We start from the raw sequence: 67,772 nt of genomic DNA on the forward strand, positions 1-67,772 counted from the left end.
TCTGTGCACATCAACGTGCATTTAATGTTAAGGAAAATTTTCGTTAATTGCTATTTGCTGCTTGAGCTCTACTTCTGCGGCATTTTTTCTAATCACAGTGTTTGTTTTTTTACTAACAATGCTAGAATTTTTTAATAAATCATTTATCGGGGTTATCGTCCCTTACGGATAAGATAGTATGTAACGTTACTGTATTGTTTTAGCTCCACCGTATTGTATTATGTGTTGTGTGTTTGTGTTATTGTTTGTGGTTTCTATTTTCAACTCTCTGTGTACCGGGTAAAGCACAATACAGTTTATTTTAAACAATTTATACACTTTAAGCATAACATTTCGACATATGAACGACCGTATGGACGTTCCGTTCTACCATTACTTACGTCTTAATATTAAAACCGTTAAAATCGCCCGGAATCGGAAAACGAAAACGCTGACCTTTCACCGATACTACTTCTCGAACACTAACGTAAGCTATGATTTCTCTCTTTTCCTTAGCAGATGTTTAGATCATTCTAAGGTGCTTTTTATCTCTCTCCTGCGCTGCCATTTTTCTTTAAAAAAAAAGTCTGTATTCCCAGTGCGTCATATCGCTAGAAGAACCGGAGAAGAAACAAAAATGCCCCATCATGGAGGGAAGAAATGAGAAAGGCCTCGATATGGCCTCCCGATCTTACTTTACGGCTTTGCAACACAGTCGATACACGATCCGGTTTTTATACTCTAGTCACCTGGCGATCAACCATTTAAAATAGTGCGATATTTAATGCCGTGGTCGCACAGTGAAGGACCAACCAGTGGGCCAGAGGTTGCGTGGCAAAATCTACATAATCAGTTTCACACACCGTTACCTGCATTCGACGCAAATATGTTAACCGATGAGGGTATGTAGTTTTATATGTTCAATTGATGGTGTGTGGTCCCCGTGTTTGATTTATACCATCGCGAGCCACCAGCTACCTTACATAGACATCTTTCGTTTCAGCTTCAGGTCCGAGTGATGGGTCTCTGGACGCGAACTCTGCATCGCACTATGGTTCATCGTATCACCGAGCGGGGATGTGGCAGAGATTGGTGTTAGTAGAGTCCCACAGCTGGTGTCACCCGCCGATCCACTGCTAAGGTACGTTGGAAGCGCGTACATCGACACGTTTGCCAGCGGCAGCGGGTCGAGCTTCTTGAACATCTTGATCGAGTGCTGGTCATGGTGCATGGGCGACACCGGTGACAGGGATGCACCGCGACCGAGATGCTGCTGCTGGTGCTTCGGGGTAGCTGGCAAGCTGCTGTACTGGGCCGGATCGACCGATGGCGACGACGACGACGCCGGAACCGTTCCTGAGTTACTGCGAGAACACTCGCGCAGCATCATGAGGTGATCGAGCTTGTCGACGGTGGCGTTCAGCTCGTGCTCCCAGACATCTTGCTCCTGCTGCTGACCGTCGCCTCCCTCGACCGGCCGAACCGCCAACGTACGCACCTTCTGCCGCAGCAGCTCCAAATGTAAATCATCATCGACATCGTCGTCGTCGTGGTGCAGTGTCACCGTCGAGTAGTCGTCCTCCTCGGTAGGATCCTTCTCACTCACAGCCGAACTGGTCGCCAGTGAGGCACTGCCCACTGAGTGGATTTCACACTTGTCCAGCTCGCTCGAAATATCCGGCATTGTGCTACTGTACGGGAAGGGGCTGTTGCTTGTGGCCGGCGTTGCCGTGGGTAAGATGTTTGCTAGCTCCGCGCCAACACCCGGTTCGCGCGGACCGGAAGGTGCAGCCTGGCTAAGATCGCCCCGCTGCTGATGGATCTCTTCACTGATCTTCTCCAGGTTCCGCAAGGCCGTACTGTACGCACTCTTGGACGCCTGGATGAGCTGCTCCAGTTGCTGGATGCGACCCTTCTGAGCTTCCAACTGTTCCTGACACAGTTGTTTTTCGTCAAAGTAAGGTCTTGACTTTTGTATGCTCCTCCGATAACGTTCTTCCAGTTGTTGTACCTTGAGGAAGCGAAAAAAAACGAAAAGATGAAATTAAAGATAATGATAATGATTTAGATAGAACAAAATTGGCTGATTTTAATTTCATGATTGATGGTTGGAAGGACTGACGGTTAGAATTCTATGGATGGATTAACTCTTGTCACCAGAAAATAATTTTTTTTATGAACTCTTGTCCCCAAAAAATATATGACTTAATTACAATTTGCATATCTTTCCGAAATAAAAGAGGAGAAACACATAATTTACACTAAAAATAAGCGACCAAAAATGGTTTTGTGTCAGCAAGTGGTGAGCAAAACGAATGTTTTGTGGTCCAGCCAGTAAATAATGATTAAGGCAGTTCACGCGATAGTGCGCATATGGCTTTTGCAACGATCGGCCGATGGTTGAAAATATATTTTGACTTCCAAGGTACTATCAACACTTTCGATTCTAACCATCATTATTTCTAGAAGAAATAATTAACACTATGATTAAAATCGATTCTAAACATAATTATTTCTAGATGAAATAATTTTCACTGTAATGAATAAAATCATGCCTAGATGTTAAACAAAAAACCTTGTAAACAGCAAAGTGATGTTGATGTTTAAAACCGACAACACATGTTACAATTGTTACGCTAGAATTTTCCCAATTTTACAAAACATAGCCATTTTTTTTTTAATTTCTCATGTCGCTAAGAAATTTATATTCCAAAGTACACAAAAACCTGTAGGAAAGCAATACAAAGAGTGTTGCAAAGAAAAGAAAGTCAAGAAACGTGCAACTTTCCCACCCGAGCCGGTGGCATAAGAAACTTAACGCAAAAGCTATTGGACAGCTCCTCGCTGGAACAAACATTACGTAAGGCAATTCACCGGACGGCAAACGAACCTTCGCCTTCACTCTGAAAAGCCCTCAGTAGGTAGTTACGCACCACGCACCCAGTGGGAGGCGGGAGGGGGGTCGCAGTCTCCTGGCAAAAGCAGAAAATTTGATTTTTCCCGCTTACGAACACCTGAACACCTGGTTTACGGTTTGCCGGTGCCGTTCGATTTGCCGACGCTGTATCGGTTGTGTGATCAATGTCTGCTTGGAGGCCGCTGTTTGATAACGCTTTTCCTTCGCCCTTCATGCCCCGCAAGCGAGTCGGACGAACTGTCAATGTTGCGTACGGCGAATCTTGTCGTTCTTGGTATTCCGATTCTAATCTTGTTACGTACTGCGTCGCTCGTGTGGTGAGACGTTTTCTATAAAAAAAACTAAATCCCGCAAGGAATTCAGTAATGCAAATGATCCTAAAACTATTTTTTTTAAACCTATGCCGGTGGCTGATGGTTCAAATTGAGAAACATTACATACAATCGTTTCCATTACGAATGAAACTTTTCACACTTCGACCAACGTCGTCCGCCAACCTGATTTCCTCGGTGTTGTGCAACACCATCCGCCCATCAATGCCGTGAAATTGGAGGAAACGTACCGCTTTTCGCCCGACTAATTACTTCCGGAGCTACCAAACTAGTCGTTGAGAGAAGTGGAAAAACAAGTGATTTTCCGCTAAGCATAACAATTGGGTTTTTGTCGTGGCAGAGACAAAAATGTGTCACCTCCGAGGAGTTGAGGGAAGGCACAGCGTAGGATAGGAGTAAGGGGCAGGCTGTATTTCTCCATCAGCACATGGGGTTTGTTTCATTGCGACAGAAACAGCAAGGCTGACATCAATTTCTAACGGATGCAGCATCTCGTTGCATTTTATATACAAATGAAAACCATTTCAGTAGTCATTTCTTCCAGTAGGTTTGCGTTTAATAGATCTATTTATTTTTATAGATAATTCACCGATTGGTATAAGGACATGTCTTCGTCAAAATTATTATCATCATTGCATTATCTTTTTTGGTTTTAGTCCAAATTTTGGCAACGAAAAGAAAATAGTCTAGGCAAAATTTGAAAATAGCCTTTTTTCATTAATGATTTTGTTTTATTATGATGGCATTCGGTGAAGAATTTTTTCTACCTGCTTCGGAGCAACATTTTATGTTTATTTGTCTTATCCACACGTCTGGATAACCTGGTTTGACTTTCACGAGCGACGATGATAATGAGTCTAAAAGAAAAACGCGTTCAAACGGTTTATAGTTTCCAAAACAACGCGTTACATCTTTCGCCACCAGAAATGGAGATAAGAGAAATGGAGGGCAAAGTAAGTCAATTTATTTATTTATATCTACGCTCTGCTACGTAACGCGCTGACGCCATAACTATGCGCCACAGGACGCATCGGAACGGAACAGCATCTGGTGGTGGTTTCCTCAGCATAATTGTTCAATCGGGCACCGGTGCTCTATTGTGTTCCGGGCGCATCGAACCGGGGCGCATAAGTTACCAGTAGTTAGAATTTGATTTGAATGTCTAATTGATCGCCGCCCTGGTCCACGCCGGTACGGAACGGGCCGCGTTTGCGTCAATTTTCCTTCCGAAGTGGGAGATAGCGAATGCCGACCGACCGGAAGCAAGCAGCCAACCGTTTCCTAGCGAACCGTGACACTACAACGAACGGCGCTTTTGAGTGGGAGCAACGCACAATTGGTCCGAATACAAACGCGTTCAGTCGTGGTGCATGACGGCTTTTTTAGCTGAGACATTGCTGCACACGTAGCATTCGGAAATGGTAGTTTATTTTCCGTGCTGTGCAGGTAGAAAATTCGATTCTAACCGGATCATAAAATATAAAAAAAACCTGTGCGTACATGTAAGTGTATCATATTCGACATCCAATTATTTCCCGTAATGTTATTATCATTGAAAAAAAAGTTTACAAATTTCTCAAATGGTTGATTCGTAACTTTTTCCACAATTTTTGTTATGAAAGCGCATATTTAGTGTCGGGAAAAAAACAAAACGCCAGTGTGTCAAGTGACTGACACGATTTCTTTATCACATATCTTCTTTTTATGAATCCAACACATGTGAAATACAACACCAAATGCGCGAGGGAAAGCATACCTACGGACCATGGCATCGAGTAGAGCGAACACATCCAACGCATCCAATTTATATGAACACATCCAACGTACAGATGTATTTTCTCAATAATGCTTAATGTATGTACATTTTTTCGCTAATACCATAAAAATATTGCTCCAATAGGATACCAATTTCTTTTAATTTTCATTGAATGAAGCAGCTTTAGAGCAAAAAAAAAACAGAAAAGGCGAACCTTGTTCCCAGGGAACAGTTTAGTTCCACACGAAGAGGAACAAAATTCCCAACGAATTCCTTTGCATGCATGTGGGGACCTGCACGATAAACATCGTTAAATTGACTGGGTGGATATCGTCCCCCGGAAGCAAATTCAGCCCAAAACACGTTGGAAAGCGAATTTACCACGGTCTGAAACCGTTGCCAACCGTTACTATCGCGGCCTCAGTCGACGACAGTTCGCTAAACGAGCGGGAAAAAAATTCACTTTCACTCACCACTAGGGTGTACGATGTATGTTTTGAAAGTAGGGGGTAAACTTATCGCGTGGTCGATTCCTCTCCCCCGATGAGAATGCATGCACTGGATGGCGCAGGGCGCCCCCTACACATCGATGGTGGGAAGCAATGGGAGTAAAAAAGTACCTGCTGCTTGGAGAAATGGTAATGGTGGCGGCGGGAAAAAACCGCGGGCGAGGGGCGAAAAGTAACATGATTTGTACATCGTGAAGCATTATGCGGTCGCGCGCGCATTCGGACTGAAGCCATGTGTTAAGCTGTCTGACACGCCGCACCGAACGCGTTTGAAACCTATCGGACGCTAATGTCGCTCTCCCTGGCTACATCTGCTTCCCAATGCACTCATCATCGGTGTAGAAGTGCTTCTCCTTCGCGGAGTAGGATATAAATATCCGATGGAAGACGTTGCCGAGGGGAGGAGTTCGCTTTTCGCGAAAAATCGTCGACGCACCGTGCGCCTCCCACCTGTAGGAAGGTGCGGGGCACATCAATAGCTTCAGTTCACACACGCATTAGATGTTGGGTCAGAAACGTTGAATTGCCACTGCTGCCCCTTTCTCTTGCTCCGCAAGCCAACGTCACCATGCAAGCCACGTTTTGGTGCTCACGTGCAGTCCGTGGTCCGCCGACAACCGAAGCTTCACAGCGCTCAGTATGGGGCGAAACTTGCCGACATATTTGTAGTACGGTACTACGGCAGTAGATTAACGAGGTCGCATGTCGCAACCACGCTGATGCTGAAGGTTATGTCTTTTTTTTCAGCAGTTCGCAAATCGATATACTGTGGTATAACCCAGTTACTTGCTTGCTTATTGTGGTATTTAAAATTTAGAAAATAACAAGGCCGACCCAAATTTCTAGTATTTCGCTCCTTGTCCTAGTATGAATTTACTTTTATTTTAACTATGGGAAATTGCACATCCAAATATGTTTACAAAACAAAACACATCCAACGATTATGTAGCTTAAGAGACGACAAACCATCATGATAGGGTTCAAATGAAATTTAATTAATTTCGTTTGTCGGTTTCTGTTTATGACCTACAGGCATCACATTTAATACCACACCGTGTTTTGGTCAACATTCATGTGTTACTTACTTTCTTTTCCGCTTCCTCAAACACCTTCGCTTTTTTCTGATGTTCTGCCCCGCTTTCAGCCTTTTGTTTCTCTGCATCCGTTACCTACAAATGAAAAACAAATCAATTAGCATCGTGAAGCAGAACAAAAATAAGGAAATATGAAGATTCCAACAGAAGATGCATCACCCTAAGGAACAACATTCCGATGCGTCTAGTAATATGTTTTTGCATGCTAGAAGCAAACCAGGATATGTATTTTATGGCGGCAGATTAACAAAGAACTACGAACGATTGGTTCGTTTGTCTTCCTTAATGCAATCATTAAGCTTTGTTCTCTTAACCACAAACGCCAGCACTTCTGCGCTCAACTCTCAGCAGTGCTTAAATTAGATTCTTTAGATTCTGGGCACGTAACGTCCAGAAACGCGCATAGTTTAGCGTGGTGTCGTTAAAAATATTAAACACACGTACCTTCGGGTGCCTAAGTGTTTGGGAAGGAATTCGCTAGCACTGTAAGGTACATTTCTTATTCTTCATTTTCCCACCTGTCATATACTGTGAAATGTGTTAATTTATGATTTCAAACCACCGCATGGCAAACAGTGAGTAACAAAAATACAACACGTTCGAACGGAATTTAATAACGGCAAGGTCATGGTGGAGAGCACCAAAATTGAGAAAAAAACATTCCGTCGCGTTGTAAAAATGAAACTGGTGCAATCGATTCGTCATCCATCCTAGAGTTCCCCTATGTGTTTTGCGAGGTCGAAGAGGAAACAGTTTTACGACAACAAGCGGCATATCAGCTGGTGTAACAAATGATGTAAAACGAGGTAGCAAACGCAGCCACTCTCTTTTAACTTTCACCGTTATTGTTGAACGAAATCGATATCGGAGAAACCAGACCGATAGAATAGAATGAAATGAATGTTTGAAGATAACATAATACTACAATATTAAGCAGCAATTTAATAGCAATCTCTACGAGTCTGTGTTCTTTAAAACTATTGACCAAAGCAGGAATTTGTGCCTTGTTCAGTAGGTTCAATATCAACTTTGCCAACCGTCAGCACAAACATTACACCTGTCGGTGGATAGCATCTGCTGTAGTACCTTTATCGTAGCGTGGTTCAACATTTCCTGCCAGGCATTATCAAACTGCCATTCGTGCGAGTTGGACATGAAGCGCTGCTCAGCCAGTGCCACTGTTTCCTTCGCGGCCGCATGAATTTCGTTGGCCCGCTGATACTTGAGGGTGGCCGCCTGGCACTCCAGCTGGGCCACCTTCGCCTTCTCCAGCGCCTCGTAGTACGGGCGAGCCTTCTCGATGCAGCTGCCGAGCTTCTTGGAGGACAGCTTCAGCCGGCGGGTTGATTCGTTCATCAGTATCCGAAACGTGGAGTTGGCTTCCTGGAAAACATGGTGAAAGAGAAACCAGAAAAACACAAGCAATTAGAAAGGCAAATGGTTTTAAAGGTATATTTAGCAAAATGTGTACTAATAAAGAACTTTTTCAAAAATCCCGCCTCTACTGAAATTAGTAACTAAATTAACAAATAAGTAAATCAAAAAAGGTTGTATCTCCCAAAACTGGCTGAGCTGATCCTCAAATTCCCAGTATAATGAGCTACAAAAATCTTTAAATTTTTCAATTTCAACTTTTTTCCTTACGTTCTTTCGTTTAAATGAATGTTTTATTCCCCATTTCAGCTACCCATGTTGAGGGCACTGGGGAGAACTTTCCGGCCCAAAAACTATTTAACAAAACAAAACCCCCTGTTTCACTCGCGTAGAAGACAATTACTTCCGGCATGTGGGTTTTAAAACACTCTTTTTCATTTATTGTTTTCACTTGTCTTTGCCTCCCGCAGGCCCGGAGACGTGATACACCATGATGCTTCAATTAATTGCGGCCATTTAAAGGGGAGCTCCAAGACATACTAGCGAGCAACACTGCCAACACCAAGGCATGTGATTTGCAAACAATGCATGCAAAAACGGGCATTGCTGTGTAGCGGTGCGAAAACAACAACTTAAGCCGAGCCGGTTTGTGTTTGTTTTACAGTTTTCAAAAAAGACTCGCAACAACTACTCTTCTATCAAAAGCGAGCGAAAGGCACTTTTTCGTTAACCTTCACATCTTGCAAGGGATGGATGTTCCTGTACACCTTTTTCACACTTAAAATGGTAAAATGAATGAAACTTTAGTTGCATCAATCGTACAAGTTGTGATAAACAAATCATGATCATAGAAGTATACACTGAAATTTTTCTTTAAAATATATTTCTAGTTTTACAGTTTTTTCTAGTATGAACTCAGTTTTTTCTTCTGCAAAACTGTTTACGTTCAGATAAACGTCAGTGTTTTCTTTATTCTGTGAAACTCCCTGCCATCTAAAAAGGCACACCTTAGAACGATGTGTCATGACGTTCTGTCTAAAAGAAGTACGTCTACAAACCTGCTTCCTACACAACATGTCCCACATACTGGTGGTGGAGAGCAAGTAGAACCTTCGTTCGTTTAGTCACGTTTGGATAATATGGCGTCGTTTATTCCTCAACCATCAACAACTAAAAGACCCTTGTTTCGATCGCATTTCATTAGTCCGTCTTTGGCATCCATGCCACAGAACCATTGCCTCTCAGTATATTATTTCTTGTATTACCACTGGTCGATGCTTTTCACCTTAACCCGCATCAACTTTATTACGGCTTCTGGATGCCTGCCATAGGAATGACATCATCGTCAACGGCGCTAAAAATGAAATCAGTTGTAAAACCATTCGTTGATGCAACCAATTCAGCAAATCGATATCAAAAACAACGGTCGATCTGAATTTCCCAGTAGGCTAGCGTAACATTCAATCAAAGCGTTTTCTGTTCAATTTCTACATAAACTATTTAGTTTATATGAAAAGTTACCTTTTTTTTTTTTATATATTTGGACGGCCAGGCCGTATTGTAGAAAAGTTACCTTTTAACACAGGTAAAAGAAGCTTCCAAGTGATAGCGAAATTACGTCGCAAAGAAGTATTAATCATTGAACAAGGAAACCAATGGAATATCTATGGCAATCACATTGAACCTACAATCATCGTCATAATACTATCGATTCTTGGTCAATTACCAAGTTGACATAGACGAAGCGCTCGTCTTTATCGTAGGTTTAGTATATACCAATCGATATGATCAACTTACATTGGATGAAATTTTTTAAATTGTGTATTTGCAAAATAAAAGAGCCAATAAGGCGTTGCAAATACATGCTATTAATATTGTCACCCACCATGAAAAGATCATCAAAGTGAAAAAGAATTAAAATCATCGTACAATTTCTTGATCTTCAGTTTGAAATTCATATGAAAAATGTATGTATGTAACTTTTTTAAACTCAATTATTTAAGGCTACTCAAAATAACCCATCCGGATGCGACGGGAAACCCCCGTCAGAGAAGCACTAAGACTGCCTGAAAAAAAAGTCTTTGTGACACTGTGCACGTTTTTTTCGTAACCACAATCCTCTACCGGCCAACAGCATCATGCATGCATATGAGCCGTACGGTAATCACGGTGTGGAGCGAATGCGCATAAGTGGATATGACATGTGGTTTTCCCACAAGCGCACCGGTTTGCTGGTGCATCTTACCATCGGAGATGAGAGGGCGGGCGGGAGAAAAACCATCTCTGTGGCCACCGCAACACACGTAACAATGCTTGGGCAAGCCCTTGAAAAAGAAGCTTCGGTGATGGTAAAGATGAACGAATTGAGGGTAATCTTATTAAATGTGCCATAGAGGGCTGAGGCTCGAGTGGGCACCGATGCTTGTGTGGTTATTTGAACGGACAATACTGGCACGGACGGACATGTCGTACTGGCTGTAGGGGGGACGTTACGAACGCCACGATTCAGATTCCCACGGCATCCAATGCACGCAACTAATCAGTGATGGTTTTTGTGACATAGTTGGAAAAGTGGTTAATGATCAAGTCAAGTCATCGTTTGTTCCATAATTACGCATTCACATTAAACAAATATATTGAAAATCCTTCGTGGATTCTAACTGTTTAAAAAATATATTTAGAATGCGATTAGAAATGCAAACAATTTAAACTGTCATTGCTTTGATGGAGGACGACTAACCAACAGAAAAGGAACTTTGTTTGTTACCAAAAAACTAACATTACATTTTTCCAATGTTCACCTGATTAGCTTATTAGTAGTTCCACTAAAATAGGAGACTTTCCTACCAAGGGTTAAAAGGGTTGTAGGCTACATTTATCACTTCATTGTGTATAATGTCCATTCTACTGCGGTATTTGCATTGCATTGGCACGTTAGAAGCTGGGAAAACACAAGTGCTTTTTGATGTACAGATATGGTTACATCATAAGATATTAGCAACCGATTAGTACCGTTCGCATCAATCAGGATCTATAGAATCTTTATACTTTAAGTTATGACATCACTGTCGTGAGAAGCGGGGATTCCTGGAACGTTTTAACTGTAAAGCGTTATAATCGTTAAAATGAACTAAAACATTGTTTTGCACGGATGCGGTTGAGAGCTCATGAAACCGACTTAATTAGGTTGATTTAAATGTTAATAACAAAGACCCTCCATAATAGTGACGCTCTACTTGAGGACTAAAATAGAAATGCTCGATGATGAGTTCATAATACTGAGACCTATCAGTATTAGAAAATTTATTACATAATCGTTTTTTCGCATGACCACCTGGAACTTGGCCAGAGAAACACATATACAAGCGACCAACATTCTTTCTAAACTAAACTACGTGTGCAGCAAAAACCTGAATCTTTTCGTACGATCTGCAGAAAGAAGTTCGTCCGACAGAAGTCAAACGCTGTTACGACGAACAGAACGGAAAGGTAATGAAGTAATTGCATTCATTTATGACCACGTACAGTTTGGGCAATTGCAAAAGCCAACATTCATTTCAGGGACTGTAAAAAAACAGCTTAGGTTGAGTGTAGTTAGTTATTGCTTTCGACGCAAATCCTTGACCTTAGATGTAAAACAGACGTTTTTCAATAATACAATCGCTCATTCTGCGACATAATAGTAAACTGGTGAAGCTATGAACTAACCGTTGCGGTAAGTCCACTATGTCCAAACACTTTTCAGATTGTTTTGTTCGTTATCGAATCCTTGTACCGTCAAATAATAAACAGTTTTTTACAGCTACTCATATACTATTCTACAAGATACACACAATGGAAACAGTATTTGCTTTTAAAAAGATTGGCTTACCTCCAGTTCAATCTCCAGCTTGTTAATATCATCTGTAGCCGTATTGAGATTCTCCAGCTCGATCTATAAAGCAAGAATAGGAAAAATGATTAATTTATTATACATCCATTTTGGTTGAGTGAGAAATCGTATGATGCGATAAAAAAAGGGATTCAAATATAATTGACCTGAATCCTGGCGAACAGAAAACGGTAGACATGTCTATGTTTATCTCCATCAAGAGAGTCTCTGTTTGGCATCACTCCAACGAATACAAGGGTAAAGAATAAATTGGGCCTCTAGCTCATGATAGTTAACGAATTTCCATTAGCTTTCTATGCACAAATGGTTGCCTTTTTTGATTTTCTTCTATAAAAAATGACATGCACAAGATACAATCCAATTTGAAAATTGATTCATTAACTATGTGTCTCATCGGAACATTAACAAAAGAGTAACTAATATGTTCGATTTCGATATGAAATCTCTGCCAATTATATAGTGCCACCTCACTTTCACATTTCTTTACTTATCGCGTTCCTTGTTAGAAGATATTCACGTTAAAACTTACTACTAGAGTTTCTTCAGTTAGCCCTAAGGGCATCATTAGGGCTAAAGTAAAGAAAACTGTATACACTACACAAACGTTCCCTTTGCTGGGACTGACGGATACTCAATGGGCAACAACGAGTAGCATCCAAAGACAGCAGGTGGTTTACTGCATCTTCAAATGAAGAGACGAAGAAAACTATTGCACGTGGCTGCAATTGAACAGAAGGGTGCATTGAGAAACCGCGCAAGTGATTTGTGGAAAATTTTGTAACCGAAGAGAAATAAACACAAAAGCTGCTGTGCAAACCAATAAGACGGGGCGTTGTTGTGTTACTCTTTTGTGTACAGTATTTTTACACCCGGCTGATAAGCGTAACTGATAAGATAATGCATAGTGCTGCAGCAGATGGATGACTAATGCACCGCAACAGTGCCAGCCAGGGTGTGATGGTTGATACACAGGTTGAACAAGATAACCCGAGCGTTGGATCAACAAACATTGATCTTTAGAAAAAAAAATACAGTTCAATTCTTTGTTGGAGAGCCTCTTGTAGATAGAATACGTCCTAAGGAAGGTTTATTGAGTGTCAACACGCACGGAAAGAAAGAGGTTGCAAACTAGGCATTGAATACTCAGGGGGTGTGTCTCAGAGAAAAATAGTGTTTTTGATAACGTTAAAATATTTCAAAAAGGTAACAAACATTCCTGGTTATACTAACATATTTGGAAACAACAGGCTTAGGTATTCGGTCATTATTGTTGGTATAGATATTTGGAAAAATCACACAAAAATGTTATGACGATTCAGGCATCCAAAAATTGGGAAGATGATTACGAAATCAACCTTCGTTTTGTTGAACATTTGTTTGCATTTGTTTACGCATGCGACTGCCATTTTTATGCAAAACACTAAGCCAGGAGAGAAAAAAACATTAAATAAAACAACAAAAACTACCCTAGAACAAAGAAACTAAGAAAATAAAAGTTTGTGCGCAGTTTGTGAATATTGCTATTTTTATTTGCGGCGCCATTGTTGACGTTCCCAGACGACGTCTTGGGTCACAACCATCAGGCGGATGCTCGTCATCATTGCTACGTTGGAGATGGTGGGGGCCGTATTCGAAACCAACGACCAGGTCGATGAGCAACACACCCCTCCCTATCTCTTGGCCCCGCGTCGCATATAAGGCTGGGTGGTGTTGGTGGGCCCATTCGAAGCAGAAACCCAAATTTCGACAGCCACACTCGATTCGTGAAGGCGAAACACAAGATCTTGTGCACCTGAGAAGCTCAAGGATGGGTTAAAAAAAATGACTCAACACACCCGGCACACTAGGAGTGTATTCGTGTTGGTCACAAGTGAAGAAAGGTTACGATTTTTTTCGTCTTTCCTCTTTCCTTTACAACCGAAGATGTTGCGATGCTTTCGGTTGCCTTGTGTGGGACCCGCCGTATAACAGCTGGATGAGGCCCATCGGACGAGAAAACCGGTTCAAGAAGGGGAGAACAGGTTCGCTGACAGCAAGACCAACGTTCTCTAGTGCCAGCAAGATGGGGCTGATACTTTAACACATTACTAACGTGAACCTGAACCTGGCCCCCAGGGTCTGCAGCGTTTTTTAAAGTAACATTAGCCTATCTGCTTTTGCCCTCCCGAGTCGGGCGAATACGGTTCCCATGGAAAATTCTGTTACCCTCCGACGGTGAGAAGGAATCTAAAAATGAAATCTTTTTAAGTGAAGTTGTTAGGGCCCCATGCTAAGGGCCACCCGGAGGGGAGACAGAAAAACTCTACGCCATATGCAATGCTTAATGCAGCGGTAGGGACAATGGCATGTAACGGTATTATCTAAAACTACCGCTGCAGATTTAGAATTGTTTTCAATTTAAAAGGAATATGTTCGTAAGATGGCATTTTTGTATGGCAGTGTAGCAAAAAAAAATAGCAAATGTATTAAGAGTAACATTTGGCAAAACAGTTCCTTTCGGCTACTATAAACCTTGCTAGTACATCACGTTTTTAAAGGCAACATTAAACATATGCTAAAAATAAGAACTGGAGCACGTTTTCCGCCACTAGAAGTTAATTTTACCAAAATTAGCTTATTGTTCCACTCTCACGTTGTGAATAAACGTGTTCTATGTTTCCCACCATAGGGAATAGCTACTACTCAAGGGAGGAAAGTTGCTATAACACATATACTCATAAGTAGAAGATGGTAAAAATTATCCTCTAGAATTTAACCAGGTCATGTCGTTTCAGATACTTAAAATGAGCCGATGGTTTTAGAAAAAAAAAAAACAATTCTACAGTACTCTTCATTGTACTACATTGTAAACCCTATACAGTTATATGTAAGTCTTATGCTGTATGAAGTCTCTTAAAGCTACTAATATTTTATCATATGATGGATGTAAGTAGAACCCTTATTCGGGTAATTTTACTCGACATCACGATAAACAAATTTTAATTTGATAAATCAAATTGTTTAATTTGGCGAGCATTCTTGAAACTATCTAAACACGATATTTATTCGAATGCTACGGCTGTAAACACAACGGGTTTACACTTATCATCTTCTTCTAATCCGTAAACGATCTTGTTTGGTCATGTCTGCCCTTTAAGGGCTTACTTTAGACTTTTACTCTATGTGTACGTCGTGGATAGTCAGTCCTTTCCGTACAGGGGAGGGGTCCCGGTCTCGGGTGGGATTCGAACACACGCCGTGGAGGTGGTGAGCCCCGGCGCTCATGGGCCGATTTTCTAACCGGCGCTACTCGGCTCGGCTGTCGCTGACCCCTAAAGCTTCACTTATCAAATTTCATCAATTACAGGTGGTCTTAGAATTACATATGTAAAACTTTATAATTTAAAAGGCAATATTTTAAATTATAAAGTTTTACATATGTAATTCTAAGACCACCACAAATCACGGGAAAACAGTGCATTCGTTTACGATGCATCAATCAAACACCCAGTAGAAGCGAACGTTGATAAAGTGTGCAGTAGTCTGAAACTTATCGCACACCCAAATCGATGTTAAAATTAGATTAATAAAAGTGGGGGGAAATACAGGGCTGTGCAGACAAATACGTCAATGGCCGATGGCAACAAACATCGATTGAAAGAGTCTTTCTGCCGCCAAACGCTTGATGCCGTTAAAACAAAACGACGCGAAGATACATCTTTGCTTCTTATCTTATCACTGCTCCCGGAAATTCCTGTTTTATAATGCCCCGTCCTAACTGCCACTCGACTGTCAGCTGATGGAGTTTCCACTCATGGAACTGTTACGGTAACTGTTGCTTCCAGTTGTGGTATTTCCTCAAATGGGTAGGAATTTCGAGTGCATCGATGAAATTCCAATGTGATATCACTATAAAAGGTGTTTTTAAACTATGCGATACTTGAGATGTGAGGCATTTAATATTCAAATCGCGCTCTTTAGGACACAACTTTAGGATATTTACTAAGATGTTTACTTTTTTTTTCTTAAAGTCGTGTTTACATGATGAATAATACACTGCTTACCTGAATCCTTGGATCTAGCTCGGTCTCTTCGGATTCCTCCATATTCTTTTTCGACGAGGCCATGGTTAGCCAGTTTACAAAGATTTATTTCCCGAAGTTTCAATAATTTACTGATTTGACACTTTTATGCGTATTGCTGTTCAACAACCGTACACGATTTTTTTCCAAAAAGGATCTTTGTAGCCTATTGATTTAAACAGACCGTACACCAAATAACAGTTTCTTTTCGTTACTTCGCTTTCTTTTCGGAACACCTTTGAACTGCACTATAACATCGATTTTCATGAAGACTGCATTCGTCTTCTGTTGCGAACACTTTTCTTCTTTTCGTTCCCGAACTATTTTTATATTCTTCCCGTAGCAGCGGCAAGTGCCTAGAATGAAATATAAACAAGAACCGCGTGATCAGACTTGGGACACGCTGGGGACGTTTTTCACTACGCTACGTATGCTTTAAAAATAGCACCCATTAGGACGACACACATCAATTGCATATTTTTGCTCGTTTCACTCCGTTTTCTTCGTTTGTAAACCCACACAATCGACGAAATGCGATTAGTGCATTGATGTTTTGTACAACCAACACTGGTAGAGTTGGAACAACTAAAAAACAACTAACATTATCTGTTAAACTTTCTTGCCGATTACTTGTTTCACTTTAATGCGAAAGGCACGGGACTATATTTTGTGCCATCGTACGCACAAAGAAAAGGTGCGTCATGCAAGCGGGTAGAAAGAAACACTGAACGAAGCTGTACCTGCCTATCCGTATTCTCGGCTCGGATTTTGGTAAGATTAATCGATCCACTGCACAAACCGTTGAAGACTTTATTAACTCACTGTTATGAAAACATGAGCACTGATGACTCGCACCCTACCTCTGCGCTCGCGACAACAAGGAAGTGCAGGAAAAATAGCAATGTTATTACGCATGCATCTTCCCCGCACGACGAGCGTCCGCAACGAGCAAAGGTAAGCAGCGTAATGACAGCAATAGTGTTGGCAGTAGTGTTGGCAGAATCGGGACTCGGAAGATTCGAAGATTCGAATCCCATTTGACGGATTCTAAAGATTTGAATCCCATTTGACGGATTCAAACGATTTGATTCGATTAGGATTCGAATCAGATTTGATAGATTTGGGACTCGATTTGATTCTATTCTGACTTGTTCCTAAACTGTTTGAATCGACTCACAATGATTTGAGTCGAATTAGTCACATAAATAGTCGATCTAGAGATTTCCTGACTAGTCGATCTAAGGAGAGAAAAATTCCTGGAACCTATTTTTTACGAAGAAATACAGTAGAATGTCCATTATCCGAGTTGTTCTACCCAACCAAACCCATTTCATCAGGACCTGACCATTTTTACCGAATTCTGAATCGGATTCTGGGGATTAGATGAGCATGTATGATATGACGGATTGGGATTCGGATTTGAAGATCCGGATCTCAGAATGGATTTGAATCGAAAGATTCGAATCCCTGTAGGGATTCAGTTTTCCCATCACTAGACAGCAGTAGTCGAGATCGAACAAGGCCAGCATGTTTATAGAAAGTCCAGGTGCAACACATTCTAACAGTGACATATCTATTGGCATCTTATAGTCGGTATATGGGAAGTTAAGTCGGTATAAAACAAAGAACTGTCCTCCAATCTCTTTTACGCACTAATTTATTTTTCTATTCATTTAGTTTTAAAGATGCTTTATTATTTTCAACTCACCAAAACCGAACCGAATATTGAACAAAAATAAAATCAGTCACGAAACTTTTTGGACATACACGTCGATAGTCGGTAAATCAAACCGTTTGCCAAAGAAACGTCAAATTATAGGACGATTCGACAACACCTATTACCAGGAACCTTGGCCACTAAAGTACATTACCGAGAAACTGAAGAAGCAACGAATGGCAACGAAAGTGACGAAAAAGTGTCTCGAAAAAAGAATTTTATAAACATTTTCCTACAGAATTTAGTAGAAACGTACTGAAATGATTGAATGCACTTGAGCAATCTTGAAATGCATTAAAACTTTGAAGTTAAACTTGGAATTTTAGTAAAACACACCCGCCAGTCCCATCCCACCAGTCTGTGCAACGACATCGAACAGGTCAATCGCACGCAGTGTAGCAAGTGAAACATCGGGTAAAAGGTGTATACTACTGCAAACACTACCGCGATGAGTACTACAGGTGTTTTGCCGTTTGTACGGGGAATAGATTTCACCAACAATGACTTCAGCGTAAGTATCGGGTCTTTTTTAACAGGTACTTCTATACGGGCGGAAAAGGAACAATTCGCCTCGCAATACTTGAAATGCTTGTGTAAGTTACTTGAAGACACGCGAAGGGTTGGTAACGCAAATCGTACTTTGCGTAGGGATGATAGGTGACATACTTCACATACTTGGACCGCTCTGCATGCAGTAGCACCCAAAAACTACACACATTCTATTTTTATCATAGCCGTTTTCTATGTTTTCTGGGAGAAAGAAAAGCGAAGGTGTGCTGTGCAACGATAACGTGCCATTATCGAAAGGTTCAATTTTCTCGAACTTGTAACATACCTATCGTACTTGGGGCATTGTTTTGTTTTTTCGATTGCGTTTACGATTTATTTGAAAGTCGCCGGTGTATAATTTGTTGATTATTTTATATTTTACTCTCATTCTTTTTCTAGGAAGACAAATTCCCCAAAAACATCAAGCACATGTCGGGCGTCCAGTGGCTTAAGCTGGACCGTACCGGCATGGATACGATACCAGACGAAATGGGCAAGCTGGTGAAGCTTGAGCACTTGTCGATGAAAAACAATCAATTGGACAAGCTATTTGGCCAGCTGAGCGAGCTTGGCTGTCTACGATCGTTGAACGTGCGCCGCAACAAGCTAAAGAGTCATACCATTCCATCCGATCTGTTCGAGCTGGAAGAGTTGACTACGCTTGATTTATCACACAACCGACTGAAGGAAGTACCGGAGGGTTTGGAAAGAGCCAAAGCTTTATTAGTATTGAATTTGAGCAACAATCAGTAAGTTAGAGACTGCTTTGTTAATAGGCTGTGTAGGACCACCTACTAAAATGTCGTTACCTTCTTGTTTCGTTCCAGAATTGAAACCATTCCACCATCGTTGTTTATAAATCTTACCGATTTGCTTTTCCTGGATCTGTCCAATAACAAGCTAGAAACGCTTCCTCCTCAAACTAGACGCTTATCGAATTTGCAGACGCTGATATTGAACGACAACCCGCTGGAGCTGTTCCAGCTGCGTCAGCTACCGTCGCTACAAAGCTTGGTTTGTTTGCAGATGCGAAACACTCAACGTACGATTAATAACTTTCCCGCCTCGCTGGACAGTCTGTCAAATCTACAAGAGCTGGACTTATCGCAGAATGCCCTATCCAAGGTGCCAGGTGCACTGTACAATCTCGCCAACGTAAAGCGGCTGAATTTGAACGACAATGTCCTAGAGGAGATTTCGCCGCTGATAGAAAATCTGACCAAGTTGGAAACGTTAAACCTGTCCCGCAACAAGTTAACCACCCTTCCGGCTGCCATCTGCAAGCTGCAACAACTCCGCCGGTTGTATGTAAATGACAACTTGCTCAACTTTGAGGGCATCCCGTCTAGCATTGGTAAACTGAGCGCGCTGGAAGTATTCTCAGCATCGAACAACGAGCTCGAAATGGTACCGGAGGGGCTGTGTCGGGGCTGTGGCTCGCTGAAGAAGTTGAACCTTAGCTCCAACAAGTTGATCACGCTCCCCGAAGCCATCCATTTGCTGACTGACATGGAGCAGCTGGATCTGCGCAACAATCCCGACCTTGTGATGCCACCGAAACCAATTGAGGCTCAGCGAGGGGACGGATTAGCGTACTATAATATCGACTTCTCGCTTCAGACACAATTGCGCCTAGCGGGAGCGAACGTACCGGCGCAGGTTCAGGGAGCAGCTAATAGTGGGAAGGATCCAATTGCGCGCAAGCTCCGCCTACGGCGTGGCGCTCGTAACGACTCTACCGACAACCAGGACTCGGCCAAAATCCTCAAGGGTATGCAGGACATCGCAAAGGAGAAAAACAATGGGCTCGGTTTTGGCGAAGACAAGGTGGAAAATCTTAAACCCAAACGGTGGGACGAAACGCTCGAAAAACCGCCGGTAGATTATTCGGAGATCTTCGAAGATGAGGACGGTCAGTATCCGGGACTGACTGTTTGGGAAATTGAAAATTTTCTACCGAATAAAATCGAGGAGGCAGCGCACGGCAAGTTCTACGAAGGCGACTGCTACATCGTGCTAAAGACCTCGCACGACGATAGCGGCCAACTGTCATGGGAAATATATTTCTGGATCGGAACGAAGGCAACCCTCGACAAGCGTGCCTGTTCGGCAATCCATGCCGTGAATCTGCGGAATTATTTGGGCGCCCGCTGTCGAACGATCCGCGAGGAGCAGGGTGATGAATCGGACGAGTTTATGGCACTGTTCGACACCGATGTGACGTACATCGAGGGCGGCCGTACACCGACCGGTTTCTATACGATCGAAAACTCGGTTTACATCATCCGGCTCTACCGTGTGCATGATGCTGGAGCGAACATTCATCTGGAACCGGTTCCCGTTAGCCATCGGTCACTAGATCCCGGGTACGTGTTTCTACTGGACACTGGGCTGCACATATTCGTGTGGTACGGAGTGCGCTCGAAGAACACGCTCAAATCGAAGGCCCGCTTCACGGCGGAGAAGATCAACAAGCACGAGCGTAAGAATAAGGCTGAAATCTACCAGGAATACCAGCGCCAGGAAAGCTTGGACTTTTGGCGTGCGTTAGGATTCTCCGATGGCCAGGGACCGCAAGATGAGGAAGCGGAATGTCTTAACCAATCGCACGTCGATCCGGAGTTTGTGCCGGTTCCGCCGCGTCTCTACCAGATCCAGCTGGGCATGGGTTACCTCGAGCTGCCGCAGGTAGAGCTTCCGGGCGGTGGTAGCAATAAGCAGCTGACGCACACCATTCTAGCCAGCAAGAATGTGTACATCCTCGACTGCTATCTGGATTTGTTCGTGTGGTTTGGAAAGAAATCGACAAGACTGGTGCGAGCGGCCGCCATTAAACTTTCGCAAGAACTGTTCACCATGATCGATCGACCGGAGTACGCACTGATCACCCGCGTTCAGGAAGGCACTGAAACGCAGGTATTCAAGTCGAAGTTCACTGGCTGGGAGGAAATCATTGCGGTTGATTTTACGCGCACGGCCCAATCGGTTGCTCGCACCGGAGCCGACCTCACGCAGTGGGCTAAGCAGCAACAAACCAAGGCGGACCTGGCGGCACTCTTTATGCCCCGCCAGCCGGCCATGACACCAATCGAGGCCGCACAGCTTGCGGAAGATTGGAACTACGACCTCGACGTGATGGAACCGTTCGTGTTGGAGAACAAAAAGTTCGTGCGCTTGCCGGAGGAAGAACTCGGTGTGTTTTACACCGGTGAGTGTTACGTGTTTCTCTGCCGCTACTGCCTCCCGGTAGATGAGGACGACGAGGCCGAAACGGAAGTGGACGGTGAAGGTGCCTCGGGTGGTGCGAACGACGTTGGTGCCGGAGCAACGGGAGCGGGCCCGGTGATGAAAACAATGAAACAACTCGATCCAGTGGCGGCTCCCGCCGAGGAAATACAGTGTGTGGTGTACTTCTGGCAGGGTCGTGAGGCGGGCAATATGGGATGGCTCACCTTTACCTTTACGCTGCAGAAAAAATTCAAATCGATGTTTGGCGAAGAGCTGGAAGTGGTTCGGATACACCAGCAGCAGGAAAACTTGAAGTTCATGTCGCACTTTAAGGGCAAGTTCACTATCAAGAACGGGCGGCGTAAAGAGCGCCAGCGTACGCCGGAAGGAAAGCTCCCGGTCGAGTTCTACCACCTGCGCCAGAACGGCAGTGCTCTTTGCACTCGCCTCATACAGGTCAAACCGGAGGCCTCCTTACTCAACTCAGCTTTCTGGTGAGTATACAGAAGTACCGAACCGTTGGTATGATATGTATAAAAAATAACCTGCTCGATTCAGTCGAATTAATTCGATCGAAGTCCGTGCTGAGGCTGATTATTTTCATAAATTTACTGTGCCGTCCGTGGTGCTTAGTATTATAAAAAAAAATCATGTCTCGCATTTTCCCACACTTTGCACATTGTAATAGTAGACTTTTATTGACCGTTTTCTTCTCTTGCAGTTACATCCTGTTCGTACCGTTTGAAACGGATGATGACTCCGAGTCGGGTATCGTTTACGTGTGGATCGGATCGAAAACGACGGGTGAAGAATCTCGATTGATTCAGGAAATTGCCGAAGACATGTTCAACAACCCTTGGGTTAGCTTGCAGGTCGGTACCAGCCTTCACAATGAGGTTCGCGGACCCTTATCAGTTTTGTACAATACTTTTTGCTCCAAATAGATACTCCACGAGGGCGAGGAACCTGAAAACTTCTTCTGGGTCGCACTTGGCGGACGCAAACCGTACGACACCGATGCGGAGTACATGAGCTACACGCGTTTGTTCCGGTGTTCGAACGAGAAGGGCTACTTCACGGTGGCCGAAAAGTGTTCGGACTTCTGTCAGGACGATCTGGCCGACGATGACATCATGATACTGGACAACGGTGAGCAGGTGTTCTTGTGGCTGGGATCCCGCTGCAGCGAAGTGGAGATTAAGCTGGCCTACAAGTCTGCACAGGTTAGTTTAAAAATTCAAATAAGCGTATTATAGCGGATGCTGATGATTATACTTATCTTTCTATAATGTATGGTCACAGGTCTACATTCAGCATATGCGCATCAAACAACCCGAGCGACCGCGCAAGTTATTCCTTACGTTGAAAAACAAGGAATCGAAAAGGTTTACCAAATGCTTCCATGGTTGGAGCGCGCACAAGAAACCTCCAGAGTAAACAACCTTGAGCAGGCGTGGAGCATCAAACTATAAAAGAGAGATAAAACAACGCACGAACTTTAAATAAGTTTACGAAAAAATCAAGAAAGACAAACTCGGAGAGCACCGTTGCATGGGTAATTCATTTTACACGATTACTGTATCTTGACTTTTGTAATTTATTGTAATTATATTATTTATTACTGCACAATCCAAACATCCACGAGCAGCAGATGTGTTAACCGTTGTTTAAGATGTCGGTTTTTTGTTGCTTTGTATGAAAACGAGAATTTGTTTAAGCTTAAAGTCTTTCGTACAATCATAACGTGTACTGGTAACATTTTTTCTATAGTCATTATTAATAACTTGTATGTTGAGAAGTTATAACAGTTTTTACTGCTTTTTTTTGTAATTGTATATGGTTTACTGTAAAGAAAGTGTTCGGATATCCGGGATTTTGGCATAGTTTTTTTTTTTAATTTGAACAGTTATGTAGTGATTTGATATTTCCCTTATTTTATTAACGTACGGTTCCTAGTACCGTGTTAAGCAACGTTAAATATTTACGAAATACTGTAAAATGGATATTGTAAAAATAATCAATTGAAAAATCAATAAAAATCCGCGAGATGGTAGAAATATATAAACACATGCCTCCCTATTGGATCCAAGAGCAACCAGGCATAAAGTTTCCTATATGTTTTCGAAAGAATCAAGAAATAGTAATTTTCGTTGATAGTTTCACATGTTTTGATTCACTTTATTCAACAATCATTGGATTGCACTAACAATCTTATTAGTTTGGAGTTTTACTGGAGTGTTTACAACTACACGCTGCCGCATCGAAGACAGTTTCTTTAAACACAACAAAGTTGTGAAGCACGTACTTTTACAAATTATTTACATAAATTAAAAACTGGGCAAACCTTGAATATGCGAAACGGGTTGAAGCATGATTAGTTTCAAAAGTGCAAATTTTTCTTGGACCAAATAAAAATAAATCGCATTCCTTGGCCGCCATCTCGTAAAATATCACTGTGGTGCGTGCAAAGAAGCTATCAGCAAACTATCGTCTTTACTAGTTGGTTAACTGTTAACAACCGTGGGTAACGTTTCGTTTCGATAAATGATTACTAACAAGAAACTCTACCGATACGGATTCGCTTGTTTCGTGTGACCAGAGGATCGAAAAAAAAGCGCAAGCAAACATGAGGCCAACGTGATAGAATAATCTGAAATGAAAACAACGGTACATGTTTAGTTACGTTTTACTGAAATGAGCAAATATATAATTATCTCTAAAAAGGTCAATTCACGATGTACCGTACCATATATGCAACGATTTGTTTCATTCTAAAAATATCGATCCTGGTCCGCATATGTTGTTAACTTTTTTTCCTTTAATCGTCATCGTCGTCGTCATCGGACGGCACAAAAAGATCATTTTCTTCGAGAAAATTGGCCATGTTCTTGCTGATGGTGGCTCCAATGAGCAAACCAGGGATAACCGTACAAATGATACCAAGCAATCCGAAGGGTGTAATGTCGGGCATGGGCTTTAGGGCACCACTTCGATAAGTGTACTTTCGGCGGAGTGGTAGCCGTACGACCTGCTGCTGGCTTCCGCTCGTTTCAAGTAAGGTCGGACGACCAACGGCACGAATTAGTCGAGTTAGAACCATCGTCAAATACTATTCTTTGTTGCGTATCGAACGTTGTTTAGAGAAAAAACAACTATTACAACAGGAAGATTGGATTTTTCACGACCGAATTCCTCAAACACTCAACTAAACTTTGCCGTCAAAACCAATGTCCGCATCACAGGAATTTTCAAGGTTCCGTTTGCAAGTCAGGTTACCTCAAGTGTGAAGCGTGGGCATTGTTTTAGCAAAACAATAAAAAAGATTACATTTTACACAAGCCAAAATTTGGCATGGCATTCCGGACTGTTGTATTTTGGTAATGAAATAAAGCAAACCAGGTAATAGTAAGTAATAATAGTAGTAATAATAATAAAAAGCTTTTGTGTTTCACCTTAGTAAAATAAAGATACTTTGAATATTTATAATGCGAATGTCATTACATTAACTGTGGTCATTAGTGTGGATGTTTACAACATTGTCATCAAGCAAAAATTTGCATTAAATCATAATCCTTTGTTTTATATGTAACAAAAAATAATATAATGATATATTTCCACATAAATAGATGAATACAGCCTCACACTCTCAGCGAACATACGCAATACGCAATTCTGCTTGCTATGGGATAACCTGCCTAGCTAGCAGAATTAGTCATCTTGAGAATTTTGACAGCTGATTCAAATTTGTTGGTTGTCAACCGATTAACGATAATTTACAATGGCACTTGGAACCATTCAATCGTGCGACGCCGTTTGACTGCATCACTTCTCGTTTCTGTTGTAAGCATCTTCGTAATTATTAGTGTTTTGAAGTTGTTTATTGTGAATTTATCGAAAATGGATGGTTTAAAGCGTAAAGACTTTTATAACAACAATGCTGTAAAACGTATGAAAGCTGCTTCGAATCAACTAACCAAAAAGCAGCGCCAAGAGTCGCGATATAAAATACGCCAATCCAATCGCGATATGAGTGAATCGGAAGAGGAGAATGCTGGTCCAACGAAAATGCATCATAGCAAGCGTATTAACGTCGTGGAATCGAACAGCACGATGTTACTAATAAGCGATCAGTATCAACAGAGGTTGCATCGTTTGCGCGAATTTCAACAGCAAAAGGAAATGTTGCGAAAGAAGAAAGCATCCCAAGCAGCACCGTTCATTCCGTATGTTAGCAATACACGCATACGTGACGAAGTAGATAGCAATCGGAAGGGGGCACGGGCTCTGCGTGAAATGCAGTTGAAACCAACAGAGGAAGCTTTGCCTAGGAAACGGGTCTCACCTTTGCCTATGAAGTTCACAAAACCACGGGTGGACTGTTGGAGGACTGAAGGGAAAAGGGAAGCCTGTAAAGATGTACAACTGTTGGCTGGTGGAAAAGAGGTAGCTGGTGAAGGTGTGTGTCGGTTTGTTCACCCGATTGCTATCGTGAAACCCACTAAAATGACAAAGGAAGTAAAGAACGCCATTAAGCCTGCTAAGAATCGTCTAAACATCGAAAATGTTGTGGTAAGTGGCGCACGTTACTCCTTATGTTGGGATAATTTTATTATATCCTTCGTTCTCCTTTTAGAATCATCTGACCCGTCCGAAAACGGCATTGGTTACTTCAACTGCTCGCAAGGATAAACGCAAGCCTCTAGCTTTCACCTTCGATCCTCCGTCCGGGTTAGGTGTTGGCAGAAAGACAAATACGCTTACCGTGGCCGATGCAGACAGCTTGTTCGATGGTATTAGTCCGATCGATCCAATCGAAGATCCATCTCCACACAAAAAAATTATTTTGCCAAAGCCCAACCATGAGGGAGAGAGCATTTGGGAGCCTCAACCCGTGGCTGGTATTCTAGAAGCAACAGCCATCGGTTGTGAAAGCGGTGTTATTTTGATAAACGATGATTCACCAGTGGCTGAAAAGGCATTGGAACGGAAAGCAGCGTTGAATGAATCGTTCACTATATGCGATGCAACAGATCGTGCTTTCGAAAACGCCGAAGACAGCATCTTTGGATGCCGTCCAATAATCACAGACGAGCAGGTATCAATTGTGTCCGATATAAAGCAATCGGCCCCATTAACAGAAGCAGGAGAAAAACAGGATACGGCCGACGTGTCTTCCTCGCCAAGAGAAGTGTCTAACAAAACGGTTTTGTCTGCAAACCGACGATCATCTATCTGGTCTGTTACATTGGTATCTGGAGTCGATGTGCCATCGCCTAGTTTTGAAAATGCACCGATCACGGTCATTTGTCTCGACGAACCGAAACAAAAAGACACATCTGCATCGTCGCGGAAACGTTCTTCACTTGCATTCACGGAGGAAAATATAAATACAGTAATCTCTCCGAGTGTGTCGAACGTACAATCTGACGTAGCGAATAGCATGGCTAATCCGGAACGACGAAGCTCATCCATTGAACCGATAGTGATTCAAGAAGGCGATACAGAAGATCAACCAGCAGCCCCACCGGAAGAGGTGCTTCAAAAGACTAATTTTTATTACCAGAAGGTAGATAGCGAATTGGCACGTCTGCAGGCGCTTTGCAACGAGTTTGCGCCCTACCTGGAAGGAGAATATGAATTGAATGATCACTGTAAAGGCTTGATCATGGCGGCACAAGGGCAAACGAACATACTCATCAACAAGAAACTGACAAAGTTCCGCGACCTGATCGGACATTATAAAACCAAGTGGAACGATCGTAAGGTGCGCAACGATGATCTGGATGGATTCTGGCTAATGGTATCGCTCGATTTGGATAACCTAGACAAGCGCTTCGCCGAGCTGCGGACCCTGCGAGAAAATAACTGGAAGGAATCGGACCCAGAGCCGCAACCGAAGGAGAAGAAACTGCAAGGCGCCGGTGTTAAAAAGCGAGCTAAAAAAGCGGCCGTTGGAAACGGTGTCGCGTCAAAACCATCCTCATCTATTGCTGCGATGATACGGAAGGCACGGCAGGAACAGTTGAAACAAAAGGCTACAAATATTGACCTGGGCGAGCTGGCGGAGACCGTTACATTTGTTAAGACACCTGTGAGAAAGTCCGTTCGCATTGCAGCGTCACCCAAACGCAGAAGTTTGCAGAAGCGATCGTCCTTCTGCGCCGGAGGTACACCGACAATTATCCACTGGGAGCACAATGCAAGCCCGGCTTCTAGAAAACGTAAAACGATTTTTCCCGAGGTAAGTAACAGAAAAGAGTAGTTATTGTGTCATAGTTTTTTTTTTCAAAACAGCCGTACTTTACTAACATTGTACCAATAATTATTTTAGATTAAACAAACTACGGAAAGCGTTAAGTCTATCCTTAAGACACCCAGAATCGCAGATAAACGACGGGCGAAAAGTGTTCTTTTCCTTGATTCCGGTCTCGATACACCCCAAACACGACGTAGACAGAGCAGCCGGACTGTAGTGGACACACCGAAACCGAAGATAAAGTTCAACGAAGAGCTTGAAATTGAGCACATTGACAACCTAGTGGCCCGTACGCCATCGCGGTTGGACCAGGAATTACAGAAAAGGCGTCGACAGTCCTTGATGTTATTCTCGGCCACAAGTTCGGATGGGGAAAAAAAGGACAAAGGAGAGCAACCTAACATTAAACCAAGTGGTACGCCGAAAAATTTAAATTCTAGTAAAAGAAGAAACGGCACCTCATCCCGCAATCTCTCTGCTGTCTTCTGGAACACAGAGGATGATGTTTTCCTAGAGCCAGATGGTAAGTGTGAACCTAGGTGATAACAATACAATATAAGGATTACTGGATGTGTGAAGAAAATGAGATGATTATGTTTGTTTTTGATTTTCAGTTGGATCCGGTGGCAAACGAATCACCCGTTCATCGGCCAGTAAGTCGCGCAAAAAAACACTTGACTTCTCTTAACAATCTCTACAACCTTATAAAGCAACATAGGATAAGAATTTTGATAACATTATTAATTTGGGTATTGTAATTTAATGTTTTGAACGTTTTTATGGTTCTTTTGGTGTCGCTGATTAATGTACAAATGTTATTTTTTAAACCCAATTGCTAACATCTTTATCCGATTTCTTTTAATAAAACAACATCTTTAAAAATGGATACAAACAATAGAACCCAAAAGAAAGAAAAACAAGATGCTTACTCTGCTAAGCATGGTTTTTACTTATACCATAAACATTTCTGCTTACACTAATAACATTTCTCCCTCGTACGTTTAGTTTTTCTCCAACTGTTCCACCACCGCATTACTATTCACTTCGGCCTCGTCCTGTTCGGCTGCGAAGGCGTCCGGGTCGTAAATTACTTTCACTATCAGCGAGCAGCTGGGGCAGGTGGCTATTTCTTCGCCGGCTATTAGCTCTTCGCGGCTGATCTGGAATCGGTCCCCGCACGGGCATGGGTAGTAGTACATCTCTTCCTCCTCATCGTACTCGAAATCTTCGATTTCGATCTCATCGTGATACACACTCATCTCGATGGCACGACTGAAGATGCAAAACACAGCATCGCGTACAATCTGCAGCCTGTGAGCTAGCGAATGATGGCGCGCGCGAACGTCGTCTTATGATGGCTGCATTCAGAACAGTTTCAGGATTTATTTTTACTTCCCGCGCACATTGCTGACCTCATGTTGCGTATTTTGGTGTCCGCAAATAGTTTCGAGAAATGTCACAAACAATCCGGTAATGTCAGATAGGAGGGGAAGTTATGTTTACTGTTTTCGTTGTTTGACAGCTGATCGCTACCGAAGACAAATGTTCAAATCTCACAAAAATGACCGTTAAATCACCAATTCGGGCATATGGCCTTAGTTGTAGAATCCTTAACCCACAGAGGTCTACATCACCAGGTTAGCTGGCGAAGGCCCAGGAAGCTGGATTCAACAGCCGTACTGGTGTAAATCCTCGCAGACGAAGAAGAAGAAGAAACCACTAATTCGTCTGAATTAGTCCCGTCGAATTTGCTCCTGCTTTTATAAAATTTATTTTTTTTTAAATTGCTGACATAATGGCCTAATTGCTGCTCTTTCTGTTAGAACCATATGCCATATGCGCTTGCACATCACTCTGATCTACTTCCGTATTCCAGCATATTCTATCCTACAGCTACTTAGAAGCTTTCATCGATTTTGGACCAATTCCAAGTCGCGGTGGTATTTGTGTGCACTGTTATTATTATTTTTACAAGAGTATTTTTTTTTTAATTTCAGCTTAGAGGACTATCAATGGTCCTTGCATCTTCTAGCCACCCCGAGAATTCAACGTTTTAATGTGAAAAAAATAAAACAGCACATTTAACACAAACGCTTGCTCACAACTGCGTAGGCTCGCAGCGCTCGTGCGGAGGTTTTCGTGAGTGGGGGAATGTTTCAATATCACACTTGAGTCATAGGTACTTATCGAACGCAAGTCTGTTTCTATTGATAAGATTAGAAACCTATAAAGTAAATAAGCACACAGTTCTAGTGACTCGACGCAGTCCAATTTTTTCGTTTCAGTTTTGCTACAGGGTGCGTTGCGTCAAGTGCAACAGAAAAGTTGGTTACGCTTGAAACGAATTGGGTTTCAGTTGCAAATTTCTTGTACTTGTGAATTTCATTGTGTCAGAACGCACCGATGGCTACGATTCCGATTCATTCTCCCGTAAGTTTGTACCCTATCGCTGAACATCCGATGAGTCATCGATGGAGTAGTAACGTAAATCCATTACATGTCAGGTTATCCCATTTTTGGGGCTTATTCCGGGTGGATTGAGCCACGGACGCATGCTGCGCATAAAAGGCATTATTACCAAACATGGCGAACGGTACGTAGTCACCCCACCCCGCCGCGGCAAGCCCATTCCAAGCGACCGATTTGGCGAATGACTCATTAACAAGTCTCCCCCCTTCACACCCGACCCTGTAGCTGTCAAATTCATATTCAATCCGGTGCAGCTTTGTCGCCGCGGGACGACGTCACGTTGCACATCAGCATCCGTCCGAACGAGTACGCCATCGTTCGGAATACGATCAAGAACCAGGTGGTCGGTCCGGAGGAGCGTCACGGCGGTTGCCCGGTACGCTACGGTGAGCCGTTCGATTTGCTGATACTGGCGGAAGGAGGGCAGTACAAAATTGCCTTCAATGGAGTGCACTTTTGCACGTTCGCCCACCGTTTGCCGGTGCATCACGGCCGTTACATCGCGATCAGTGGCGGTTGCGTGATTTATTCGATCCTCTCCGAGCACGATCAGCCAGGTTCTTCGTCATACCAGCCGAACAGTAAGTGCTTGCGAAATTTAACGAAAGTTACCTTGGCGCGGCTTGACCAAGCGGCGATAGTGTGACATTGGTGTCGATAAGCTTAAGAAAAATTTTAACGTTATCTCGGTATTAATCTTATCACCAAACACTCTTATTTGTTTCTGGAATAATGTTTTTCCTTCTTCTCGTCCTTCGCAGTGCCATCATCGTACCCACACTCGATAGGATTCGCTCCACCTCCACCGCCATCGATGCCAATGGCGCCACCACCACCGTACACACCCCTACCTACGCACCCGATCGGTGGCGGTGGTGGACACTACAAAGGTAGAACACGCCGAGCGCTCTTTCTGAAGCTGTTCTGAAAGTCCATCAATTTCACGTCTTTTCGAAATGTCCCTTTTGTAGATTTGTATCCTCCGCCACCACCGCCACCGATGACAGGATATCCGCACCATCCTGTACCTTACCAACCGGCCGTGCCCTTCTCGGTACTGTTCAAAGAAGAATTGCAGGCAAAGATTGAGCAAATGTAATCATTCTTAAAACAAAAAGAAAGCGTCAAAGACGTAGTATGCTATTCGAGCGTAAAAATTGCAAAATGCCTAAACGCATTGAGCGATAGCCTGTAGCTGCGAGCGGCTTACGGTACAATAGGCGGGTATTTGTGTCTTATCACTGCTCGTGTGTAAATGCACAACAGTTACTTGTAAACCAAGTTTAATTGGCTTATATCTCGTTCCATTTATGTTTGGCGCATACGTTCTATGTTTTACTTTATATTGTATGTTGTAGTCAGTGCAAACTACATTCAATTTCGGTTGTTCATTATCGTTTGAGACGGTCCTTTGTTCAGAATTCAATGTTCCACGTTGTACTCGTTGTGTTTGTTTGTATGATTCAATGCTTCATCATCTTCCTCAAATCATTTAGGTTCAACCACATATCCCCCCAACGTCAAAGGGAAGTAAGACGGTAAAGATGAAAGAGATGCTTGCAGGTGGAATTAATCAAACGCAATATTTGATCCGCAATGCAATGGGTAGGGCGTCTGATCATCCAACCCATCCGGTGCCTTCAACCCCAGCTGCTAGTCCCTGGGTTCATAATGATCAGCAAACCGCTGACCAGGTATTTTGTAGCTTCTTATCTATTGTAAATAAGTGTTTTCAGCTGTTTTCTATTGCTTTCTGTTAACGTGCCTTGTTATGTTGTACAGTCCGGATGGGTTATGGTGCCACCGTCGGTTCCAGTCGGTGGTGGTCAAAACTCTCAACCATACCACCCTTGGGGCCAACCCTACCCGACAACCGCTGGCCAGGTATTTGCAGCTTCTTATGGATTGTAAATAAGTGTTCTCAGTTGTTTTCTATTACTTTCTGTTAACGTGCCATGTTATGTTGTACAGTCCGGATGGGTTATGGTGCCACCATCAGTTCCAGCCGGTGGTGGTCAAAACTTTCAATCATACCACCCTTGGGGCCAACCCTACCCGACGACCATAGGACACCAACAGCAGGCAACAAGTGGTAGTGGATTCCCGATGGCTGGTGCAGATGCGACAATATTATCGCAGTCCCTGTCCGTACGTTTGTGAATCTAAAGTTCTGTTACTTTGTTTTGTATCCATCCCAATATGCCATCCGTGCTCTTGCCTGTAGAAGCTTTTAATCAATTTCAAGGCACACAATATGCGGCACACGATATTCATATTTTCTATCTTCTTTTGATTGCAGAAAAGGAAACAAAAGAAACTGTTAAAATACGGTGCCGCAGCGGGAGTAGCCGGTCTAGGGGGTTACGCCTTGGCGAAGGGTATTCGACGCAAAGGGAGCAGTAGCAGCAGTAGTGATAGTGATTAAAAATTGATTATCATAAGCTTGCCACATAAATACCGTTTAATTTGTGCACAATAAAGCACAGTAACGAATTCTTGTAGATGCTTTACCGTCACGAAGTTTAACCAAAAATGCATATCTTAACCAAACAGAAAAAATAAAATGTTACATACAACTACAATCTAATAAGTGAGTTTGAACATTTACAGTTAAGTCGAATGAATGACAAAAAGAGGTTAAAATATTCTACACACTATTGGAATTCGTTTACAAGCAAGCAAACGAAGAATATTAAGTACCTGAAATTGTGTTACTTTGGACATACCAAGTTTACCAAGAATTTTCGTTTTATTTGCCACATAATCACACATTTTGGGTACGGTTTCGCTGACAAATTGGATGATCGTTTTGTGCAACAGTTCGATACCATGACGATAGCGGGGGCGCGGTGGTCTCCGTTAGCGAAATGGGCATTCAATGTTTGAGACAAGGAACTGTGGTTGAAAAGAATTTTATCCAAATACTTTTTCGGTGTTATGATTCATTTCACTGATTCGTTTAGATACGATTAGCTAAGCGTAAGCAAGTGTTGAGAATATAATAATTCTTAATCCTGCAAGGACACCACAATGATTCTTTGAATAAGGTTCTCACTTATTCATGTGCCTATTCATTATTCCTTGTCACAACTTTGCGGTTGTTCCAAGTAAGAATAGGAGAGTATTTAACCCCGGAATAATAGGTACGAGTCGTTTTTTTCTCTATTGTTGCAAAAACCATCGAATGTATTACTTCTCTAGATTAAGGGCATTTATGAATTCTTCCAATTTTTCCTGAATTTGTCTCACGCGAACTGAAATGGTAATGAAGGCAATTTCATGAGAAAAATTAAAAATCTCATCTCAAAAATCTTACTCCAAAACAGTGCTACTTACTTAATTCTTCTGCTAGTTGCACTCGTTTGCCGGTAAGCAGTTGCTGCTTCTTCTCGTCATCCTCACCATACTCGTCCAGCACTTCCTTGATTTCTTTGTCTAACCGTCGCGCTTCGCGATTGATGACCTGTTGGCGCAGGGCATTCGCCGTTACCTTGATGACCTGCTGGATGCGCCAGAATAGCACCACGTCGCTGCAGTTGATTTCACAATCGTTGCCCTGCTGGGAGTACAGATAGTACGCTTTCCGGCAGTCGTACGCACGATTCAGTGCTTGCTTCAGGAAATGCCTAGGAAGAAAGAGAGGGGACCGCAAATAGGGGGGAAGGTTATTAAGTCGACACACAGGCAATAACTATTTAATAAAAGAAATATTATTCCGTCTTGTCAAAAAGAGGTATGTTAGTATTCAAGTTCCATTTTTACAAATTTTAAAAAGACTGATCCATACTGAAAAATGGTACTTGAGTTGGTTTCATCCAAAATATAGAAAAATCTTAGAAATATTATCCCGTCTTCTCAAAAAGAGGGGTGTTCGAGTTCTATTTTTTTAAATTCTGAATATTTTTGATGATGATGATGATGCTGTGTTTAGTTGCTTGGTCACCAACATAATATATGATTAAATAGGTCAAACTCTTACCGCCTGTAGATGGGATACCACGTTTCCCGGATGTAATCCGTCTCCACTTCCACGTTGCTGCGCTGAAGATTTTTCCGCACCGTCGTCAGCTCGTCATAGCTGAGTGTTGGCGAGTGTTTGGTGTCACTGTCCAGTATCTTATCGAGCTCACCCTTCACCTGGCGGCGTTTGTTCTGCTCCTCGGTGGACGAGCGCCACTGGAGCCACTTTTGACTAGTGCTCGGACCGAACATTTCTGCAATCGTTTTCTCCGTCGTTAGCAGCTTCTCCTTAACGGATGCCTCGAAGAAACGCACCGCCTGATCCCACTCCTGTTTGTCATGCACACTCCGGTCCTCGAGTGTATTGAGCTGGATCACACGCAGCATATCGATGGCCTTATCCTCCCACGAGTGCCGCCGGATCGCTTCATCGATGACAGCACTCTTCAAATTGTCGTACAGATCGTCGTGGTCCGGTGTCTTACGGGCAACCTCCATGAGATGCTGGAATTCCTTCTGCAGTGCTTCCCAGCCGGCTTCAACTGACTTTGCCGGAAGCGCCTGTTCAGCCCATTGGCGAAGTTTAATGTCAACCATCGTATTAAATGAATCTACAAAAGAATAGGGAAACAAACGATATGTGTTATAAGAGATATTCCACAAACATCACCCTGCGATCGCATTACTCTGTGATCCGGATTGTGCTGCTGGTAGGTACACGTTTTCAAAAACGTAACTGGACAGTTTTTCCCACAGCTTACTGTTCAACAGTTCTTCCCACTTCTTCGCCGACACTTGCGACAAGTTTACGACCTCGTCCAACACCTCCCCTTTGGCTTTTTCAAACAGTTCATCTCGACCGGATTCCCGAAGCCTAAAAAGTATACAAAGAAGTCAGACAGTCAAGACAGTCTCAACCGGGCAGCTGTTGACTAGATCGCATAAACATACCGAGGGAAGTTGTTCTTCCATTCCGTTTCCAGATTGAAGCGCGTCGCCTTGAACGCATCGGCCTGCTGTTCTATCGTTTCCCGAACCATCTTCCAGAAACGGTCTGCAACCGCAAGACTGAGGTTTCTGGTTGTCACTTGATGTGACATTGTGACGCCACTTCTGTGAAAGTGGAAGGGAGAATTAGATGGTAAGCAAGAGGAGCGTGTCCCGAATACCTACTGGAACAGTTTGGAGTTTTTGAAAAACTTTTCCTCATATTCGCGTATCGTTTCGATGCTGTCATCTTTACGTCCACGGCCCGTGACGACCGCAAAGTAGCCGAGCGCCTTCATGGGAAACAGCTTGCCGGAGAGAATTTTTCGAATGCGATTCGGGTCTGCCAGATCCTCCGCCAGATCCACCTTGGTGAGCACAAAAATTGTACGTTTGCCAAGTGCATCACACTGCGAAACTAGGTCGGTTACGTTACTCCTTTCCGCGTCAACCGAACCGTCCTGTTGAAGCAAAGGAATAATTTAAGATAACGGTATAAAAAGTATTGAAACGTGCTGATGTAACAAACCTGTATGCAAAGGATGATAGCATTCGGGTTGCTCATGTAGTGCTCGGTCATGTGTTTGATTTGATCGCGCGTGTCCGGCGCCATGTCGACCGTTTGCGTCGAAATGATACCGGGCAAATCGACGAGCACCATCCGCTGCAAGCCCGGGCCCTTGACGGTCATCGAGATGACGTCCATGCTGACCGTTTTGCCACCCCGTACCGAATTACGCATGCGAATCTCCACGTCCCGCCGCAATTCGGCCAGATCGCTTTCCTTGGTTAGATCGTACTCTCGCTCCGAGTCGCGAAACTGGGCCACATGATACGGACCCTCCGAAAGGGTCACCTTAACGGGGGCGCGCGTCATCATTTCGCCACTTCCGCGCGGAAATATACGCGCCTGAGCGATCGACTCGAGTACCGACGTTTTTCCACTGCTCTGATCGCCAACCACAACCACCCGGGGCAGATGGTCGGCGGTCGTGTACGTCGTGTCGTACCCGGACAATTCGTCCAGCACCTCCGAGTACATGTCGATTAGCGATTTCTTGATGCGCTTCTTCGTCGGCTGCTTGCGATTGGTCTTCAGGATTAGGAATTGCTGCCTGAGGTCCCGGTTTTCCTTCTCCAGCTTTTCCACCTCACGCTGGTACTTCAGCTGCACGTTCATGATTTCCGTCTGCAGCGAGTCGACCTGTGCCTGCAGGCTATCGACACGTTTACGACTCTCTTCGGCACCGAGACCCTTTGCATTGACCGTGTTCTTTGCCCGCAGCTCATCTTTGGTAGCTTTAGTGGTACGAAACCGGCAAAAAAAGGGAGAGGAAAATGGATATAATTCAAGTGTTCACATTTTGCTACACCTAACACCAAGCAGGTTAACATTCAAGAATGACTAAATTAATTATTCTACACTATTTCACGCGGCCTAGGTACTAAAGCGTTGACTTGGGAAAGAAAAAAAAAATGGTTTGCACCGCTCTTTACCTCCGTATAGCTCAGAGATAAACTCTGATAAATTCTGGAAGGAACCTAGATGCCAAAGAAAGAGAAAAAGAAGAGAATGTTTTCGATTAAACGCGGAATTGTTTTTCTTTTCTTATGACCGGGATGAGCGGGGACGTAACAGAAGTTCAAGATGATGGTATAATAAATAAGCTTTGCAGTCGAATAGCTGCCAGGATGCTTTGGATCGATATTAGGTTGTTACATTAAATATGATTTATAATGTGTCTGGAAAGGTTCTTGGTAATCTTGTATAAGATTATTATGATCAAAACAAAAGCTAATCTCGCATATTGTTGGTTTGTTGGGTACACGACATCATCACTTTAGTGGATTCTAAATCAAATATGCATGATATAGTTTGTTTATTTTACATGGACTTTATGTTGTTATCCTGAAATTAGCTAGAAAAATCAGAGAGCATTGTTTGGAACAGAGCTCTTGAAGCATTATTTAAAAAAGATATTTCTGTTGATTTGAGGGTCAACGCTTCTTTCTTTTCAAATATTTTTCATTTTCATTTGGTATATTAATTTATAAGACGAGATATGGGTAGAGATATGTGTAGCTGTATCAATTATAGTTTCATCAGGTTTGTTAAAACAGTTATGTATTCTATTCCATAAATCTGGAACACGGCCTAGAATAGAATACGAAAAATTTTTAACAGAACTAATGAAAACACAGTTACTACTATTCTTATAGTATACTGTTGAACCATAACTTAGGAACTTTTATATTATAGCATATTTTCTAATAACCAATACAAAAAACTGGTAGGCTAACGTTTTTACATAAGAGAATTATTTTCATGTATTATTAAGAGAATTATTTTTTTTATTCTATCCAAAATAAGAATTGTAAAAGGTAAAACCATCTTATCAAAAAGTATCCTACTAAAGTTCAATGGTTTAAACATTATTATTCTTTAGATAAACACACATGAAAGCGAACTTAATGTCCATGTTAAGGAAGTAGAGTAACATTTAATCATTCTTGAGCACAGTATGGAGGAATACTGATAGTGTTGACGTTAAACATGTTTAACTTTTACTTACTCTCAATTTGAGGGTTTTGTTGCGTTTCGGCAGCTTCGATTGCATTATCCAATCGTTGGTCGAACCATTGACGCCATTCGTTTATTTTATGCTCGCTGAGTTGCTTTAACCGCGGATCTAAAAGTAACCAAACGATCATACATAATTTTCGGTTCGATTAGATAGGATGACTCCCTACTTGGCCTACCCACCTATTTCGATCGAGTCCTTTACGGCATCTTTCACAGTTAAGAGACTTTTGGTGAAATTCGCCCACTTTTCGTTGTCGGGTAGAACCTCCTCCAACCATTTCATATCCGGCAGGCCATCCTTCCACTCTTCGTAGCGTTTGTTCAGCGTGACACCACCACCGATGGCACCGCCCAACACCAGATAGCGTAGCTTCAGGACGCCTCGTAACACACGGCCGAGCAGCATTCCGTAATTCCGATGCTGATGTGAATACTGCCACCCACTGGCGTTCGGTGGTCGTAGAAATTCCTGCTGGCGGTAATAATTGTACCATGACCAAGCCGTCCCCGGACCGGATGCGCCACCAGTTGTGCCACCATTGTTCCCGGTAGTGAAACCCGAAAAGTTCAACCGGCTCACTGTATACACAACCGGTCGAATATGTTTGAACCGGGGGTCAATACTGCGTCGCGCCACGATCAATGTCACGGTTAGCATCAGTATTTTTGGCATCGTACGATGGTTAGCGTTGGTTTCGTCATCGTAGACCAAACGGTGAGCCGCAAGAGAGTAAAAACAAAAAATCAATAAACTTTACATAACATCCATATGAGCTCGTGATGAGCTGCTGCCTTCGCAGACTTTCTCCTGTAGTTGCTCTGCCGTGACTTACCTCGACCATCCACGCAGTAATTGGGCCATCTTGCGTTCAGGTTTGATCACCAATCCTTTCAGTGTCCGAAAGTGCTCAGTATCCGTTTACCATTCTTTCAGTAAGCTAGCTACAAATCGCAACTCTTTTACTGAACTTACGCCTTTTCGCGTTGCAATTTTCAACCAGCTCTGTCACTTTTTGTGTTGGCAGAATCGAGATTTGGAAGACTTGAAGATTCGATCCCTAGACGGATTCCATAGATTTGAATCCCATCTGACGGATTCTAAAAATTTTCTTAAATTGGGACTCGAATCAGATATGATTTGTTTGGGATTCGTATCAGATTTGATTTGTTTGGGACTCGATTTGATTCGGTTCTGACTTGATCTCAATCTATTTGAATTTTATATGACTCGATCTAGACACGAGGTGAGTTGAATTAGTCTCATAACTAGTCGTTCTACAGACAATGTGATTGAGCACCCGGTTGACAAAAATTCAAATTTTTTGCAGCTGTCATGTAGTACCAGCAAGTTTTCCATGGCAGATTGCTGGGACTCTTGCTGGAACTACATAGTACCAGCAACAATGTCAATTTCTGTCAACCGGGGCAGTTTACTCGTCTTGGGCGCTGGTTAGAACAGATTGGACAAAGATACAGGGTTTGACAGGCCAACATACAACTGGGGCAACGTTCCTTCTAAATCGCACCTTCTTTCAAAACAATAACAAAATTGAAGTTCTAACGTCAACTGGCTTATCGATCAGCATCACGCTGTAACTCGACACGGAGGGCGTAACCGATCAGTGTCAAAAAGGAACTTGTCAATAAAATGAGCGTTCTAGACACGGCAGAAAATCATCACGCTTCTGATGTTTCATATTGTTGTACTTTTTTCATTGGAGTTTACCGCTGTATATATTTTAAAAATCGCGCGCTTTTTTGTACGTTTGGTTTCACATACCTGGTGAATTTCATTACATACATACTACATTACATACATACTTAAAACATTTGTCCGGGTTGTTCGGAACTAGGCTGACACCGGATAATCGAATTCCACGGAGAATCAGGCTTTCATACAAATGCAAACCTTCCTTTTCTTCTTCGCTATCCAACATCTCTATCTCAAGGAACTCGTTGAATTCGTTCTCACCCTCCATTGTTCAATACACAATGTAATTGCTCGCTTGAATCTTCACAAGACACTTTTGCTACACTTTGTAATTCACCAGGTATGTGAAACCAAACGTACAAAAATGCGCGCGATTTTTAAAATATATATAGCGGTAAACTCCAATAAAAAAAGTACAACAATATGAAACATCAGAAGCGTGATGATTTTCTGCCGTGTCTAGAACGCTCATTTTATTGACAAGTTCCTTTTTGACACTGATCGGTTACGCCCTCCGTGTCGAGTTACAGCGTGATGCTGATCGATAAGCCAGTTGACGTTAGAACTTCAATTTTGTTATTGTTTTGAAAGAAGGTGCGATTTAGAAGGAACGTTGCCCCAGTTGTATGTTGGCCTGTCAAACCCTGTAAAGGTTTTTGCACGATTTAACTTAAGTTCAAAAAACATTCATAAACCTATTTTAAATAAATAAATACAGTAGAACGGATACGAATACGGAGTGATAATTATTTTTACCGGATTTTGAATAAAACTATCACTCTACATTGATAATCTTCTTGTTACTCGGGGTCCACACTACAGCGCGACGTCGCCTGACAGCAGCTGAACTCCATATAAAAAAAACCTTGCGCGATGTCGCGCGAATCGCGCTAGGTTTTTTTTTTGCATGGAGTTCTGCGCCTGTCAGCCGACGTCGCGTTACGCGACGGTGCAGTCTGGAAAGCGTGTTACATACAAAACTGCGCATAACATACATCACTGTGCCCGCTTTTCAATGCCTGCGAAGAACATCGTTACGTTAGTTCATAGATTTTTATGATCAACAGAACTGCTAACAACGGTGAGCTCTCATCGAAAATATGTAGCATGTTTTTATTGTGGAAAAAGCGTGTTTTCAGTAGTGATTTGATGTGGATTAAGATTGGAATAAACGATTTCCAGACCGGCACTGAAGGGTTTATATCGTATCGCACCTGATGGATTGGGATTCAGATTTGGGGATTCGGTTTACCCACCACTAGACCAAATAATTTTTCGAAAACACGTGCTCCGAACTGTCAATTGCCGGTAAGGTTTGTTGATTGTTATTATTGGTGATTTTGTTCGAAACCAGTTCGCTTCGTTGTTTTCTGCGCCGGTGAAAGTTCTATCATATAAAATCCCAAAAATGAAACGAAGGTTTGTTCGTCGTTGTGAAACAGCGCAATTTCCAGAAACCACAAATTGTTGTTGCTTGTCCTATTTTATTTCGCAGGCCTCAAAAGGATGTTCGTCTAGGACTAGCCGGTAAAAATGGCCGGGCTAGGTCGAATCAACCAAAATCACGTAAAAATTTGCGAAAGGAAAAACGGCAGCAGAAAAAACTGAATCGTTTTAACTATCACAATCGCAGCCGTAAAGATCGCTTTGGGGATGAGTACGATGAGGGTAACGGCCACAAGAAACACCAGGGAAGGTTTGGTCAGCAACCCCACGGTGACCACTCCGATGAAGAGTTTGATGATGAGGAAATTGAATCGGATTTTAGTGATGATCAGGAGGAACCGAAGATGAAACAAACTCAAAAACAAAAGCAAAAGCAAAAGACTAAGGCAAGTCGGATGGACTTGGAGCGGGAGCAGGAAATGAATGAGTTGAGGGACTACGAAGAAAGCTTGAAACAAAAGCGTATCGAACAGCTGGAGGCCGCCAACGAAGAAGATGATCGAGTTATAAAAAAGTATGAAAAACTTCTTAAAATTAATCGTGGTAAAAACCAGCAAGGTGTGGCAAAAAGTTTCAACGATGGTCTTGATTACGCACTCGAATTGTGTACAGATGAGAATATTCGGAAGATGTATGAAGCGGCAAAGGAAGCGGCAGAGCTTGAAGAAAACTCGTCCGACGAGTTTATCGAAGATCTCCAGCAAGCTGTTGGTGCTCGTGCTGATGAAACGAAGAATGGAGATCAGTTGGAATCCTTGCCCAATGTGGCTATATCTGAAAAAGAACGAAAAAGGGTGGAAAAATTGAAGAAAATAGAAGAGAAATATCTTGGCTTGGATGAGATCGACGATTTGGGTGATTACGATTCGGAAATGGAAATGGACCAGGAGGATGGGGATGCATCAGATGATGATTCTGGAAGCGATGAACTCGACGATTTCGATGATGAAGATAGTTTGGAATCGGAAGACGAGGAGATGGAACCCAAAAACAAAAAGCAAAAAGTTACATTTGCCGCCGATGTGAAACCTTCGAAGAATGGAAAGAAACAGAAATCCGTGGCAAGTGATTCGGAGGATTTAGATGAGAGCGAGTATGATGATGAAGACAGCGAAAAAGAGGATTTGGGACCTAATAAAACGATAAAAAAGCCACCAAACAAGAAAACAAATCAACGACAAAGTGCAGAGCCTGCTGGATGCGAAGAAGAGGGCTTCATTCCTGGTCGCTTCGTTCTGCTAAAACCTAAAGCAACAACAAAATCCAAACAAATTGATAAAAACAAAGCTAAGTCTAATGAAGGTAACAAAAAGGAACAACCTTCGGAAGATTCCGATTTCAACGACAGTTGTTCTTTTGAAGATGATAGTAATGATGATGATGAGCTTAACGATGGTTTAGACGATATACTAAAAGCTACAGAATCAGATGAACCGTCAAATGAGGAAGATCCAAAAGAAGGGGTCTCCGTTGACGATGGAACATGGGAGGATATTTACGGCCGAAAAAGAGACAAAGCAGGCAATGTAATAAAAGAAGACCACACTGCTATCCCTGGAAAGTACGTTCCACCGCATCTGCGTGCAAAATTGGAGGCAGAAGGGGCGGCCAATGCGTCTTCTGTCGATCCGAAGCAAAAGGAAAAATTAATGCGACTGCGGCGTCAGTTGAAGGGTCAAATAAACCGGCTTGCTGAAACAAACGTACACCGGATATCCATCGACTTGGACAATCTGTACATGCAAAATGCACGCCACGACATGAATAGCACTCTAGCGGCGCTCATTCAAGAGGCGATCGTGGCACCCACACTGACCCCCGGTAGGATGGTGCTAGAGCACGTACTGCTGATCGCTATTTTGCACGCGAATGTCGGTAATGAAGTGGGATCACACTTTCTCGAAACGATTGTGGAGCGATTCCTGGCACTGGCCAAAGATATAGGCACGATTGACAATGAGTCAAAGCAGTTGGACAATTGCATACAAATCTTATGCCACCTGTACACTTTTGAAATCGTCAAGTGTAAGTTGGTCTTCGAAGTAATACAGAAGCTGGTGGACTGTTTCAATGAGAAATCGGTGGAATGCATTCTGCTGGTGTTGCGTTCGATTGGATTTATCTTGCGCAAGGACGATCCACTGGCACTGAAAGATTTGATTTTGGAAATACAGAAAAAGGCGGCAAATGCTCCGGATGCGTTTAAAAACGAGTAAGTATGCACAACAAAAAATCGGTTAGTAATAGATCTATAAACTTATATTAAACTTCTTCTTGGCGTAACGACCTCTAGGTTATGCCTGCCCGTTAAGGGCTTACGAGACTTATTTCCCTGTTGTACGTGGATAGTCAGTCCTCTCGTACAGGGGAGGGTCCGGTCTCGGTTGGGATTCGAACCCACGCCGTCGAGGTGGTGAACCTCGGCGCTCATGGGCCGATTTTCTAACCGGTGCTACCGCTCGGCTGTCGCGGACCCCCTATATTAAACTAAACCACCTTATTCTACGAACCCATCTTTCACCTTTTCTGCTGAAGACCTAACAATCTGGTATAATGTAAATAATAAGAGATCATCCACGCACGGAAAGGGAAAAAGTCTACGCCAAAATGAGAAAATGAGAAACAAGTAAAGCAGTAAAGGTTGTCATTCATAGTATCATTCAATCTTTCAACTTGAAATCAATTATACAAACCATCTTGGCGCTACTCTACCTAACCAACGATCTTGATAATATGATTCTAGTTTTGGTACATTAATAATAATAGAACCCTTATTAGAATAATAAAGCTTTGATTAAGTGAACGGGAATATAGCATAGCCGAGGATTATCTAAAATTCAACATATGTCATATTCGCAACTTCTACTCACATATAGAAAATTTGAAAGTATTTTCATAATTATGTTTTTGACGACAATTTTATTGTTTTATCTTTAACATAATGCTATCGATTGTATATGCATTGTTTAGAACATAGCTCTGACTAATTGTTCATGTAATAAATGTTTGTACTACACCCTTCCGGAATTTAGGAAACTACAAGTTTCTCTTTTCTATTTTGTACAGCACTCGGGTCAAGTTTATGCTGGAAACATTGCTTGCGGTGAAGAATAACAATATCAATAAAATCCCTCAGTACGATCCAACACTGGTGGAACACTTCCGGAAGCTGCTGAAGGGAATGATAACGAATGGAAAGTACGTGTCAACGCTTAACATCGGTCTGCAGGACATCATCGACATACCGCAGCGCGGCAAATGGTGGCTCGTCGGATCGGCCTGGCAAGGAAATAAGGATGGTCCGGCGAGCGACCCTGGTATGGCGGGTGGAAAAGAGCGCCTTATGGATGGAGGGCAGTTCAGCCAACAGCTGCTGGAACTGGCAAGACAGCAGCGTATGAACACGGACGATCGTCGGAACGTGTTCTGCATCGTGATGAGCGCCGAAGACTATCTGGATGCATTTGAGAAGCTACTGCGGCTGGCGATCAAGGATTTGCGCGTGGTCGTGTCCGTCATTATTCACTGCAGCCTGGCAGAAAAGGAGTACAACCCGTACTACAGCGTGCTTTCTCAGAAATTCTGCGATTACGATCGTCGGTACCAGCTCGCCATTCAGTATGCACTATGGGATCGGCTGAAGGAAATCCACTCGCTACAGCAGCCACAGATCCGCAATCTGGCCAGGTTCATCACGCATCTCGTTGCCGAGGGTGGTTTGGCCATCTCCTGCCTCAAGGTGATCGATTTTGCCGATATCGATAAGGTGAGCTTACGGCTGATGCGACAAATCATGCTGGGTCTTCTGCTGCTAGAGGAGGAAAACAAGTGTCTCCATGTGTTCAGTCGCATTTCGGCGAGTTTCAAGCTGAAGCCCTTCAAGGATAGTTTGCGCCTGTTCATGCACCACTTCCTGGCCCGCGGGAGCAAATCTAATACACAATTACCCCACGACCAGGCGTTGTTGTTGCAGGACCGAATCAAACAGGCGGATCAGTTGCTTGGTACGGAGGGAACCAGTTTTGCGTATGATGATGATTGAAGAAGTTGTTTAGGTAGAATCACAGTTAAATTGTTAATAAATTTCTAAATGAATAGATGAGTGCACATCTTAACACCGTACCAAAGCGTTTCGAATGGGATAAATAAAATAAGAGAAAAATGGTTTTGGGAGCAAATTTATCTGGTCAGACTGCTATAATTATAAGTTACGAGATAATGGGAAACAAACATTGAACATTGCAAACTCCGTTGTTGGTCGTTTTGAGAGCGATGTGTTTATTTTATTTCTTTTTTTATGTCTTTATATGTCCAGGGATGTAATGCATATTCTGTACACTTTTGTTTGCGTGTTCCATGTACCGAATCCGTTCTGATGTTTAGTAGGCTATGTTATTCGTCCGTGCGGGTTTGATCAACAAAATCGGCAAAATTGGCTACAGTTGGTACCAATGTTTTACAATCCCTTTTCAAGCCGATTTTTCAATGTGTTGGTTGTTGGTTTTGTTTCCTAGCTGCTGTGCTGGCAATATTGTTTAAAATATTTTGTTTAGTTCTTTTATTGATGCTGGTGCACTTGAGCTGGTATGGGATTGTTGATTTAAGATTCTCTTGTCTTCTTTGATTATATCCTTTGCCGTGCGTCTGCATAGACGGTTTGAATTATTTTCTTCTTCGCCTGTTCCAATTAGTTCTGATTCAGATGTTGTTTCTTTTACAAAAATTCCTTCCGTTTAATGCTCCAATTGCTTTTGGCTAGTCATTTTTCTTTTTTTTTCACCTGTATTACTAATGCATTTGGCAGCAGCCCCAGACAAACCACCAGGACATAGCCTATCGCTTGTGTCGTTTACCTAATACTTTCCATAGCAGTTATTGTTTCTATTCTTGCTTTGTTTTTGTTAACCATTCTATTTAAGGGTTTCATTTTAATGGTCACATTTAATTTTTTTTATTAGAATCTTGCTTCTCACTGAACTATCCTCAGGAGCAAACTCAGCACCATGAACATGAACCATGTACGATAATGTGTTTGTGGTTTTATTTTCACTTATTTTTTTGTGATTAGATTTGATGATGGAATAAGATTGAAAACATTTTGAAATGTAAAATAAAACAATAAAACTTATAGGAAAAAAATATGAGCTAAAATTGGCTAAATATGTATTGATTGAAAGGGATTTGTAAACGATGCAAATTAGTAGTTTAAATCGAGCGCACTCAAAACAAAAGAAAAAATAGAAGAAAGATACTTGAAAAGTGTACCCTTTTACAAGGTATAGTTCATTGATTAACTTTCCTAGTCTCGGCACAAATTGTGTATTCTAGTCATTCTTAGCTTTACATGCCGCTAACTATCCTGTGCCGGCCATTGTCAGATATTCTTCATTCGAACAACCGCACGATTATTAGTTCGTTTGCCAACAACAAATGTTCCCCGCTTCTTCCATTCTGTTTATCGTGTCGGTTCTTGTTTCATTTGTTATTTTTTACCCTATAATGTTTTGCTTTACGTTAATATTAATTTTGTTTCCCTTTTCTATACCTTATTAAATAACACATTACGTGTTTTCATATATATATAATATAAATATCTTAAATTGCTGTTTCCGGCATGAGTGTTTCTGATTCAATTGTCCCAAGAATGCTTCTTATTTTGTTCAATTGTGTTTGTTACTTGGTAGTTCATTTGAAAATGTGTTATGTTAAAAGAAAAACAAACTGATAATTGAAAAACGATAAGTTATTGAATAATAATTTTATTGTTCAAGCAATTGAATTTTTCTTTTCGACGAATAGACTTGGAGTTATTATAAATATGATACAAGAAAATGAATAATTTGTTTTGATCTTTAAATGTGAAATTGAACTTAGACAGTATAATTCAAGAGATTTTGGAAAATTATTGCTAATGCATACACAACGAATTCGTATGCAAAAGCTGTAATCAAAAACGCAATTGAAGTAAATTTATTGTGTTAAAAGAGAGATAAATTATTAAAGGAAGTCGTATTAGCTCTGTAATACTTCTCATTATATGTTCGCAACCTCGGTAACGCAATGACGCAGTTTTTGTTTCATCCAATAAAAAAAGTTTTTTTTTATATTCGTCCGATTTCCCATACCCAGTGGTACTATTTTTGTCTTTTAATAACAATGCATCCGATGAAGGTCTCAAAACCGCTGAAAGTTATTTAGTGACAAACTTCGTCAATTTTTCTCATTTTGCACAACGTTTTTAACCGTGAGAATATATCATCAGGATAATTTCATGTTCTATCCAGTTTTTATTCCATTCTTCACGTTTTCTCTGCCAAATATTTTAACCACTGTGCGAAGTGAACCAAAATCATCTTATCAATTCGTTCGTATTTCTAATGCAAACAGGTAATAAAAAATGTCTAGACAACTTTTAAAACAATATGTCGTTCATTTGCGGATACCGATTGCTGTTACCTATGCCATATGCAGTTTCGATGACAAGAGTGTTTCGCATCCCGACAAGGATTTAAACAAAAGAACAAGCGAAATTCATATTGCAGGCATTGATAACAAATATAATCGTCTTTACACGTACCATTACTGACACGTGTTTTGATGTTACGTGTTACACGTGTCACGCCTTCTGCGATGCAATATTAGCAACACGACAGTTGATGACACACTATGCTTACTTACTTTGCGGGCGTAATAAGTTTGAAAATATTTCTGGATGGTAGAGCTCTGACATCGCTCTGGTACTAGACACCGTTAGAAAGAGGTTAGTTTCGTTTTTCTTGTTTAGTTCTCTCTTTCAGTTTTATTTCATTTCGTTTTTCAGCGCGCTGGTTTTTGCGTAACAAGAGCATTTTTGAGTAACATCATATCATATCGTTTATTAGTAGGTAGAGATGCAGTTTGTTGTTACCTCTTTGAGTTGTGCCTGTGTCTTCTATGTTGTTAATCGGTTCTCATTCCTTTTTGTATATGTTATTGATTTCGTTCGCACTTCGATCATCTACCCTCCTCCATGGCGCAACGGTAATTTGCGTTTGTAGGATACCTTTTTGTTTTGTAGTAATAAACTGGTCTGTATTATAGCTGGTTTTTAAAACATAAGATCCGCACGATTTTGCTCAGCAAAAAACTTCACTGCAACCTGCCGCTAGAAACCTGCTAGATTCTGTGCCTTTTGCTGCATGCATGACTGATTACGTTTGCTACTATGATGTGGTTTAAGTGATCGTTCATATCGAATGATGAGTCCTACCGGTAGTGAGTTTCTTACCGACGCCTTATGGTGTGAGAAGAAATGGGTCATATGTTTGCAGTTGGGTTAGTTTTCCTTTTTTGCGAAAGCTAAACGAAAGATATAGCAACAAAACAAAAATCAAACAGTTAGATTTTCCCAATATATGCCCACACAAGACCCTTTCGAGCTCCCACAAGAAACACACACGTGTACGCTCATACGCTGCATCATGGCTGCATTCCTCCTCCCTACTTTTCCTTGATCATTTCCTGCCGAACAATTGCTTCTGGATGTTCTTTTGTCGTTTCCAACTAACAATGACGATGACATTTCGATTACTCGAAAGCAAAGAGAAAAAGGTGCGATGCACTTTACTAGAATTTGCAAACTGCAAAGAACCTTCTCATCCGGCAGGCGCTTAAAAACCTTTCGGGCAGTCTACCGGCTTAAATTATTTTGCGCCGAGTTCTCACCTTTGGGGGGGTGGGACTGGTCGTAAACATAGTGATTGTATTTTTCTCCCTTTTTCTTTCTATCTATACTTGTTGGTTGTCTTAAGATTGATTTCATTTTCCCGAGCACACATACACACCCTCACACCCACCGACCATTCTCTCTCGCGCTTTCGCTCTCTAGTTCTTGCACATTACTCTTTTCTTCATTTGTTCATAAGTTGTTGCATCTCTAATTCCTGCACTAGCTGTAATAAAAAAAATGCAATAATGGTTTCGGTTTGTCCAGCACCGTTCACCGCTCATCCATCCGGAAGCTCTCCAAAACGTGTTCCCTCTTCTTTTTATGTTATTGTGAATGTGTTGGCTTTTCTTTGATTTTTCAATTAGGCGATATCAATGAAATACTTGTTTCCAGTCTCCCCTTTTGTGTGGTAGATATTATATTTTCAACGGTGCTTATTATCGTTGCTATCTCATGATCCTTTTTCACATACTCTTCCAAGATGTTATTCTTTAAATCGCGGAGATGGTTCTTGCTGTTGCCAATGATGGAGTGGTGACGACGTTTACTGTGCAGTAAAGTATTGTGTGTTGTCTCTGCTGCTGTTGCTGTTGCGGCTGCTGCTGCTGCTGCTGCTGCTGCTCCTGCTTCTGTTTCTTCTACTGTTGCTGATAGCTTACATCTGTGGTTCTCTCTTGTATGGATAGTTGTAGGCAACGGGCAAAGTATTAGTTTTTATCACCTGAGGTGTTGTTTTTGATGGCAATCACAGTTTCCTCGCCACAGGATTTCAACACGGTACACTGAAATGGGCAGAATAGAAGCAAATCGTTGTTTCAGAAAAGCGCAGTCCACAATGGCTTCCAGCGGTTCTACCGGGAATTATGTGCCCAGATACTTACGACAATCTCTTTGCCGGAATCAAACTCGGAGCGCAACTGTATGCCCAAATCGCCATCCGGAATCTTCAAATCTTCACGCAGGTCACCGTTGTCACCCATTAGAACTAAGAAGCCATCGTCGATGTCAGTCAGCTGATAGTCTTCACGCTTGACATTGGGAACGTCCATGTTATGGGTTGAGGGGCAAATATCTTCATACCTGCAAAAGGGAGGGAAGTAGTGAGTAGAGGGCAACATAATTTATCCCCGTTTTGTTCGCCGCATACTTACTTTTTGCCGGTGAAGATGTCGATACCGACCATGTGTACCTTGGCGTGTCCGTGCTTGCCGGTCTTAGAGGTAGACATTTCGACGATCTTGCAGGGACGTCCCTTCAGCATTACATGACCATTTTTGCGCAACGCGGAGCACTGCATCGGGAACGTCTGGGATGCGCCAGAATCGGCGGCCTCGAAGTGAGTATCCTCCATTTCAGCCATGTTTGATGAAGTTTGGTGGTTTTTTTTTGTTGGGGAAGATGTGTGGTGTTAACGTGCTCCGACGGGGGCAAAAAACCAAATCGAAACTTTCAACAAAGTTCAGGCGCGATCCCTTGGCGTACTGGCTCCGAAGGCGACAGTTGTATACACACGACAATAGGCAAAGATCCTACGATCCCCTCCAGATGAAGTCGATATACAAACAATGCAGTTGTATATGCAAGGTGTATCTGCTGGATCTTTTAAAGATCTTGCTTATGCTGGTTGTTTCATTCACGGGAAGAAAGAAGATGATTTTTAATTAATTACTCCGTCTTGTGGGAAGTCAAGCTGAAAAGAACACTAAAATCTATCTGGAAAACGATAGATTCGGCTTTGTGGAACGGATTTGCGTTTGGCACACACGTCCCGGAATAATTCCTTTTGCGGTATCCAACGTGTTCCTGCAACAACTGGATTCGGACTGACATCACGAAGCGAAGACGATACGAGTATCTACGTTCTATTCTATCGAGGTCCATAGTCGTCGTAAAATGAGGGATTAACATGGCGCGACCTAAGCGAAATCAATAAACCGTTGCAAATTTGAGCTCTTTGCAGTGCGCCAAATCAAATCTTTCTCATCTGTTTTTTCAAGGCTGCTACAGCAACGGCATCGTGTTTGCAATAATCTCGCATCAATGCATCTACTATACTATTCCAGATTGGCCTCGTCGCGACATATAAGGCAACGACGGCACCCTAGTGTTAGGTGGGAATGGTCTTACTTTGGCACTCCTCAGTATCGAAGCGTTGATTCTAGCCGGAGGTTAAGCGTAACAGTAAAAGCCGCAATTACTTTATTGCACGATATAATTAAGCACAAATAAAAAAACGTAAAATTGGCGGACGTGAATTTACCAACGCTTTGTATCGCAACAGGAGGTTATGGTATATGTTGTTTAGTTAGGTGTCTATCGTTTTTTATGGATTTGTTTAGTTTATTTAGTTAATTATCAAGAATTCAATTTTAAATCAATTTGTACCAAATAACATTCAATAATAAAAATTAAACTTATGCTGACTCTAATCGGATTTAATTTCTCTCAAGCCGGTTTGGAGTGCCTATTAATTTTATCGGTTCGAACAAATCCGGATTCTTTTCTGATTGAGCTCGTATTGTTAACATTTGATGTCTCAAAGTTTGCCTATCCCATTTGACTAAGAAGGTGTTAATTGATCAATGCAGTTGTGCCGAACGAAAGCACGATGATGGTTCTGCTTCCGCGTGGATGAAAACCGCACATGTGAAATGACACGTTTTCCAATTTTTATGCCCTCCGTTTACTTTGATTTCGTAACGTCAACACACAGACATACGCGCGCGCGCCTGGTCACTTCTTATCAATTGGTTAACGATAGTGGGAAAAAGGTATTGGAAGACGGTCAGCATTAAACCACGGGAGTTTCTTATCACTAAGAGAAACTTGGCGTCGGAGCAATAATGGTTCGCGAAACGCTACCCGTATTGAATATGGGGATCGATTTTTTTAGCAAACTCACAGCAGGCTATGGGAGAGTGGTGGAATTGCTCGATCGATAGATCAACTGATGGAATCGGTCACCAGCGGAGTGTAGTGTTGCCATCTGATTTTATAAATGGGAAATAAGTAGAAAATTTTGAATCAATAATACTTGTAATTCTAGTCCCATTTGTTTCAAGCTGTTTAAATGTTGAGAAACTTAACAAAAAATAGTAAAAATCGTAGCGTATAAAATCAGTCACACTAATCCGATCTAGATTGTTGTTTTTGCTTTAACTTTTGTCATTTCGAGTGTAGAACGCTTACTCAGACGAAAGACTGAGCTGAATCTCATTGAACCTAACCTAAATATAGACACGGCGTTTAAAGATTAGTTAGGCAAGAATTGCTGTAGAAAAAAGATCCAAATGGATTATTTAGTTTCATTGGTAGAACATAAGAAAACCTTATTTTAAGCTGCTTTTAACTGAGATACAGTGAAACAAGAGATAATTTCAGTAATAAATCACAGAAAATTTGTTTGACTGTAACAATGTAACGTAATTGGGTATAACTTTGGAGAGCACGTGCTAGCATGTACAATTTGTAACGTAATGGAAAAGAAAACCGCAATGAGGCAGCATCCTTGCTGCTCCCCTTTTGATGCAATGGTTCTTTTTAAAGATCCAAGATGCATTTTTGTTGCAACAGAAACTTTCTTTGCCATCAGCGTGTGCTCGGAAACGAAAGAAGGGGTAAAAGATAAGTCACTGAACGGCGCCTACGAATCCGCCGGTTGTCAAAGACGGAACACCTTCCCGAATTGCGAGAGGCAAACGCCCTGCAGACCTGCGTGTAAGCTAGAATGGGATAAGAAGTATATCAACCCAAGCGGCCGGGCAACAAAGATGGATTGAGAAAAAGAGAGTGACAACGATGCGGAGAAAAGGAGAGAAAGATATACTGCGTGCGTAGGACGAAATCGATGAAAACGAAGGCACGTTTCCGTCGATTTAAAGCGATCCAAAAATAGTACGCACACGTTTTCCACTCGATATCAGCTAGTTTACTTATGCTCAAAATCGAACAGCCAAGCGATTTTGGAGAAGATGTTGTAAGCGATAAAAATTCGAGGTTTTTGCATTCGTCATTACCTATCAATTCAATGCGATACTTTGTGGTGCACAACCACCACCAATCGGCACAACCACCACTACTACCATAGCAAGCGGCATCTCCCGCGGATCCGCCGGCTCACGCTCCATGTCATCCACAGCAGCCACGTCAACTGTTGACACTCTCGGGTTGGTAAAACTCCGCAGGTCGGAAAACCACGCTTCTGCCAAAAAAAGGTCGTATCCTTCACATACTGCAAACAGAACCACACTCTGTGGTTATTACCATGCACAGTACTAATGGACCTTCCAGCGCTGGTAATTCGCAACCGCAAAACGTCTTTATCAAGAAAATGTGTATACATCTGAGCCTGGAGCTGTCCATATTCTTCCTAACACTTTTATGCAAACAAAAAACACTTACAGCTAGGTTTTCACTACACTTGTTGGACCGAACTGTTATGTTTTCCTATCGTTTGCTGGTGTAATTGACAAAAGTGCCACTATTCGATTCAATATTACTATGCCTTTCAGGTAAGACGACGTAACATGTACTCTTTCCCCAAGTGGACTACTTTGATACTAGAAGTACTCTAGCTTAGAGTTGGTGCATTCGATAACGCCTTTGCTGACATTTGTGGCAGTACCTTGAAAAAAAAAGTGGTTTATAATGTCAGGTGTCTGAGGTTTTTCACCGCTTCAAATAGACCAATATCAAAGGAGAAATAGATTTTCTCGTGGAGGAATACTTTCAGTATGTTCTCGAAGCATTGTGCGAAGAAGTTGTACAACCAGAAAAGGTTGAAGAGCTGCTCTGTTGGATTGTACCTCACTAAAGCTTCTTACGCTGAGACGACTCCAGACCGTGACGAGCCGAGACGGTGCTTGTACGAGAAGGAATGTGTACCGCACCCAAGAGGACCCTTCCCCCGCGACATTGGTTTATCTTTGGTGCTGGTGGACGACCATACCGGCCCCAAAGAAAGTACCGACAACCACCGAGTTTACGGTGGTAACCAAACATCGTGGTGAAAAATCGAATCCAACATCTTCATCGATGCCCCTTTTTGCACACATCACTTCATACTGGGTCCGCGCTGCTGTTGCTGTAGCCCGCGATAGGCCAGCCGATGACACACCGGAGAGCGAGTCCAGGGGGGTGAAAGTGAATGAATTAACACTTATTTCTGACCAAACGAACCCCGCAGCCGTTTGCCTTCCAGTATCCTTGCATCACACACCACAAATCGCATCGTTCCGTGTAGCCGATTACCGTTTTCCAGCAGATTTTACACACTTTTCCCTACGCACTCCGGCAGAAAGTCGCTACTCACATGTGTGATCAAAATGGTCACGGACAAAAGAAGATCGCAAGAATGGCGTTTTTTAGTTGCGGAAACACATCGCGATGCGTGAAAGGGACGGCACGTTTCACCATATTGGTGTCGATTGATGACAGCCGCAAATGGAGTGTGCGTTTTTGTTGTTCGATGCGTTTCTGTTTTAAAACGGACAACTTCGCTTCCGGTATCGGAACAATTTGAATTAACCGGTAAAATATTTCCGTTGCTATGATTTTAACTTATTTTCAGTAATTGATTGATCTACAACGTATTAATCTTTACTTCAACAAATTATCATTGTTGATGCCAACAATTATAAAATGATTCTCAACAAGTTTTGGTTTTTCCACAAATCAATGTTATCAAAATAAGCTTTTCTTACCAAAATGGCTTTCTACCTCAAGTGGTAATGCGAAACTGATTTGCTCAGTTTATAATCTAAAACCACAGCTGCTTAAATCAAGAATTTTGATGAAACGAATTATGCAGAAGAAAGAATTCGTGCCAAAGATGAGTATATTTATGTCTATACACCTTGCCTCAACCGCAGCGACCGAGTGTCACAATGACAGCTTTGTTTTGGAAACTAGCACCGTAAACAATGCACCGTTGTTTGTGCAGCTTTTCTCAGGAAGCACAATCTCGCGTTTAGATACATTCGCGTATGTTCCGTAGCCGTACAAACACACTCTTCCATTATGAGAAAAAACAATTAGACACAGTTTGGATCCACTATTCTTACGAACCGTGCGTTGTCTACACTCCAGTGCGTGATACCATTGTGCGCGGGTGGTTGGACCGAAATTTGTGTAGCGATGCTCACATCGAAGATATCGAAAGTGGGGAAAGTGGTAATATGTGGAGCAAAAGGTGTCGGAAAAACGGCCATCCTGGAGCAGCTGATCTATGGCAATGTGTCGATCGACTCGGTGGGTAAAACAGTGATCGATGTCACTTAGCGGTACACGTACAGCAGCATATGCTAATTAATGTTACATTTTACCGTTACTGTAATATAATTAGGAACTGCACAGCACAATCGAAGATACATACGTGGCCAGTGTCGATACTGGTAAGGGTAGCCGAGATATGCTTCGCATTTATGACACGGCCGGTTTGCAGGGTAACGTGCAGCTTCCCCGACACTATCTGCTCTACCCGGATGCGTTTATTTTAGTATACGACCCAAGCGATCCAGCCAGTTTAGATATGCTTGCTGGTATCAAAAGTGATATCGATAAGTATAAAGAGAAGAAAGAGGTGAGTCACAGGATGTCTTACTGTTTTGTATCGTACCACATTATGTCTCATTTGGTACGTGTTCCATTGCAGATGATTATAGTTGTGATAGCAAACATGCGTTCTCGCCAGATACGTGCAACGGGCCCGACGCCGGTCAATGCCTCCACTGGGGGTGGAACGATACCATCCTCCCCGAATGGTAACCACTATAACAATGGCAACAACCAAATAAATAACAACGATCTTATTGAATCCAATCTCAACCGGGCAAACAATTGGTGCGCACGTGAGCGCATCAAACATTACGCGGTCAATGCCATGGAACGGGCCTCCTTGTACGAACCGTTCATCCAGTTGGCCATTCGCCTGTATCCAACACAAACCAAAAGTACATTTCCTCAGCTGAGGCAGCTGACACAGAAAACATCCAAAGTTGACAACAGTTAAAAACACAACTTAAAAGGGTACTACAGCACTACTTTTTAGTTCTACACAGCAATTTACTCGCCGTTTGTTGATTGTTGGAAAGAGCTCCAAACCAAAAATCTAACAGACATCGGTTATTGAGAGTGTATCATACCAATTAGAAAAATGATCTTCAAGATGGGTCTGACGGATCTTATTCTACTGTTACTTACTTAAGAGGATATGTGATCTTTTGCGATGTTCTCTAAAATAGCATACGATAACTGTACCAGTTTTGGTCAACTCAGCACATTCACCGACAAAAACCGCGCACCAAGGTTCCAATTATTATCTACGATTTTTTTTCCTTTTGGCAAACAAATTGCTAAAAGCGATGACCAAGATCTTTGCTTCTTACCGAATGATCCACTCATTCACGCCAGTGTAATGTTTGCTTAATATTTAAGTAGCAAGAAGGGATTTGTTTTCGAGAAAATGTTGATAACTTTTCCAATTTTTGGCCTAAACTGGTACATTTACCCTATTTCTGCAGAGTTGTATTGCCTTTATTATTATTGTATTTTTCTGGAAACGCTGAGTTAGTTTACGTCTAAGTTTATTTTATTCTCTTCATAATTATAACGATTTTATTTTCCACAAAAAAAGTGGTTCCTTTGTGGCTAAAGGATCGCTGTTTTTTATCTGTGACGTCGGTTTAATCTGTGTACATTTATCCTTTAAAAGCAAGAGCAGTACTTAAACATGGTAGTAAAAAAATTATATCAAATAAATAAGACTACATACTCGTGTTATAGGAATGTATGAATGTATGTTTATTGATTTATTATTTAAATAATTACAGCCCCTGTGTACAGTATACCGTGTTCAGCTCTTATGTAGTCGACTTCTAAAAGCTTTCTCTACCATTTTAAAAGGTACTTTAACTTTCTCAGCATTATTCGTGTTCCAAAGAGTTTATCCCAGACGTCGCTGCTGATTCCGTAACCTACAATGAATAATTAAAATAATTAAAATATTTACTGCTTCGAGCGAGTGCATCTATTGGTACTATATTTGGTATCAACAACTACAACGGTTCACAATATTTTTTTAAATTTGGCTAAATTTAATTAGGTTTTGAATTTTGCTAAATTATGCTTAAAACCCCTTTAAAGTGTTTCCTTTTAAACTTGGTTCTAGCTTTGTGGTTTTTACAAAATTTATAGTGATAAAACAGAAATCTTACTTTTTTAGTAGAAGATTTGATTTTTAATTTAAGTCTTTTTCATAGCACAATTGCTAGTTCATAATTGCAGTTCATAAACCATAGCCAATTGATTGAATAACTTAGTCGACGTTCACGTTCGTTGGACTGGGTGCATTTAAAACTAACAGATCACCCTTGATAACCTTACATTTGGGATCGCTTTGGAATCTTGTATGAAATGTGAATTGCACCAAGATGTGGGCCAGCAAATTTTCATACTTCTTACCTTGGTCATGATGAACGAAGTGATGAGAGTAATGATATCGTTTCATGTGGTACAGGTGGCCGCCGGAAGGACTTCCATAGTGGAGATAATAATGTATCATGTCGTAAATAAGATATCCTAAAAATGATTAAATTGTTGGATTTATTGCTTGTAGCTTTTACCAATGAATCTTAGATCTAAATCGAAATTCACCTATGAGACCTCCAGCAAGGGTAAGCCTTGGATATGGAAAAATGTAGTATATGGGTTGATAAAATATTGTAGTAAGCAGAATGGCCGGTGGCACCGGAAATACCAATCGATAGGAATCGAACGGCACCTTGTGATGCTGGCCGTGTATGAGAAAGTGAAACGTCTGTAAGAAACGATTATCCTTCGGATCGAGATGAAAAACCCAGCGGTGCAGCGAGTACTCGAGGAGTGTCCAGGCGAGTGCACCGATGACCAGATGCAAATACAGATCGACGGTCAAGAACGATTGGGTTGGGTTGCTGAATCCTCGACCCTTGGCCAAATCATGCGATCCGTAGTGAGTGATAATGTACCCAATAGCCGGTATCCAGAAGGCGGGCACTATCCACCAGGGCGTTTTGGTCATATTCTCCACCCAGGATGGGCCAAAGAGGCGCAGTTCCCGATCAACGGGTTTGTTCACCCACTCTGCATACTTGCTCCCCATTTTGTGTATTTGAAGAACCATCGGCTTGTTCCAGTCGACCAGGTGCTACGTAAAGAGGGTAGATAGATGATAATATAACATTTGAAGCGTTTGTTAGCAAGGATTACACAATTCACATCACCGCACTGAGCGCACACAAAACATCCTTATCGCATAAAGTGTGTAGATAAGAGAGTTGTGTGGGAATCGGGTGAACTCCAGCAAATCGTGAATCATTCGTCATGTAGTAAGGTTGACAATGCCGGATGATGATTATGGTGATGATGATGATGAATATGGCAAAAAGATAACCGATACGGTGACGATGATTAAATTATTGTCCACGATAGGATGTACCGATAAGCGAGTACACTTGTTTTACACTACTCTAGCAGATGACGTACCTCCATGCTTTCATCCGTTAAGTGCGTTAAATCGTCCTCGTTGGATGGAGTCTTTGATGAATGAAGTGCGGTGCTAGAAGGCTTTACACCATTTCTAACGCCATTCGAGACGGAACCATTTGTCATCGGGTGCTTGGCAGAGCCATTTAGAGAGTATCCGTTCTGCTTGATGGTTTGCGTGGAGTTCGGAGGGTTTATCTGATACTCCCGCATAAGATACCTGGCTGCCTCGGAATGTCCCGGGGCACGCTCGAAGCGATCCTTCATGTCCTTGTTGTGCAGGCCGGTCAGGGAATTTGTTCCACCTGGGTGCTTATGTGCAAAATCTGTTAAATCGTACCACCTGTTTTTGTACTGTACGATCAATGGTTCTGTTCTTCCCATCTTAAATGTTTTTGTAATTTCTGAAAGTAAAACAAAAAAATTAATTTGGAAACGATAAATCTATTTCGGGGGTCCGCGACAGCCGATCGGTAGCGCCGGTTAGAAAATCGGCCCATAAGCGCCGGGGCTCACCACCTCGACAGCCGAGTTCGAATCCCAACCGCGACCGGACCCTCCCCTGTACGAGAGGACTGACTATCGACGTACACATAGGGTAAAAAGTCTCGTAAGCCCTTAACGGGGCAGGCATGACCAACAAGGTTGTTACGCCAAGAAGAAGAAGAAGAAATCTATTTATTACAAACACATTCTGGTAAAATGTTGGAATAAATTTACCTTCCTAAAAGTATAAGTAAAAAGAGTCCCGGAGTTTTTTCAGACAACAATCTTCTTTCCAAACGCACCATGTTGCATGTTTCCGACAATGTTTAAACAAATCCCCCTTTTTATCGCTATCTCTGCCTGATACAGTACTGGTTGTTACACAATTCACGATCGATGTAGTTCGAGGCATCCCCGGTGATCGTCGTTAGGTGCTATATAATATCTTTTCTCGACAAACGGGGCGAACGATAAAGCCCGCCCTGTACGCCTAACGTGGTGTTGATGACGGTAAAAAAGCAGATTAGAGTTTGTGACTATCTTCACACCTGTTATCTTTTTCGGGGGGCTTTGATTAGGTGTAAAGGGAATGTGACATTTATAAGCAAAAATGTCAATGCTCAGCGAGACCAGTTAATTTTTGTGAAAATCTTTAGAAAATATTGCGCCAAACTAGGCCGGTCGGGTGGGTTTTTAAAACTTTAATTGATGCTCAAAATACGCCACCTACGTTGTTTTCTGCAACATATTTTTCTTGATTATACCACACCATATTAAAAATGGCTTTAAATACCATATTGATTGCGAAGATTTTATACTGTAAATTTCTATAGTGAGTTGAATGTTTAAATAATTTTTAGATGACAAAATTACCACAAGAAATCCGATAGGATTAATTTCTAACAAATGACTTCTAGTTTCCGAACGAAAACAATAAAACTTAACGTTTCGTTAAAATTGATAAAATTTGAGCATAAATAATCTTAAGACACCGCTTTTGGAGACATTGTAACGATAAACAAGAAAATCATTTTATGATGCATTTTTTACATCGAAGTCTTGCAAGACAAGCTCAACAAGATTGTTATCTTACACTTTATTAAAAACTGTAACTTCACACAATTTCCATCACACGATTAAAAAACACTTTAATCACGTTAGATTCTAGCAGTCAACATTCCATCACCGAAAGGCGGTTCTGACTGCCGGACACATTTCGTTATGTCACAAATAATGGCATACGTGAGGGATGCGTGTCGAGATTAGTGTAATGAAATGGCTTTTCTTATCAACCACAAAAAATATCGTCCGATAGTCGCAAATCGACGACTCACTCATTTGGAAAGGGGCAGAGAGGAAAAAAAATAGGTAACACGATTTCAAGTGCAGAATACAAACAAGTAGATAGATTCTTTGCTAGCCGTTAAGAATGAGGCATCAATCGGTTGGAGTATAACAATCAATAACCATGGCCCATGTTTCCCAATGCGCCCTTGGCGAGGATGTTTGCATTGTTGCTCTACTCGCTGGCTAATTGCTTTTGCGTCAACGAATGCCATTGCTGGTGGGTCAATATTGGTACTAGCTGCAGAATGGTAGGGATAGGGTCTCTCGTTAAAGATTGCAGTTTAGCAACTGCTTTTTGTGTACCCTTAATTCGCTTCCGATAAACTTTTAGGCTTTATGGTATCAGGAATGGAAAACAAAGTTCACTAACATATTTGAAGTATTCTTTGACCAACCGTCAGGTGCTTAATTGTTTTTAATTTATTGTTACACTGACAGTGAATGTGAGGTATAGTATTTAATTCATCTTATTCCTGTGCACCTTAAATTAAATGTTGTTTTCACCTGAGCACACTGCAATCTGTCAATCGCTCTAACGATCTTCACTACGCGCGATTCAAAAACACTAACCGTCAAACGTAAAAAAATAATACCGTCACGTGTTTTGAAAACCTGGCGCGAACGGTGCACTTTTCCGGTGCGGCCACTCTAACCGGCGTCCTAATCAGTACTGGCGGTCCTAGCCGCGGTCAGCGAAATTGTCAACCTCCTCCTAGTCTGCTCCAGCCGGTCGCCGAAAGGGGAAGTTATCGATAGCCGGAAGGTTGGGACAAATGAAGCGTAAAACTGTATGTGAGCGTCGCTGAGTGCCATTTTTTATCACTATAATCATTACCAACAATCATCGGTAGGGGATGAAGGCAGCTTACGAAATATATATCCGTCAACATACGCGCCAAGTAGCACAACTCTGTGTTACTGAACAACTGGGATCTGGGTTTGTTCTGGTGTTGCACAATTTGCAACCAGCACTGTAGTAGACAGTGATGATTACAAAAAATGGAGAAAATAAATAAAAACAGTTGAATCAAATCGCCCTCCCCGTTGGTTCTCTATGTTTTTGTGTCTCCCTTCTAGGCGCATTTCTCTTCCTCAAACTGATAAGATAACACAAAATTGAATGGTGTCAACACTTGCCGGTGACTGTGCCAGACGGACCTGAAACACGTCTAGAGTCGTTGCACATCTTTCAAAGTCACCTGCTTACGCAAAATTTGCCGGTAACGACAAGTGAAATTGTTAGAAATTTTATTTTAAACAGTGTAAAGTGAAGCTAGATTGGTAAAACAATGTTTAATTAGGAGCATGCTTCGTATTTCGCTATAATGCGAAACAGTGGAGATTCAAAAAAGATCAGTGATGCTGATACACACGCCGAGATTCTTTTTTCGTTTCATTTGCGTTCGTGTTTACATGTGATCCGGAAGTGGACCGCGTTGTGTTAATGATTTAGAAACTTTGCATGCACACTCACAGAAAGCTTGCAGGGTAATCGAAAACTGGGCATCACCATGGCACGACAAGGAACCATGTTGTTCTAGCCGATGACATCAATCAATCTAGCACAGTATGAGCTGACAAGCCATGAATGGTTTTAATGATGCTGACAAATATTCCGCGCAGCGTACATTGCTCGCCTATCAATTGCTTGATTATTTTTTGAACATGTGAAATGAAATTATATTGAGTTAGGTTAGTTATAACCATGTGAAGAGGACACAAAAGGTGATTGTAGATAGTACTAGGAATAAAAAGTCGACGAATCATTTGGTGTTTTGCTCCATGGATATTTAAACTTTCTCAATAGAAAACATAGTTTAAAACTATCTAAATATTTTTCGTAGGCAATTACAAATAAAACATTCATATGAAAATGAAACTGAGAAAGATTTTATATCTCCGCATAAATGTTTTATAATTGTTGTTTAGTGCAATCGGTAACGAACCTTAAAAATACTGCTTCTGAGCCATCATCGATCGTTAAATGGTTCTGGTATGCATGCATGGCTTGGTGAATTAAACATTTTCAATTACGATAATTATATGCCTGGGCGTACAGTGAAGCACTGTGATATCGATCAAAAATTGCAACCGTAATAACCTGCTCAATCGATATTTCTTTATTGGGTCAAATTGTCTGGTTCTACGTAGGCATGATAAATGAATCGAACGATGGAGCCCCAGTCAGCTGGGTTAAACTAAAAAAAGGACAGTTGTTAATCCTTTTTATTACATATACACACCAATTGGTAGATTTGTCTATTTTCGTATGGATTGTAACGGTGTACCAAATGTGCATATTTAGCTATTTTTAGGAGATGTATTTTTGATCCTTAACTGTATGATTACAACCAGCATCTTCAAAATGCTGTTTTCAAAATGATTGAATGATGCTCGTGTTATTATAAAAACTACGTACATTGATAAATATTATTGTTATCTCCACTGTATTTCGTTTAACACTCGAATTCAAATAGCGTCATTTCGACCGGAATACAATATCTCGAAAACTGCAGAATGTTTTTCCAAAAACCATGAAGGCTTATATTAAAATACACCCTTTTATATAAATGGGTACTTTTTGTATATTTATTGACTATCTTTTGTCATTTTTAGTTTTTCTAAACTCTCCATAATTCCCTAGCTCGATGTAAAGCACAAAAGACCGAATTTGCGTTTTTTTAAATCTTTTTTATTTTGAAAATGTATAACATAAATTTAGAAAATTAAGGAAAGTGTGGGCTAGAAAACTAAAGTATTGGGCAACATAAAAAAAAATCATATTTTTGCAACTACAAATCATGCCCTCAATTGACCTCAAAGTACGAAAATAACACCAATTTACCATCCCGCATAACGCTCGCACACAGCAAAATGGAAAAATTGATGTAAAATTCAATAATTTGTGCCGTCATTTGTCTGTGTTATATATTGAAAATATGAAGTTATTTTTTATAGGTGGTATACTTTTTTTAAATTTTCGTTTTACATTTTGAAGTTGAAGCAGATTCAAGTTAATTTCAATTCGATCTTTTTTGCTTTGCACCGAGCTGGCCAAATGATGAAAAGGTGCATAAAAAATGAAAACTGCCAAGAGACATTCAGAAAACATACTTAAAATCAGCCGTTTACGGATTTGGAAAATCTTCAAAAATGACGAAATTATAGCGTGTTAAAAAGAGCGGTCAAAATGACCGCTTAAATGCATTCTGGCAAAATTCCAAAGCAATGTATTCTAGTGTTGATCATAAATACAATAATCAAAATATACAGGCAAATAAAGATATTTACACATTCAGTTCCATTTGAATTCACCATGAATATAACCTCGTTGCTGTTGTACTCACTGTAATTAGTGGTTAATGTTTTTTACCATCGTTAATCAAAATCATATTCAGCACATGACTATGATTGATGACTTCAAGATATTCCTGAATTTGTGTAAAAAAGTAGATGAATCGCTCATGTTGGTAGTAAAGAAAGGACAATTTTTCCGAGCTTTCTACGTTAGAAATAAACAAAGATAAGCTTCCATTAACATAATTTCGTTGTGAACAACACTTGACAACTTTTAAAAATAAATACATAATTAGAAAATTTCCATTTTTAGATGTGTTCTTACTTATATTATCTTTATTTTGTATGGCTATACCTTGAACCGGAAACCGGAAAATTATTAGTTCTCTTCTCGGTAATTTGATGTTGAAATTATCATAGGTAAATCATTAAATAAAATGAGTTAGTTCTATTCTCCGGGCTTTCCATCCAAAGATCATTCTAAAGAGAAACTAATTATCATTGTCAATTGAATTTTTGTTTTTTAGTTAAAAATAAAAATAAACCACCGTTGTATAGGACAGAAAAGACGAATTTGTATTGCAATGCATCACTTTTTGGACTTTTTATTCGAACGATCCTTATCGTGTTTGTCTTTAGATTTACTGCAATCTTCTCCGTCTGACGTTGAATGCGTTCGTTTGCGAGGATTCGACTTAGATTGCGCATGCGTAGCTGCATAAGTTTTAAGTTTCTCCACCTGGGGACTGTACGCCCACTGTACCAGTTTTAAATGTGTTTCTGTTGGTTTGCCATCCGAATCGAACAGCTTTTCGTCGCCTTTGGGTTTCAGCTTCTGCAAGTTACGATTTCGAATTATGTCCCAAGTTTCCTGCCCATCCTTGGGCGTTTTAGTGCGCAGATGCTTGTAGTTTCCCTTGGCCACCGACTCGTAACAGTCAAGAAAGTCTGCTGCCAGCTTATCGGGCTTGCTTGGCGTTGGCAGTTGTCTGATCAACTCGATCGAAAGATACGCCATATTTTGCTTTCCGCGCTCCTCGCGATCGAAAAGATCGAGAAAATCTTCGAACATGGCCATCGCTTCCTTGATGGATTTCACTTTATCTTCATTCTTGGTGGCCGGCAGTACGCGTTTGGCGCTCCCAAGCAAACCTTTAATGGCCAGCTTCTGGTAATCCGGATCACGGCCTTCTAAAATTCTGAAACATAAAGATTCAAAAACGTAATTCCTCTGCAACCATTAGATTCTAATTTTCAATGCTCACTTACTTGAGCGTCTGCTCGGCGGCTTGCTTATCCTTGAAACCTAATCCGGGGACCGTTTCAACCTTTTCCTCAGCCTCCTTAGGCTTGGAATTTTTAGTGGACGACGTACTGTTAGCTTCGAGCCATTTTTCGAATGTTTCGATTGCTGCTTTAATGTTGTTTACTTTTTCTTCCGCCTTCGTGACTGGAAAATCAACGCAATAAAATAAAAATAAATGTAATTGACGTTCAGTCATTATCGCTAACTTCTTAAAGATTTATCTTTTTTTAGGTTTTTTTGTAACCGTGCAGATATAACTTTTGTAATTGTGCAGTTACAGGTTAATATTATTTTGTTTTTTTAATTTACCGGTTTTATCTTTATGTTATTAATTGTCGGTGCGAACCGCTGCAATAATGGTTCTACACGTGACACGGGATTCATTGTCCGGAACCGGAATTCATCGTTGAAAAACAAGTTAATTTTTTTTTAAATTTTTTATTTTCAATTTACATTTTCTCACACTTTGTTTAGTTTGTTTCGTTGGCACACAAAATTATTAGACGTATACACGCTCACTCGTAAACGCTTGTCGTACATTTGTTGCTTTAGACGTTTGAAGCGTAAGGAAGGAGTGACACGATTAAAAATAACCATTACCTCATGCGGCCCACCACTTCCACAAAAGAAGAAAATGAGAAAAAATATCGAATCGAAATCCAACTAGGCGCATGAATTCGATTCAGTGACATTTATTTAAGTTGAACCTTGAAAAATTCTAATTATGTTTCTTTAGCGTGAATTAGTAACACAGACACAATCTGCAGCAAATATTGTTGACCTAATTAGTGGTATGGTATGCATAAAAGAACTACTTACGCGTCAGAACACGTTTAGCTCTTCCGATAAGCCCCCGAACGGTCAGCATCTGGTACTTATGATCTTCAGCTTTAAGCAGTTCCAGAGATTCTTCGGCCTTTGCCTTGTCTTTAAAACCATACTTGGATTCCTCCTTTGCCATGGCTGCGCTAAACAAGTTAAACTTTCTGACGGAACACTGGTGAAGTTTGGAAGACGACTGGTCTCACGATGCGATCGACTACCAGACGAAGCGCAACAGTACGATCCATCGCACGTCTTGTGGGATTTTTGGTGTGAGTAAATGACCAAATGCGCATGTGGTGGGACGCATTGCTAATCACGCTAAACATAACTCTCCACAGTTGGGGCAGGGTCGCAGTCAGCTGTGAGAGAATGGACCCGGAACCATGCTGGGGAGATCGCGGCGTGAAGGGGGAGCAGGTGGTTGTTTGTGTTGATGATGCCATGCGGTCGACTGGGGGATGTCGCCGGTAGGCAGGTTTTAGAAATGACGTAAAGGTCTTTACATTCCCAGCCAGGGGCGAAGCGCTTCATCGATTTAATAAATACATTTTCGAAGCTTAATCCTGTAGCAAAAGCTACACGTTTATTAATATATTCTCTTAGGCCAGAAAATAGTGTTTTTTCATTATTGATTAAAATAAAGGGATTTTAAATATGTTAACGTGTATAGACAATGTAAACCGAAAGAAAGATGCATATGTTTTTATCACAAAAAATAATTAAAGAAACCTTTTTTTAGAAGTTAGGTTCAAATATTTTTAAAAGGCCAACAATTATTTAACCATCAATGGCGAAAGATACCTTTGACCATGCTGCAAAACCATTTCAATGTCGAATTATTGTTCAAAGACAGTTCTGAAAAATATAAAATAAACTAAGCACTTGTTGTAGATTTTTAAGTGGATTATAACGTTCAATTAAAAAAAAAAACATTATGACAGAGATTCTTTCATTAACAATAAGTTAAGAATTAAAAGAAATGGGGATGCGTTTATAGGCATTTCGTGCATTGTAGCAGATTTTTTGGGCCTAAAGAAAAACGACAGTTCAAACTTCCTTCATCGATGCTCGTACTATTGTCCATGCTTAAACCATATATGAATAAAAGTGGTGATAAAATATTAATGATGCTTCAAATCGTTCATCGATTCATAAAAACATAAAAAAGATACACAAGTTTTAGTATGATTTTGCATAAAAATGATAACACAGTTTAAAAACCGATACTTCCTCTTCGGGCATAAGTTATAGCACGTTTTGCAACCAAATTTGATGTGATTGTAACGTTGTACGACATCGTTTGAATTAACAATAGTTGAATTTATACTTCAGTATGTTGGTTTCATGGGGGCAACAAGGAGCCAGGTTTTTTTTGCTGATAAAAAAACACAACGCAAGATTTTCCATTCCACATTTTGGAAAAAAATTTATTGTTTTGGTTGCATCTTAAACTAAATTATCTTATTCATGTACTTCTTTTTTCGTCTATTGTTGTCAAATGTTGTATCATGTTCACTAGTCGTTCAAAGTATCGTTCGTAGCTGTTTTGTCCTGGTACCGATTATAAGTTTTTTTCTTGAATCGTTGGTGAACTTATTTACTTATCTGATGTGTCTAATAAAAAATAATAGTATCAGTCGATGTTATTGAACATCGTCCTATGTAAACAGTTTTTCCGTATAAGGGTAACAGCCAATCAACCTGTGACTTTGAGGATTCGATAAAATATGTAAAATAAGATTTGTAGCCCAATCTAGAAAAAATAGTTAAAAAGAATGTTTGATAATAAAGTAACAATAAAGCAAAAGTGACGATTCTAAACAATTGGATCTTTCACATGTTCTTATCTTTTTTTCTACATCCAGTTATTAGTCTAATGATGCCTTTCTGCGTCACAATACATGTGGATATTTTTTTTAATTCATTTGCTTCTTTGCTAAATTGTTCAATGTTTGATTTGACAATCAAAACGGCTTTTACGTTTATGTAAAGTGTTCAATAAATACACCTATCAATAGAGGATTAGCGCCAATCTGTAGTGGTTATTCTGGAAAATGCACCGTACAACGCTAAATAAGCAACAAGAGCTTCTACTGAATCGAACGAACATTCGGTTGAACAGGTTAAGAGGTCGTCCAAAGGGTCCAGGTTAGCAGTCTCGGCAGATAACAAACAAACTCTTTGAGCATCTATTCTTATTTAGAGTTCTCCTGTAGGCTCGATACCAGTTGATCCAGTTGGACTGTATTTTGTATCATCAAGGCGTTTGGAATAAAGAACCTTAACAGTACCACGAGAAACTTCTTATGCAACCATAACCACTACATTTTCTGATACAGTTTCACCAGAGCTAAATTAAAAGTACTTAGCAACAACTTAGGGCTTAGCAAAAGCCCAGAACTCATCGAACCATTGCGTTTAAAATGAAATGTTGTCACAAGACAGCACGTTGAAGTTAAA

General features: G+C 41.4%; 12 protein-coding genes across 15 annotated transcripts; 5 read left to right on the forward strand and 7 right to left on the reverse strand.

The window, feature by feature from the left end:
- Positions 1-273: 273 nt before the first annotated feature.
- On the reverse strand, positions 274-16,848 carry LOC131258458 (SH3 domain-binding protein 5 homolog). 2 transcript variants are annotated; one of them, XM_058259783.1, is made up of 6 exons: positions 16,655-16,848; positions 15,897-16,270; positions 11,833-11,895; positions 7,674-7,970; positions 6,579-6,662; positions 274-1,990 (listed from the first exon to the last, which is right to left on the reverse strand). In XM_058259783.1, the coding sequence occupies exons 2-6, from the start codon at positions 15,957-15,959 to the stop codon at positions 959-961; spliced, it is 1,539 nt and encodes a 512-aa protein (XP_058115766.1). In that variant the 5' UTR covers positions 15,960-16,270; positions 16,655-16,848; the 3' UTR covers positions 274-958. The 2 variants fall into 2 exon arrangements, with proteins under 2 accessions (XP_058115766.1, XP_058115767.1); XM_058259784.1 differs by having other exon boundaries at positions 16,737-16,834.
- A 959-nt stretch (positions 16,849-17,807) lies between these two features.
- On the forward strand, positions 17,808-23,475 carry LOC131258633 (protein flightless-1). 2 transcript variants are annotated; one of them, XM_058259988.1, is made up of 6 exons: positions 17,808-18,146; positions 18,584-18,929; positions 19,008-21,902; positions 22,130-22,280; positions 22,353-22,631; positions 22,711-23,475. In XM_058259988.1, exons 1-6 carry the CDS (start codon positions 18,080-18,082, stop codon positions 22,843-22,845), a joined length of 3,873 nt encoding a protein of 1,290 aa, XP_058115971.1. In that variant the 5' UTR covers positions 17,808-18,079; the 3' UTR covers positions 22,846-23,475. The 2 variants fall into 2 exon arrangements, with proteins under 2 accessions (XP_058115971.1, XP_058115970.1); XM_058259987.1 differs by having other exon boundaries at positions 17,808-18,142; positions 18,580-18,929.
- Positions 23,314-24,658, reverse strand: LOC131258634 (essential MCU regulator, mitochondrial). Its single transcript, XM_058259989.1, has 2 exons — positions 24,155-24,658; positions 23,314-24,058 (listed from the first exon to the last, which is right to left on the reverse strand). The coding sequence occupies exon 1, from the start codon at positions 24,506-24,508 to the stop codon at positions 24,227-24,229; it is 282 nt and encodes a 93-aa protein (XP_058115972.1). The 5' UTR covers positions 24,509-24,658; the 3' UTR covers positions 23,314-24,058; positions 24,155-24,226.
- A 549-nt stretch (positions 24,659-25,207) lies between these two features.
- Positions 25,208-28,529, forward strand: LOC131261356 (uncharacterized). The gene is made up of 4 exons (XM_058263367.1): positions 25,208-25,974; positions 26,042-27,649; positions 27,740-28,187; positions 28,279-28,529. Exons 1-4 carry the CDS (start codon positions 25,306-25,308, stop codon positions 28,350-28,352), a joined length of 2,799 nt encoding a protein of 932 aa, XP_058119350.1. The 5' UTR covers positions 25,208-25,305; the 3' UTR covers positions 28,353-28,529.
- LOC131261357 (diphthamide biosynthesis protein 3) lies at positions 28,416-29,113 on the reverse strand. Its single transcript, XM_058263368.1, has one exon. The coding sequence runs from the start codon at positions 28,921-28,923 to the stop codon at positions 28,666-28,668; it is 258 nt and encodes an 85-aa protein (XP_058119351.1). The 5' UTR covers positions 28,924-29,113; the 3' UTR covers positions 28,416-28,665.
- Positions 29,114-29,811: 698 nt separating this feature from the next.
- On the forward strand, positions 29,812-32,707 carry LOC131272728 (galectin-9B-like). Its single transcript, XM_058274562.1, has 10 exons — positions 29,812-29,843; positions 29,931-30,094; positions 30,169-30,257; positions 30,359-30,714; positions 30,895-31,023; positions 31,105-31,187; positions 31,630-31,827; positions 31,916-32,017; positions 32,105-32,281; positions 32,433-32,707. Exons 2-10 carry the CDS (start codon positions 30,068-30,070, stop codon positions 32,556-32,558), a joined length of 1,287 nt encoding a protein of 428 aa, XP_058130545.1. The 5' UTR covers positions 29,812-29,843; positions 29,931-30,067; the 3' UTR covers positions 32,559-32,707.
- Positions 32,708-32,845: 138 nt separating this feature from the next.
- LOC131261005 (dynamin-like 120 kDa protein, mitochondrial) lies at positions 32,846-38,660 on the reverse strand. Its single transcript, XM_058262880.1, has 11 exons — positions 38,498-38,660; positions 37,845-38,287; positions 37,654-37,770; positions 36,578-36,622; positions 35,610-36,379; positions 35,267-35,541; positions 35,045-35,206; positions 34,780-34,967; positions 34,113-34,704; positions 33,470-33,759; positions 32,846-33,387 (listed from the first exon to the last, which is right to left on the reverse strand). The coding sequence occupies exons 1-11, from the start codon at positions 38,524-38,526 to the stop codon at positions 33,323-33,325; spliced, it is 2,976 nt and encodes a 991-aa protein (XP_058118863.1). The 5' UTR covers positions 38,527-38,660; the 3' UTR covers positions 32,846-33,322.
- A 2,065-nt stretch (positions 38,661-40,725) lies between these two features.
- On the forward strand, positions 40,726-45,026 carry LOC131271945 (nucleolar MIF4G domain-containing protein 1 homolog). Its single transcript, XM_058273537.1, has 3 exons — positions 40,726-40,794; positions 40,871-43,033; positions 43,888-45,026. Exons 1-3 carry the CDS (start codon positions 40,784-40,786, stop codon positions 44,861-44,863), a joined length of 3,150 nt encoding a protein of 1,049 aa, XP_058129520.1. The 5' UTR covers positions 40,726-40,783; the 3' UTR covers positions 44,864-45,026.
- Positions 45,027-48,713: 3,687 nt separating this feature from the next.
- Positions 48,714-53,937, reverse strand: LOC131271952 (eukaryotic translation initiation factor 5A). Its single transcript, XM_058273547.1, has 4 exons — positions 53,841-53,937; positions 49,681-50,149; positions 49,411-49,609; positions 48,714-49,311 (listed from the first exon to the last, which is right to left on the reverse strand). Exons 2-4 carry the CDS (start codon positions 49,887-49,889, stop codon positions 49,237-49,239), a joined length of 483 nt encoding a protein of 160 aa, XP_058129530.1. The 5' UTR covers positions 49,890-50,149; positions 53,841-53,937; the 3' UTR covers positions 48,714-49,236.
- Positions 53,938-54,456: 519 nt separating this feature from the next.
- Positions 54,457-56,310, forward strand: LOC131271951 (NF-kappa-B inhibitor-interacting Ras-like protein). Of its 2 annotated transcripts, XM_058273546.1 has the most exons (4): positions 54,457-54,778; positions 54,873-55,109; positions 55,182-55,245; positions 55,339-56,310. In XM_058273546.1, the coding sequence occupies exons 1-4, from the start codon at positions 54,665-54,667 to the stop codon at positions 55,536-55,538; spliced, it is 615 nt and encodes a 204-aa protein (XP_058129529.1). In that variant the 5' UTR covers positions 54,457-54,664; the 3' UTR covers positions 55,539-56,310. The 2 variants fall into 2 exon arrangements, with proteins under 2 accessions (XP_058129529.1, XP_058129527.1); XM_058273544.1 differs by having other exon boundaries at positions 55,182-56,310.
- An 85-nt stretch (positions 56,311-56,395) lies between these two features.
- On the reverse strand, positions 56,396-58,435 carry LOC131271949 (uncharacterized). Its single transcript, XM_058273542.1, has 4 exons — positions 58,052-58,435; positions 57,182-57,713; positions 56,990-57,106; positions 56,396-56,502 (listed from the first exon to the last, which is right to left on the reverse strand). Exons 1-4 carry the CDS (start codon positions 58,433-58,435, stop codon positions 56,417-56,419), a joined length of 1,119 nt encoding a protein of 372 aa, XP_058129525.1. The 3' UTR covers positions 56,396-56,416.
- A 5,335-nt stretch (positions 58,436-63,770) lies between these two features.
- LOC131265017 (uncharacterized) lies at positions 63,771-65,448 on the reverse strand. Its single transcript, XM_058267282.1, has 3 exons — positions 65,307-65,448; positions 64,451-64,631; positions 63,771-64,380 (listed from the first exon to the last, which is right to left on the reverse strand). Exons 1-3 carry the CDS (start codon positions 65,446-65,448, stop codon positions 63,771-63,773), a joined length of 933 nt encoding a protein of 310 aa, XP_058123265.1.
- Positions 65,449-67,772: the final 2,324 nt, after the last annotated feature.

This window comes from Anopheles coustani, chromosome 3, assembly GCF_943734705.1.
Source record: "Anopheles coustani chromosome 3, idAnoCousDA_361_x.2, whole genome shotgun sequence".
Lineage (NCBI taxonomy): Eukaryota > Metazoa > Arthropoda > Insecta > Diptera > Culicidae > Anopheles > Anopheles coustani.

Coding starts and splice junctions, on each gene's coding strand:
- LOC131258458 (XM_058259783.1), bottom strand. CDS start 15,959: ATGGCCTCGTCGAAAAAGAATATGGAGGAATCCGAAGAGACCGAGCTA. Junction 7,971..11,832: donor AGCTGGAGATTGAACTGGAG/GTAAGCCAATCT, acceptor CATGTTTTCCAG/GAAGCCAACTCCACGTTTCG. Junction 6,663..7,673: donor TGAACCACGCTACGATAAAG/GTACTACAGCAG, acceptor TTTCATTTGTAG/GTAACGGATGCAGAGAAACA.
- LOC131258633 (XM_058259988.1), top strand. CDS start 18,080: ATGAGTACTACAGGTGTTTTGCCGTTTGTACGGGGAATAGATTTCACC. Junction 18,147..18,583: donor CAACAATGACTTCAGCGTAA/GTATCGGGTCTT, acceptor TTTTCTAGGAAG/ACAAATTCCCCAAAAACATC. Junction 22,281..22,352: donor ACCCTTGGGTTAGCTTGCAG/GTCGGTACCAGC, acceptor TGCTCCAAATAG/ATACTCCACGAGGGCGAGGA.
- LOC131258634 (XM_058259989.1), bottom strand. CDS start 24,508: ATGGTTCTAACTCGACTAATTCGTGCCGTTGGTCGTCCGACCTTACTT.
- LOC131261356 (XM_058263367.1), top strand. CDS start 25,306: ATGGATGGTTTAAAGCGTAAAGACTTTTATAACAACAATGCTGTAAAA. Junction 25,975..26,041: donor GTCTAAACATCGAAAATGTT/GTGGTAAGTGGC, acceptor TTCTCCTTTTAG/AATCATCTGACCCGTCCGAA. Junction 27,650..27,739: donor GTAAAACGATTTTTCCCGAG/GTAAGTAACAGA, acceptor TAATTATTTTAG/ATTAAACAAACTACGGAAAG.
- LOC131261357 (XM_058263368.1), bottom strand. CDS start 28,923: ATGAGTGTGTATCACGATGAGATCGAAATCGAAGATTTCGAGTACGAT.
- LOC131272728 (XM_058274562.1), top strand. CDS start 30,068: ATGGCTACGATTCCGATTCATTCTCCC. Junction 31,828..31,915: donor ATCAGCAAACCGCTGACCAG/GTATTTTGTAGC, acceptor TATGTTGTACAG/TCCGGATGGGTTATGGTGCC. Junction 32,018..32,104: donor ACCCGACAACCGCTGGCCAG/GTATTTGCAGCT, acceptor TATGTTGTACAG/TCCGGATGGGTTATGGTGCC.
- LOC131261005 (XM_058262880.1), bottom strand. CDS start 38,526: ATGGCCCAATTACTGCGTGGATGGTCGAG. Junction 34,968..35,044: donor TGGAAGAACAACTTCCCTCG/GTATGTTTATGC, acceptor TATACTTTTTAG/GCTTCGGGAATCCGGTCGAG. Junction 33,388..33,469: donor GCAACTAGCAGAAGAATTAA/GTAAGTAGCACT, acceptor TTACCATTTCAG/TTCGCGTGAGACAAATTCAG.
- LOC131271945 (XM_058273537.1), top strand. Junction 43,034..43,887: donor CCGGATGCGTTTAAAAACGA/GTAAGTATGCAC, acceptor TATTTTGTACAG/CACTCGGGTCAAGTTTATGC.
- LOC131271952 (XM_058273547.1), bottom strand. CDS start 49,889: ATGGCTGAAATGGAGGATACTCACTTCGAGGCCGCCGATTCTGGCGCA. Junction 49,610..49,680: donor GACATCTTCACCGGCAAAAA/GTAAGTATGCGG, acceptor TCCCTTTTGCAG/GTATGAAGATATTTGCCCCT. Junction 49,312..49,410: donor ATTCCGGCAAAGAGATTGTC/GTAAGTATCTGG, acceptor TGCCCATTTCAG/TGTACCGTGTTGAAATCCTG.
- LOC131271951 (XM_058273544.1), top strand. CDS start 54,665: ATGCTCACATCGAAGATATCGAAAGTGGGGAAAGTGGTAATATGTGGA. Junction 54,779..54,872: donor GCAATGTGTCGATCGACTCG/GTGGGTAAAACA, acceptor TAATATAATTAG/GAACTGCACAGCACAATCGA. Junction 55,110..55,181: donor AGTATAAAGAGAAGAAAGAG/GTGAGTCACAGG, acceptor GTTCCATTGCAG/ATGATTATAGTTGTGATAGC.
- LOC131271949 (XM_058273542.1), bottom strand. CDS start 58,435: ATGGGAAGAACAGAACCATTGATCGTACAGTACAAAAACAGGTGGTAC. Junction 57,714..58,051: donor TAACGGATGAAAGCATGGAG/GTACGTCATCTG, acceptor CTCTTTACGTAG/CACCTGGTCGACTGGAACAA. Junction 57,107..57,181: donor CCTTGCTGGAGGTCTCATAG/GTGAATTTCGAT, acceptor AATCATTTTTAG/GATATCTTATTTACGACATG.
- LOC131265017 (XM_058267282.1), bottom strand. CDS start 65,448: ATGGCAAAGGAGGAATCCAAGTATGGTTTTAAAGACAAGGCAAAGGCC. Junction 64,632..65,306: donor AGCTAAACGTGTTCTGACGC/GTAAGTAGTTCT, acceptor TTGATTTTCCAG/TCACGAAGGCGGAAGAAAAA. Junction 64,381..64,450: donor GCCGCCGAGCAGACGCTCAA/GTAAGTGAGCAT, acceptor TTTATGTTTCAG/AATTTTAGAAGGCCGTGATC.